This window comes from Prionailurus bengalensis, chromosome A1 (assembly GCF_016509475.1).
Source record: "Prionailurus bengalensis isolate Pbe53 chromosome A1, Fcat_Pben_1.1_paternal_pri, whole genome shotgun sequence".
In the NCBI taxonomy this organism is placed as follows: domain Eukaryota; kingdom Metazoa; phylum Chordata; class Mammalia; order Carnivora; family Felidae; genus Prionailurus; species Prionailurus bengalensis.
In genome coordinates, this window is record NC_057343.1 from 165,471,444 (window position 1) to 165,543,532 (window position 72,089).

A 72,089-nucleotide genomic window follows, 5' to 3' on the forward strand; every position below is an offset into this window, starting at 1 on the left:
ATGTCCATGGAAGTTTATTTTCTCTTGTGTTTCACCATACTTACTGATAACACATTAGGGTTGTTCATAATATGCATAAAATATCGATGATTCTTGATGAAAACATAAAGAAAATAATCATACACCCCAAATAATAACAATAAAAAATTCAATTCATTGAAAAAATTAATACAATTTTTGATTACCTATGAAAAAATGACCAGTTATATTTCATTGGGAAAAAAATCCTAACTTATTATTTAGCTAATTTAATAAATGAATTTAAAATAGAATATTTTAAAAAGGTATTCATTATTTAAAATATGTTTTGGATTTGATAAATTTTCTCAATATGTATAGTAATACAGAATACTATATGAGGAGAAAGAATGTCTGAAATGCAATTCTTCAAGTGTATTGTAAGCAAGAATCCCTTTATAACACAATTCATGTTGCAATATCCTTTTGTGTACTGTAGAAAAGTTTGAATTCTCTTAAAATTAGTGTACAGTATTGGTAGAGGGGTAGTAAAAACTTTATCCAGGATATCAAGATAAGTTATATTAATTAAAACTGGGATGGAGAAAAGACTTCTGATTTAAAGTGTTAAGATTGATAGATTTTTTTTTTGAAATGGCATTTCTGAACGAAAAATCACATGGGAATTTTAAATTCCAGGATGATTCCCAAATAAAGGATTTTCCGTGTGGTAGAGGTCCAACCTTGACAGCCCATATATAATGTTGCCTATTGGCTATGATGTGATTCCCAACTCCACTACATAACTGCTGACATATAACCCTTTCAGGCAGTTTCCCCATATCTAAACTAGGAATAATGATTAATTCCTACCATAGATTTTCGTGGTTAAATTAGATAATTTATCAGAGCACAAAATCTGAAATAAACATTTGTTTAACATTAGCTTATCAATAGTAGATTTCAAAGAAGTGTGAACACACCATTTATAATGGTGTTTGGGATACTTAAGATAAATCATTCAGTTCATAAGTATTACAGTTTATATAATTTTCAGTCTCCAGAACTTAAAATGTCATAGACATGCATACAGAACTATCCCACTAGAATATCTGTGGGAAAAGAGGGGGCACTTGTCTATGGAAGAATAGTTGAACGTTCTTAGGAATCTTCTGCAGAATCTGCCAAATGCAAGTTAAGTGGCTTAAACACTTCAAGTCATTTCGTATTGCCAAGAGCTCATAGCAAGATCAACAACATACTTTATGGGGCTCAATGTAAAATGAAAATGTAGGACCCTTTTCAAAAGGCAGGAAACAATTGCTAGTAAATGTACTAAAATATGAAATACAAACTTCCTTTCTTCTGCAGTCTTTCTGCCTCTTTCTCAACCTAAGATATAGATGTAGATATACATAGTTTCAGTTTACTATTTACTTGCATGCTCTTTGGACAGGGGGATACGTGGGGGACTATTGCAGACATACCCAGGCACCTGGGAGTCCTGTCCCATGATTAAGGGGCTTTCCTGGTGTGGGGAAATAGGTTCTACTTACATAAAAGAATTTAAAAAAAGCTTGGGGGGGATGCTGCCACCACGGGGCAAAAGTGCCCAAGGTTAGTGAGTGAGATATTGTAATAGGATCACGAGTAACTTGTTATATCACCTGCAGGAAATTACTTTCCACCTGGCGCCAATGTACTTTGATCACAAACTCCACTTGCCTCCCAGACCCTTTGCTTACACTCACAAGTTAATCATTACTATCTGATTGTTTTCTTCAAATTCACCACGTGTATAAGATCTTGTTTTCTTCATGTTCACCACAAGGGTAATATCTTGTGCACTCAATAAATAGGGAGATGAAAGTCCTTGTTCGGGGCTCTTGTCTCCTCCTGGACATTAGCCTCTCTCATATTCAGTTCTGTGCCTGTTCTCTTGCTGGACAAGAGAGAACTGCAGACTCATAGTCTGTGACAGCCTGGTTCACCAGTTTCTGGGTCCCCACCTCCTGCCAGGCTCCAGACCAACACATTGAATCTCATAGAGCAGGGAAGTCATGCCACAATCACAAAGGGCACTGAGACCTCTGCCCCTGGAGGCATTAGCTACCTTGCTCAGGGTGAGTGAGAGACTCCTATGAAAAGTTCCAAGGTTTTGGTGTCTGGGGAGGGATGATCACCACCAAGTCCCATCATGACGAAGGCACCTGACTTCCATCCTCTGGATGCTCATGACCAGGATCTAGGTGGTGACAAAGGGCAGGTGCTATCATTGGGCAGGCAGGGAGAGGGAGTGGCCAAGAATAGGTCCAGCAGAGGTAAAGGGAGATAGGACTTCAAATGAATAGACATTCTAAGTCTTTGAGCTATGCTCACTTGCAAAGCACAAATGCAAAGATACAGTTATTAAGAATTTCTAGTCAGTGACCCAATTCACATTAAACCCCAAGTGCTGGGCCTTTACCGTGCATAGAGCCCTCTATCACTGCTCTGGTTGCAAGCCGGTGAAGACTGCACTGTCCCAAAGGGCAACAATCAGTGAAGTTTGTACTGCCGGGCACCTGAGAAGGCAAATCTGATTATTTTTAGTGTTTAGGATGTGCTTCCCTGGAGCATTAAGAAGAATTGGGATGATAGTTTTTCATTTCAGTTTGAAAAATACCTGTTTTTTTCCCCCAAAGTTCTATTTATGAAGAAAACTCAAGCAATATCCTCTGCATGAGGATTCTTTGGAGTAAAGTCTCTTTGGAGGTATATGCCAACCTGGTCATTATTTGGCTTCCCAGCCAGTCTAATACCACTCTTTGGAATTGACCGATAGGGAGGTTTGCGTTTATTACCCAGCTGATTTTCCTGACTGCCATTCCCACTACACTCATTGACTAATGTGACTAAATCCTTTTCCTCCTGTTTCAGTAGATAGCCTATTAGGGTTCTGTGCATGAATTAACTAAATAAGGCCCTCCCCAGAATTCAAAGACAAAGTCAGTTGAAATGGAAACAATTAGAAATACACATAAAATATGTGAAATTAGGTAGAAAGACTTCATGGGCACTATTTCTATTACTTATCTCTTTAGAGAAATCTGTTCATTGTCTCACCCCTTACACACTTCATACTGAGGGTGAGGATGAAAAAGCATCTTCCACTCATGATCAAAAGGCCTATTCTTGAAAGCTCAAGACATTGTTTTCTTACATACCACCCACTCTTACCCAACCATTTCCATATGTTCTTTTGAGAATTTGACAACCAAATTTAACAAATTTTGAGAATTTGACAATGTGACACCTAAGGGGCCACACAGTAGAGCAGTCATAACTGAAAGCTTTTTCAGTTGTGAAATCTGGGAATCCGTTGCTCCGCTTTTGCATAGTTTTCTGTTTCTTTGGATTTCTCACAAGCTTGCTCTCACTACATTTGCTGTTCCACACCCTTAAAATTCTCAGTCCTTGGCTTTGTTTTTTTGGATGCCACTAATCCTTCCTGTGTCCCCTTTCTTCCCTTTACCCCCTCAATGCCTTGGCCCCTCCCCTTAATCCTACCTGATTTCTCTTTCATCACAGCCACCTTGCAAAATTTCAACTTTGATTCTGTTCACACCATCTTTCTCTGTTTCTATGTCTTGTAAGTGGCATAATGAAAGGGGGAAAAAATCTAACTCTAGGATTGAGTTTTACTTCAAATTTATAGTTTCAAGTCTTTAGCTGAGCAGGAACTTCATCAATCCCCAGGAATTATTATTTATTTAAATTCAAAGATGAAATTATTTACCCAGCTTTTTCACCCATTCCCTGGATGTACACGTGCACATTGTTGTCACTTTCCTCATGTACTTGATTATATTTAAGCACTCATCCAGCCAACTACTTTCTTACTTCAAAGAAGAGCTAGAAGCTATTTGCCAAAATTCCATGTACTTATTTCTCCTTCCTTTTCAAACTCCTAAGTTACATATGTCTCTACAAGACATACTGGCTTGAAGACTCTGGTCTCTCTTTGGGTATCGTGCTCCATTAATCATTCTTTCTATTTTTATCTTTAACAATATTTTATCATTTGGCTCTTTTCTTCTAACAAATAAACAATTGCTAATTTCCCCCACCTTGTAAACAGGGAAAACAAAAACTTCATTTCTCACACCATTATACTCTCTGCCATCCTTTCTGTCTCTAGTTTACAGTAGAAATTTTTGAAAGAATGTTCTATATTGGCTATCACAATGCTTATATCCCACTTATAAGCAAACATTCACTTTTACTTTATTTCCAAACATACTGTAACTGGGGACTCCAAAGATATCTTAAGGACAATTTCTTGTTGGACTCAACTTATCTGAGGTACTTGGGATCACTGATTACCCCTGTCTTCTTGATTCTACCTTAAACTTTTGCTATTCACCCTTGATCAATTTTCTTTTATTGTCCTATGCTCCATGACCACTAATGCTTTGTCTCTTTCATAGGCTTCTCATCGTTTTTTTCTGTTTCTATATGGAAGAATTCAGGATATCAACTTTATCCCCCTTGTCTTCCTTCAATTTAAACTTATGAGTTTTGGGCTCCTGCCTCTAAGATTGAGTAACAGGGATAGAGTTTACCTGCCTGCCTAAACAACTAAAAATATGGATGAAAGTTGATGAAACAATGCTTTTTATAAACATTGGACATCAGGCAGAGAAAGACAGTGAACCATGAAGGACAGGAAGCAAATGAAATGGGCACAGATTACCACATGTTACTGACTTCAGGAGTTTTCAGGTCATAGTTCACTAAAGGGGTACCCGGAGAGTCCAACGGACTCACTGAGTTGAAGAAGTAGAGCTGAGAATCTGAGGACACCAAGACAACTCAAGTTCACATGTCAATACCGGAGAGGAGGTGCATAGATGGACAGCAGAGGAAATTTTCAGAGGGTCCTCACTGAGTCTTTATCAGAGTAATAATGATTGGCAGATGTTTTTGAGGAAACTCCTTAAGGCCAGGAGAAGAATTACCTTGAAAGATTTGAAGAAACAGTAACTAGAGCTCATACAGGGCTGGAAAGAATATCTGCTCTTCAGCTAGCCTGGACAGCTTCATAACAGAGGTGTGACACCGAGGAGAGTACTCATAAAGGTCTTGTCTCAGTAGTGAGGAATTGTGATCCCAAGTGTAAATGCTGCTCTGATCCCACTTAACAAGCCTTACGAGGAAGACCTGGGAGGATTTAACCATTTACAATGCGTTAACTGTTAACAAAGCTTGACAGTAATTACAGGAATACTACTCAAAAAAGTAAAATTCACAATGTGTGGCATATTAAAAAAAAAACAAAAACGATGAGGCGTGTGAAGAAGCAGAAGAATGTGACCTGTAAAGAGGGGGAAAAACATTAAATTAAAACCAATCCAGAACTGATACAGAGGTTAGAGTTAAGAAACAGGACACTAAAATACTTATTCTAATTGTATCCCATATCTTGTGAAAGAAGAGAGGTTGATCATGTTGAATAGAGAAATGAAAAACATAATCAGGACTCAAAAAGGACTTTTAGAAATAAAAACAATGATTGAGAAAGAGAATTACTGGAATGGATTAATGGGATACTACATATTACAAAGGATAATATAATAAATTTGAAACTATAGGAATTGTCCAAAAAAATGAAAAAAAAAAAAAGAATAGAAGATAAAGAATACATAGACCTATGGGACAGCTTCAAGTAGTCTAGTATATGTGTAATTGAAATTCCTAAGAGAGATTGGGAAACGGAACATTTATTTGTAGAAATTGTCACCAAAAATGTTCCTAATATGAAAATAATTAACTCAGAGATCCTAGTTGCTAAGTAAACCCCAAACATATACATGTGAATTTCAACTTCTACATATTTGTGGATGACTGTCAACTAGGCAAGATGCTTCTTTTAGATCACTTCCTTTTTTATGTAATGGACAGCCTATTAAATATCTTTATCTGGATGTCCTTTATATACTTTAAAGACAAGATGGCTAATTATTTACGTATTTGTTTGTCAACCAACATTTATTGAGATGCTGTTATGTTCCAGACGCCGTAACACGATCAGAATTACATAATTGAAAAGAGTAGTTCCTGACCTCTGGGAGTCGACACAAGACAGATGAAATATAAAGATGCAACGTGTTAAATTCCATAATGGTGATGACTGAAAGATAAAAAGTACCATAGATGAGGCCATGACTGAATCGGAATGGGAGAATCAGCAAATGAAATTATTACTTCAATTGAATGCTGAAAGCTGCGCATTGGTTATTCTATTCAGAAGGTCCTTTGCGAGAGGTCAGCGGTGGGACTTTGCGAGTACCGCCTCTTCAGACCCCGGCTGCATCAGCCAGCAGGCGGCGCGTTTCCCCGCCCGGAAATCCGTCTGCTCCCGCGGAGGCCCAGCTGCCGCAGGCTGCGACTCCTCTCCCGGTGTGTGGACAGGGTGCCCGGCCCCTGGGGTTTAGGGGAGAAAGGCGAAGGCTGCTTGGGGGCACCCCGAGGGAAGGGGACCTGGGAAAAAAAAAAACAAGGAGCCAAGAACCTCGCCAAAGGACGGCCCGGGGAAATATGGGGAGGGGGCTGAGGAGACGCGGGTAGGTGGATACGAGCTTCTGAGGGACGGCCTTTAGAGACGGTGGTCTTGGCCTGAGATTTCTGAGGCACTTCTTAGCCCAGGGGGTCCTGAGAGTATGGAAGTGAGAAAAGGAGTCTTGGGTCTGGAGAGACGCGGCCAGTGGCTGGGAAGATTCCGGAGTCCGAGGGTTGTGGGGGCGGGGTGGGGGTGGGGGTCGGGAGAAGAAATGTGTTAAAAGAAAAAAAAAAGTTGTGTGTTACTTACTGGAAGTGAATTCGTTAAAATAGGAGACAGAAGTCAGATTACCGTAGGATGACTAGAGAATAGGTATAATTGGGAACAGGAAATACAAATTACTTTTTCTCAGTGCGTGGCCAAGTTCGGGATAGGATGGTTACGAGGTTAGAAATGGGACAATCACCAAATCAGAGGGTAGGGATGATACTTAAGGGGAGGGCCTTAATTTTGCCGAAACATCCTGGGACGGAAAGTGGTAGTGACCCCCTGTATCTGAATTCTCTTCTTCCTTGCAACACCATTGCCCTACTTTTCCCCTACCGTTATCCTTGTGGGGCCACATGAGTGATCAGTGAAATTTGGGCAGGAATTATGCACACGCGACCAGGTATGGGCTCTAAAATCTCTTAGGGAATATTCTGTATTTTTATTTTTTAAAGATTAAATGAATTGGTGAAATGGTGGAGCACAGGATGGAAAAAGCCTAGTCTCTTAACCACTGTGGAAGCTCATCTACTGACACGGTACTGTGACGTGACTGTCTTCATATTTAATTTCTGTTTCTTTAAGCCTGTGGATATTTACTTTGCAATATTTCAGGTTGCGGCAGTTTTCACAACGAGAGCTTCTAAACTCTTTGAAGGATTTTAATAAGTCCTTCACATGTTTTATTGGGATGTCCAAGGATATTCTTTTATTTGCTTGTGATTTATTTCCTATGGTTCCCACAGTCCCCAGAGTTAACATTTGTACAGTTGGGTGCAGAGACAAGCCAGCTCCATGCACTGCCCCCACCAGGAGTCACCCCTTTCCTCCCCCTTCCTCCTCTGCTACCCCCTGCTGTTGTGTCTGCAGCTCCTGCTGTGGATCTGCACCCAGGTCCTTGCCAGCCTTTTCTCCCAGAGCCCCAAGAGTCCTGGAGTGCCCTAGGCAGGTGCGTGCTGCTTGGATGACCTCACCTGTGCTAGTTGCTGCCATGTGTATCTTCTTTGCTCATAGACACTCTCCACTGTTACCTAGGATGTCACTTAGAAACTTAGGTCCTAGGATAAAATTATTTAAGAATGTCGAGAAGGCCAACAGAAAAGCATTAAACCAAATGTGGGATCCCTTTTGAGAATGGAACCTTATACAATTGAGCGTCTTGCCCAGGATGAAGCCACTATAATTCCACAGGCGGTTCAGGTGTAGGTATTCTGATCCAGAGGTTTATAATGTCAGGATTTCATTCTATTTTTCTGCAATTTTCCCTGACTCTTCACTCTGAGTTAGTTCCTTTATTAGTTCTATCGTTTGACTGGCTTCCTCCTTGGAGGAAAAATGGGTAGAGGAGATCCAGGTTACTTATGCATATATTATGTACTCCTAAGCCAAAGTATGTTTGTTCCAGATTTATCATTACATATCTTGAGATTTTCACCAATTAGGCATGGGTTACATGGTGTGCACTTAGGGAATAGGCTACCTGATTGGCTTAGTGTAGCTTCTGTGCTTCACCACTGTAGAGAGGTTTCCCAAAACCAATGGCTCCCAGCACGGAAATTGAAGATTGTTGGGAAGTAGGAATTCATACTATGGAAGAAATCAGAAAAGTCTACCACAAAGGATTTCTTGAGGTAATGACCACTGACTGACAGATTAGAATACTTTATCCTGGGAGAGGGTGTGTAAATATGTTTCTTGTTTCCAAAGCCTTAACTGAAATTGTAACTAGTATCATATAAGCTACTCTCTAGGTAAAAATAAAATGGCAACTGTTAAAAGATGTGATTAGAAAAATTTGTCTACTTAGGGATATTGAAAAGAAGCACTGTGCAAAGAATGTTCAGTGTTTTTCCAGTACCGCTGGAGAAAGAGGTCTCAAGATTTCACATGCCCAGTGCTAGTTATATTCTATATTTATGTATCTCTGAAGATACGAAGAATAAAATACTAGTCTGATGTGCATATCCTTGAAGCATTGGCAAAATTTCCTATAATTTTTCTGTGATTAACAGATTCTTACATAATTTTGTTTGCATACTGAAGTTACACACCAGGAGGAAGTGGTGTGTACAAATGAATAGTAACTAATAATAAATTACAAATCTAGCTTAGAATTTAGAGTAAGTTTTTTAAAAGAGTTCTTAGGTGTCACATCTCCCAGGAAACAATATTGTTGAGGAATTGAAAAACCAAAGAAAAGAACAAAATTAAAACAAATATACAAAAGGATCTTGATGATGTTATCAACTTGTATAGCTGAGGATCTGACCCCTGTTAACTTCATATATTTGTTTGTCCATTAATTAATTAGCTAACTAATTAACATTACACATTTACTGCACACTCTAATGTTCTCAAATTTGTGCTGAGATGCAAAGATAAGCGTAATCTGATTTGCTCATCATCCCCAAATGTCTTGTTTTCTCATGATCTTAACAAAACCTAGCCATTGTCCCTCATTCCTGTTTCACCACCAAATTGCGAAAATGCCGATATATAAATATAGCTATGATTAGCTTGATTTCTTCTGGAGAGTGGTAATGAAATACATAATTTTACAGAATGTTACTATGATATTTCTTTATCTAGAAATTTACTTTAAATGGGAAAAACACATGGAATGGAGAAAAAATTAATGTATGTGCTTTGATTATTAAAGAATGCAATATATAATTTGATTAATTTCAAAAGCATTTTTTACTGTGATAGCTACTGAATTTCACATTTGGGGGCTTTGCTATTATAAAATAGATTAATAGATTATAATTCTCAAATTTTTGGTTTGAGCTTTCAATTAGTAGGACAAGCAATTACTACTGTTGAATCTGGCAGCTAGCCACTATTTTTAATTGAAATGGTATTTTGCAAAATAAAGAGCATGAAGTTATCAAGGAAGTGGTGTTGATGTGTTAACAGGAGTGAGTTATAAGGAATGGCAACCATATATTTTTAACATGCTAAAAATTTTCCAAATTAAAACTTGGTAAAATCGTTATGAATGTTGCAGTAAATTCATTTATTTCTTGGAGAAACTTGAATAATATGAGGGCACTTGCAAAGATGCTTTTAAAAAAAATTTTTTTAACGTTTATTTATTTTTGAGACAGAGAGAGACAGAGCATGAGTGGAGGGGGGGCGGGGGGAGCGCAGAGAGAGAGGGAGACACAGAATCTGAAGCAGGCTCCAGGCTCTGAGCTGTCAGCACAGAGCCCGAAACAGGGCTGGAACTCACAGAGCGGGAGATCATGACCTGAGCCGAAGTTGGACGCTTAACCGACTGAGCCACCCAGGCGCCCCAGTAAAGATGCTTTTTAAAAGAGACAAACAGGGGCACTTATGTCTGGGTGGTTTAGTCGGTTGAGCACCGACTTCGGCTCAGATGATGATCTTGCAGTTTGGGAGTTCAAGCCCCACATTGGGCCCACTTGCTGTTGGCACGGAGCTTGTTTTGGGTCCTGTGCCCCCCCCCTTGCCCTCTCTCTCTCTCTTCCAAAAATAATAAATAAACATTAAAACAATAATGAAAGAGATAAAATTATCATAACAATAATATCACAGGAAAGCAGGTACTTAGTTTAAATAGAAATGGCAGGTCTTCAGAGTTAGATTGACTTGGATGATCCCGTATTGTACCTCATTTAGGTGAATAACCATGATTAAATACCATAAACACTATGAAGCTTCAATTCTTTCATCTCCAGGAACTTGATACCAGTTTTACCTTACAGATTTTTTGAGTGTATGTGGTAATTAAATGAGATAATATCCGGAAAACACACATGCCTGTGTTTTGTGTATAGGTTTGCAATAAATGGTACATGCTGTTTTTATGTTTGCTTATCAGGGGCATGTTGACAGAAATGTATAGAAAAACTGCTAACTTGTATGAAGAAGTGTTACATTCTACTGACTTTGTCTACTAATATGTATCAGTGTTCAAATATTGCAATATACTTCCCTCAGTTTTTTTAAATGTAGCTTCTTCTCAGTTTTTTTTTTAATTCATCTCTAGAATGAGTCAAAATTCAGTATCAAAATCTTGCCAAGCCTATGAAGACTATGCTGACCTCTGAAATTTAAAGAAAGGTTATATTGTTTTCTGTACAAACTGTGGGCTATACAAAAAAGAGTGATTGCATAATCAGAGTAACCCAAGTCAATTAATTATAAACTTATTAATTCACTTATTTTTTTCAACAAATTGTTGTGACTTTTATTAGCAAGGAATAATTTGGAGCATTGGAAGTATAATCTAGCTAGTGAAATAGTTTTTAGCCCTGGTCTCACTTTAGAATCATATGGGAACATTTATAAAATACTAACGCCTGGGTGCTATACCCAGAGATCCTGATTTAACTAATTTTTGGGAAGCTCAAATATTTTTAAAACCTCTCCATGGCAACTCTAATATGTAGCTCTGCTTGAGAACCGTATGTTTTAAGTAGTGGTTCTGGAGCTGCCTGGGTGGTTCAGTTGGTTAAGTGTCAGTCTCTTGATTTAGACTTAAGTCATGATCCCAGATTCCTGGGATTGAGTCTGGCATTGGGTTCTGCATGGAGCCTGCTTGGGATTGTCTCTCTACCTCTCCCCACCCCTTAAAAATAAATAAACAAACATTAAAAATAAATAAATTAGTGGTTCTCAATCTTGTGAACAATTGTAATTCCTAGGGTAGTTTCAGAAAGATACTAATGTCTGGGTCCTGTTGTGATACTAATGTCTGGGTCCTGTTGTTATGGGTGCAAGAGTCTGCGATGTGTGAATGGAGGTCTCAGTCCTTGGATTTACCTAGGAATCCCCACTGGAATAAAGAAAGCAGGAAGAAAAGCAGCAAACATAAACCAGTTTATTAAGGCAAAGCACACTCTCCAGGTAGGAGATGGGTCAGTTTTCAGAAGGTGGAGCCAGCCCCTAGGTTGTTTTGGGATTGGATATTATTGGATTTCTTGGGGCTGGGGAGAGCTGTGACGTACAGTGGCATGGTTTCTCATGGAGGATGCTTCCAGTCATTTGGGGGGACTCTTAGCACAGGTTGGGAGGTGAGTTGACCCTACAAGATTTGTACCAGAACCATCATGGCAGCCTGTCTCCATCTGGGCTAGAGCTGTACCCACAATGCAAATGCATTATAAAGAGTCTAGGGGTTATTCTGGAGAGAAGAGGTGGAAGAGGAGAGCACATGCTCCACACCTCTTGATCTGTCAGCTCCACGGTCTTGAAAGCCCCACAGTCAGGATGTTGTGCCCCGAGGCTTTTAATGTATACCTTATTTATCAGGATCCTTGACTCTAGCTCTAGTCTCTGTCATTCCCTTTCAAGGACTTGATACTTTGCCTTGAGGCCTTCCTGCCTCTGCTCTTGTCTAACTTCTGTCTAATAGCATCCTGGAAAATTTGATGTAATTGGCAATTTTCTTATGCAGACAAAGTTGAGAAGCACTGATTCAGGAAATGAGCAATAGAGGTTATGAGTGTAAAAAGAGGCTAAAGTTACTGACATTAGGGGTGTCTAGTTTGGATGTCAGAGAAGACCTTTCTGAGACTGTGGGCATTAAACTAAGAACTGAAGCATGGATAGGCAGTAGGCATTAATGATATGAACCTGGGAATGGGGACAGTTCTTGAGGGGGAATGATGTGTTTAGAGGCCCTGAGAATGCAGAGAATAGCGAGGTATGAAAAGCAGGGAAAAAACTGGCATGAATTGAGGCAGGGAAGGTTGGCTGCTGGATTTAGTCAGGGAAGAGTTGTAATCAGTCTTCAATTTTGTTAAAGTTATTCCACCCATACTTTAGTTAATGGGTTAGAGGGGAGCAAAATGGTTGCAGATTCATTGGGAAGCTCTTACGGTATTGCAAGAGAGAGATAATCATGAATTAGTCTAATGTGGTGAAGGAAGAGATGGAAAGGTAAATGGATTCAAGAGGTGGAAGCATTAGGATCTGCTAATTGATTAATTGGGGAGCAGAGAGAGGAAGAGGGTGGAGTGAAGGATGCCATACAAGTTTCTGAATTATGTCAATGAGTGGCACATGATGCCACTTGAAGGGAAGCTATTGAGTAAAAATGAAAGATCATGCATTTATTTTAATTGAGTAACCTTTGAGCTATAAGATAAATAAGTACATAAAAAGAGGCAAAAAAAAAAAAGAAAACCTAATCATAATTAAGGTTAGGTATAAAATCTGTACTCTGAGAGTAAAAAATATTTAAAAAATCAAAATAAAGATACTGAAGTTTCCCTAATTGTGAAATGACTAGGGTTTCTTCTTAAAGGGGGAAAAAAAAGCAAATGGCAGATACTATAGTCTTTCTTTGAGTTTTGCTTCCATTCCATTCTTTTCTTCTTTTTTTGTCATATTAAGTAGATACAGGTAAACATTAGCAAGCCAAATTTACCTGTTCTTTGGAAAGAGTGGATAATATTCATATGTAGGTAGTATTATGAAATCCTAATTAATGTACTTTTTATTCTTGTTCATTCCTGGCAGTTCCTTTTTTCCCCCTTCATTTTCTCTGCTCATCTTCACATTTTGTTTAGTTTTATTAAGGTATAATTAACAAATAAAATTGTAAGACATTTAAAATGTAGAGCGTGGTGATTTGATATAGGTATACATTGGGAAAGATTCCCCTACGTTGAGTTAATTAACATATCTATCACCTCATATGATGTGACATTGTTTTTTTTGGTGAGAACATTTAAGATCCACTCTCTTAGGAAATTTCAATTATATAATCAACTATATAATTTTCAAGTATAGTTATCATGTTAAACATTAGATTCTCAGATTGTCTTCACATTTTAAATCCATAACATTTATTGCTTAAGGCAGACTTATCTTAGAACAAAGGAGGCATTGCTCAGTTTTTATTGGAAAATCAAAGATTTTTTGCTCATAGTATAGTAATGATAATGCACTGGTTTATAAATTGCTCAAATTAGTTATTCTAAAGATCATTTTTTACAAATCTTTTTTCTGTATTAAGGAATTGAACCTTGTGAACTTTTAGCATAGAATTTATAAAACCAACAGATAATAAGGTAAATGTAGGATGCTAATGCAAGAGCCATTGTCCTGGGCTTGGGAGATCAATTTATAGGAAATTAAGAGAAGAGATTCAAATATGTACTCTTGGCGTTTGCCTGGGGAAGACCTTTTGCCACATAGCTATCTCTTAGAGTCAAAATCCTTTGGAGGAGAGGGTTAGGGTCATGACAAAACTACTCAGGTAGATTTGGGAGAATCCCAGAGAAAAAGATGTTTTACCTTGTTTCCCATGGTATAGTCCATTTCTATTAACAAAGACTTGTACCAAGATGAATCTAAGTTGATGGACTTGAAGAAAACCTCACAGAGAACCATACCTGTCAGAATGGCTTTAAAGAAGAAATGACAGCATCTGATTCTCCATGAAAGTGATGTTGTAGTCCTAGGATAGAAGAGAGTGGTACCCAGAAGAAACTAGATTTGGGGATGACAATGGACAGCAGTGGAAGACACTAGTATCAATCAGAAGACATTGTTGTAGCATGTCTTTTTTCGACTTATGATTAAATTAATGTAGTATACATTTTCATTGAGATATAAAAACAGAAGTTCACTGATCTTAAGTGCACAGCTGAATGAATTTTACAAATGTATATCCCTGTATAATGAACTGCTCTGGTCATTAATACATTTCCTCTACCACTGAATATTCTCATGTGACTTCTCATCAATAATCTACCACTCCCAAATAATTACTGTTTTATCATTTTTCATCAACAGATAGTTTGGCCTGTTCTTGAAATTCATATAAATAGAATTGTACAACAAGTTCTCTTTTGTGTCAGGCTTCTTTTCCTCAGAATAATATTTTGAGGTATATGTATCTATGTTTTGTATCCATGTTTGTATCCATGAGATGTATCCATGTTTTGATGTATCCTCACTGTTTTTCTTCTCAATTTCTATATAGTATTTAATTCTATAAATATACTACAATTTATTTATTTTTATTCTCCTCTTGATGGGCATTTGGATTATCTGCTGATATTCATACTCTCGTGTAATCTTCCCTAGAGTGTGAGCTAGACCTAGTGATTTGTTTCTGATGAACAGAATATAACACAGCTGATGTGATGTCACTTCTTTAAGTTGGGTTACAAATGACTGATGCTTCTGTCTTTTTGGCATTCTGTCTTTATTGCCTTATTGTTTTGTATGGACTGATGAAGCAAACTGCCATTTGAAGATCTGGGGTAGCCTCTAGCCAACAGTTAGCAAGAACTAAGGGCTTCAGTCCAATAGACAGGAACTGAAAACAACTACCTCATGTGTTTGGAAGCAGATCATTCAGTGGGTGAGCCTCTAGGTGATACCAGAGCCATGGTTGATACTCTTATCGTAGTCTTTTAAGACATCTGGAAACAAAAGGCCCAGTTGAACTGTGTCCACATTTTGGACATACAGAAACTATGAGATAATAAATACATGTTATCTTAAGTCTGTAAGTTTTGGACATAACTTGTGCAGCAAGAGATAGCTAAATTGAGTTGGCTGTATTGTTTTTATAACTGTTAAGTTGGTTAATAATATTGTTCAGATCCTTATGAAACAGGCATACAACTAGACCAAGTGAATGAAAATATGTTTCTCAAGACTTTGGGCATCAGAGTCATATACAATGATATTTGAGAGATGGGAAACTAATGAGGTAAAGCTGCGATTGCCTAGTTTAGTGGGAAAAACATGGCAGCTCAAGTCCTCAGAACAGAGTAAACATGAGGATAAAGGAACATAGACAACTTTGAAATCTTCAGTGGTTTCCCCTTGAGTGTTCCGTGGATGCATTAACAAATGCATGTGATAAAACTGTGCTAAGTCAGGGAGAGGGTCACCTATAAAAAAGTAGAGGGAATAGTGTCAGAGCTCATAAAGAACCAGGAAGAGTGCCTGTTTCTAAGTCCAACTGTGAATAATCACAGTTCATAGGGCACTGATTAGAAAGGTCAGGTCTTGCCTCTTGACAATAATTAGCTTTAGACAAAATACTATTTTGGGTCCACAAAACAAATTTCCAAGTATTTTAACTATGATCTAGAACAGAGCTTGACCATACCAAATTTATAGAACTTCCTTCCTTTCTTTTCTTTTCTTTTCTTTTCTTTTCTTTTCTTTCTATTTTTCTTTCTTTCTGGATATGAAGGGGTGTGTGTGTGTGTGTGTGTGTGTGTGTGTGTGTGTCTTAGCCAAAATCTGATGAGGTAAAATTCACAATGTCTTTCATCTAATGAAACATTTTGAAGTATGCAAAAAAGAACCAGGGATATATGGTTATGAGGAGAAACAAAAATTAGTCTAAACCTACCCAAAACTGACATGTATTTTAGAAATAACATGCAAGGACTAAAGCAGTTATTATAACTGTATTCCATAAATTCAAAAAGCAAAGGTAAGTTGGGCATTTTATATGGAGACAGAAGTTAAAAAATGCATGAGTGAAATAAACTGGATGAGAATAATAGCATATTAGATATGGAAGGAAAAAATATTAGTGAATTTGAAGACATGGTGATAGAAACTATCCAAGATTAAATGCAGTGGGAAAAAGGAGAAAAAATGAACTGAGCCCAAGAGACCTGGAGAATTACGAGTAGTCTAATATGTGTATTGGTGAAAACCAAGACTTTTTCAGCACCATTTTATTCCCAATATTAAGCACAGAGCCTAGATTATGGTAGGACTCAAAAAATATTTCCTAGGTGAGTGCAGTGAGTTAACATTTAAAGTGAATCAGAAATTGTACACCTTATGTTAAAATTTACTGATTTAAAATATATTTGTCAGGCAAGTGAAAGAGAACCAAATTCCATTTTGTGGGAAATATTATATATTACACACACACACACACACACACACGATTGTTTAAACAGATTTTTAGATCAATATTTTTAATCTCTACTAATCAAATCTAAAAGTTTGTAGGGATGCCTGGGTGGCTCAGCTGGTTAAGCATCCAACTTCAGCTCAGTCATGATCACAGCTCATGAGTTGGAGCCTCACGTCAGGTTCTGTGCTGACAACTTGGAGCCTGGAGCCTGTTTCAGGTTCTGTGTGTCCCTCTCTCCCTGCTCCTCCCTTGCTCTCACTCTTTCTCTCTCTTTCTCAAAAATAAACATTAAAAATGTTTTTTTAAAAATTTGTAGATACACACACACACACACACAGTTTTTATATATTGACTAGTTAAAAGAGAAACAAATACACAGAGAGGAAAGAGTTGACATTTGAGCAGCAGATACAGATATAGACATGCCATAAACATGCAAGCACTCACAGTGGAAATACGCATTATTCATAGAATAGAGACAAATTTATTTATTGTATGATTGCAGTAAGAACAGGAAATTTGAAGGCAAGTATGAAATGGATCTTCCCTAATATTCTTGTGAACTGTTGACTAACATGGCATTTATAAAAAGTCATTGTAGTCTCTATCCTGTACCAGTCAGTCCTGTGCAATTGGTCATTTTAATCAAGAGTCTGTGCAGATAGCACTTCCCTTTAATATATAATACCTTTAAGAGGTAATTTAAAGGGACTCCCTAAAAATTTCTTTTATAAACAAAAAAGACCTAGTACATTTTTTATCAGATTCTTCTAATCTGAGATTACTGCTAATTGAAATCAGGGGGAAAGAACTAGATTCCAGTCTTTACTACTTTCAGAGAGTGGAACATAACTCCCATCTCCATATGTATGGGCTACCATAATGATTTGCCTTTCAAAGAGTATAGTGTAGAAAAGAGGGAATAGAATGACTTTACAGTGGAGAAGCCTGGTCCTTAATTTGTTCTGAGATGATAAATTTATCAAAAAAGTAAGAAGTCATGACTAATATACTTAGTATAGAAGAGAGGAATAAGCATATGAGAAAGTGAATGAGCAAACGTTAAATGAATAAAATCTAGGAAACTTGAGATTCCCTAAGTTTATCAGTTTTTAAATATTTAGCTTCTGTTATGTTTTGTATACCTAAGGTTTTATTTGTGAGCACATTGATTCATTTCTTGCCAGTCCAGGTTGCCTGCCAGTAATTAAGGTCTTTAGGACTATGGAACAGATTAGGTAAAGTATGTATTTTGTACTCGCTTTGCCTTTTTATGCTTTAATGTTTACACTGAAAACATATTATTTCAAACACTGGTGATTACACTGGATATTCAGAAGTGAGTAAGATAAATATATGCCCTGACTTGAAGACTCACAGGTTTTGGGAGCAAGATTAATGCATAAACAATGAAAGGGCAATGCACTATGTTCTAGGAAAAGACAAGGGAGAGAGTGCCTAAGCATTCTGGGCTTCCCAGCACAGTCTTAGAAAAGCCGTAATCACTCTTGTTTCTTATTTAAGTTGTGAAGTCACTCTTACTCAAAACCCTGCTGTTTTCAAACCCAGAGATGTTTCAGCATCTTTCTTTTCTTGGTCTGTGATCATTTTTTTCCTAATAAAGTCATAAGACATTAATATAGAGATAGTAAAAGTGATATTTAAGTCCTTCTATTACATTTTCCTAACTCATTCGTAAGTCCCGTGTGGAGTAATCTGAATCAAATGTCATCTACCCTCTGTTTGAGCACCTTTAAGGATGAAAGCCCAATATATTTCAGAGTAGCCTAGTCCACTGTTATAACAACCCAATTATTTAAAATGTTCTTTAACAGTAATTCTTAGTTTTGCTTCTAGTCATTTTTCATTTATTATAGACCTGCCTTTGTTTCTTTCCATCTTTAAATGCAGGACATTAATAAAAGCACGTATGTAATTTAAATTTTTAATTACTTTGCAGGTACAAATGTCAGAATAAATTCATAAGCATCAATGAAGACATATTTTATGCAGCTTTAATGTATCACAAATTTAGTAGTATAATTTTAGTGGCATATCATTAAATATTATTTCTCAACTTGTGGAAAGTATGTTTCAGTTAATGTTAGTAGTTCATAAAAATTTTTAAGACTATCTCCAACTCATTTAAAAAATGTAATTTTGATCAATAAAGAAAGTGCTTTTAAATGGCACCATAAAGAGTAATCTAATAGAACTAGGTTAAAGCAAATGAAGTAGTTAAACAATTTTTCTTTGCCTGAAAAATTCATTGAAGAATATTTATAGGGTTTAAGCATGTCATTAGGAAGCATTATCATTAGGGACATAATAAGAAGAGATACATTTAGAGTGTATATTTAGCTATCGAAGAAGGTAGAGTGAAAAATATTTGTGACTTGAAGACTATTTCGCTTGTTACATCTATTAAAAAGTAAAGGAATGAAACCAATAATGTGTGATGTTGGATTCTCTTCTAATAAATAGAATATTAATTAAAATAGTAACCAAAAGAGAGAGCATGGAAACTGCTTATGTTTCTTCACATTTCTTCACATGTTTGCAGTTAGTGTTCATATTGTCTACAAAGTTATTCACTTCTAATATTCCAAATGAATATTAAACTCTCTGCATTTAAAGAATAATTGTATACCTTTTGCAAGATTAAAACATGAATTATACTTGTTCTTAATTTGACATAATGTTTATTCCCAATTTTGACCAGCCAGCCCTCTATATTCCCTCAAGTTGTTCTACACTCTTGATATATATAGAATTGAAGAATGTCAGATGTGGTCAGTAAAATACTACTAATTCTACTCATGTACTTCTAATAATATGAGTTAAAATTTATTCTCTTTTTATTGCTATCTTTCCAAACTCCTCTATGTTTTGAAATTCACAAGTCTGTTTTCACAAAAGTAGTTACTTTGTCTGGTATACCTCTCATTTCTTGTTTAAGTTGTGAAGTCACTCTTACTCAAGACCCTGCTATTTTCAAACCCAGGGATGTTTCAGCATCTTTCTTTTCTTGGTCTATGATCATTTTTTTTTCTTCATAAAGTCATAAGCATAAAACTATGCTCAATTTAGCTGCAATTATCTTTACCATGAATGTAGACCTTTACTCTCATCCAAATTTATTCTGTTGACCTTATTCACTATAGGAGATATATCCCTATATCTATATGCATCTTTATTATTTTTTTATTATATATATGTATGTATCTATAGACTATATCTATACCTATAGAGGATATATGCATCTTTATACCCTCTATAGGTAGAGATATATTCTAAAGATACATCCTATATATTCCTATAGATATAGATATATTCCCTGGTGAATATTCTGATGGTTAACCTTATGTGTCAACTTGGCTGAATCATGGGGTGCCCAAATATTTTACTACACATTGTTTTGGGGTATTTCTGTGAGGGTGGTTTTACACGAGATTAACATTTGAATCAGTGAAACAGATTGCCCTCCCCAGTGTAGGTGAAGTTCTTTTAATCCTTTTAGGGCCAGGATAGAACAAAAGGTGGAGGAAGGGAGAATTTGTTTTTCTCTGCCTCAGTGGGTTCACCAGGACAGAGGATTCTTCTGCCTATGGATTGAGTTTTACACCCTCTGCTCCCTGGTTCTCGGGCCTTTGGACTCCAACTGAATTATACTACCAGTGTGAATTACACTACTACTTTCCTGGGTCTCCAGCTTGCAGATGGCTGATAGTGGATCTTCCCAGTCTCCATAGTCATGTGAACCAATTTCTTATAATAAATATGTAAATATATTTTAAGACCTTTATATGTTTTAATGCTTATTTTATATGTAATAAGTTATTACATGTATATTTTATGTATATATTTATGTATATATGTATTTTATATATGTATATATATCTCCTATTGGTTCTATTTCTGTTGACAATCCTAATAAAATATATACTATATATAGATATGTATAATATACACACAAATATATATTATATATCACACCATATATATATATATATATATATATATATATATATACACGAAATGTTATCTATCTGTAATAATCCATCATTTATTTATATCTATGTTCAGGCCTCCAGGCAAGCTTCAGTAGTGAATTAGATCAGTGACTTGGGTCAAAAGTTTAGAATACACAAACAAACATAAAACTTAAGGGATAAAAACAGAAAGGAAAATTCCTGAAATCATTTGTATAAAGATGTCATAAGTTTGTTAAGTGGGAAGAAAAATTAAATTGATGTTAGTAAAATATATATAAATTATTTTAGGTAATTAATTTTCCCTACAAGCTTGATTTGATTTTCTAATAAGACAAGAAATGAAATTATTTTTCTTTCATATTGTTTCCTGAAGACATTCTAGTACTCTTTTAGTTAAAAAGACCAATCATATTCCATCTGCTATCCAAAATAATATGGGGAACAACCCAGAAAACATTATCATACTATTATTTCATTTTTGACTAGCTTTAGCAAAAAAGCCAGAAACATTATGAAAGCTCTCAAGGTCTCTGGAAAATCTGTAGGAACCATGATGTCAAAAGTAACACTGGAACTTCAGATTCACCAGGACTCTTCTTCCCATCCATCTCCTGTATCTGCTTATCTATTCTCAACTTTATTTTGCAGGAGTTTACTTCATGTGATTGGGATGATGACCATCATTAGCCACTCCCAGTTTAATCATTTTCCCAGAAAAGAAAGCATTTCTTTTTGATTCTCTTCATTTGGTCCTGGATTTTGATTAGTATGCCCTGTTCCCAAACCAATCCCTGTGTCCAAGAGAAATGAGCTAATTTATTTTGAGTAGTCCTGCATCAATATATGTACTAGGGAATTGGGCAGTAAGTTTATAATCAAGAATAAAAGGATGAGGAAAGGTGCATCAGGTGGCCAAAAACAGTAGACATTCTACTCCATTATATATAGTAATACTAGATGTAGTGTGTCTAAATCTGTATTACTGAGTCTGGATAACAGATTTAATAAATGCAAATTAAAGCTTGAATTAAGAAGCAGTATTGTGATGTGAGACATTTATTGCACCAGAGATCATGGGTCGTAGATCCTAGGTTAGTTCCTTAATACTCATAAAGTCATGGACAAGTCATCTAAATATTGTGTGGAACGCCTGGGTGGCTCAGTTGGTTAAGCGTCCAGCTCTTAATTTCGGCTCCCTGCATCGGCCTGTGCCTGACAGTGTGGAACCTGCTTGAGATTCTCTCTTTCCTCTCTCTCTGCCCCTCCTACGTGTGCTCTCTCTCTCTCTCTCAAATAAATAAACTCAAAAAAAAAATAAAGTATTAAGTACTGTGTTATATTTTTATTTTTAAAATGAGAATTTTACTGCCAAAAACGCTAAATTTTCTTCAAAGTATCTTTGAAAATGCTACTGTGGTTTAGAAAAGACTAAGTAAAATGATAAAGAGGAAAAATATTTATAGACCTGAACAGTTATATCTGTCTATATAATCACGAATATGTGTGCTGTCTTCTCTGTAATTCTTCAGTGATATTTTAGAAGGGCAGAGACTATTGCATAGTTAGATAGGTAGGTAGATAGGTAAATAGATATGCCTCAAGATAAAGACTTACTCAAAATTGTATGTTAAATTCACTTAAATAGTTTTTCTTCTTGCTTTAACTGTTAGACCCTTGGGACTTCAGCTAGAGTTGCAAAATTTTATCATGCTGAATTCCAATTTTTTGCTACTATATAGAGTTTTGAATAAAATCTCAATTCCCCTCAGACTATTTACAGGTTTACTCTGAACTGTACAAAGTACCCCTCATCTGTAAAGTAGCACCAGCCAGACTTGCCCTATAATATGCAGGCTTCCATTTCCAAATTTGTTAAACATTCAGAAGCCATCCATGATGGGAAATCTGATTGATCTTCACTCTTTATTTGTCTCTAGTATCAACTTTTTTGTATTACAGAAAGGAGGAATTGGTACATTTGTATCCTCCTAAGCTCCTTTCCCAAATATTTTATCTTACCAGATACCCAAATGCCAACTCTTCCTTAATGCCTGAATTATCGCTGTGGCTAGACAGTTTACCTGGAAGCTCACAACTTGTACAAATATCTAGAAATGCAGAACCAGAAATATCGTGATTTGGGATATTATAGACAGAGAGTCTAGGGACAAACTTTTCCCACCTACCAAAACTTCCCCCTATGCCTTAAATACCAATAAGGAGAGGAGATGGAAAGGATAGATAAGATCATCAGTAATCATCACAGAATGACTTTCCCATGCATTCACAAGAAAATAAAGATAATCCTATTAGGGCCATTTATTGTATTTTCATATGACAACTAAGGACCATTTTTTCCCCCTGTTACCCTGTGAAATAATACTGTAATATTTTTCTCAGAAAATCTCTATAGCTAGCTTAACTGGCACTTAAATGAGTACTGACATGATGGCTTCTCAATTTGCTATTTATTTCATTTTCACAATTATGTTAATGACAGGAAAAGCTATGCTTGTATTACAATTATTTAATAGATACATTAAACTACAGAACATATAAAGTCTTTGTAGTCATTGTCATTTTCCAAGAATTCCTAACACAATGAAGAAGATACAACAAAAAACCCCAGCCAATGGATTCATAGGAACCTGGTTTTAAATCATGGCTTTATCAATTTCTAGCTCTTTGACATATGGAATTTACCTGTTGTTAGGAATCTGTATAATAAAGATTGCAGAACAACATAGCATTTGTGTTAAGAATGTAATATACTGTCTAGAATGTTAACTTTCTTCTTTCCCTTTCTAGTGCTGTCATAGAGAACCCAACTGTCTTTCACTGATTTCTCCCCAAATACCTAATTATTATTTTAAAATTAGAGAAGAATGTTTCTTGTGTTTTTATGCAGTCTTTATATTAAGAGGTAATATAATTTACTGTGCACCAATGAAATTATTGCCTTAAATGGGGTGATGTAAATACCAATAAACTTAAGCACATTTTCTTATTGAGAATTCATGAGGAGAATATGTCCTCATGAAATTGCCTAAGACTGTACATGTGAAACCAAGTTTCTCGGTGGAATTGCATGTTTGACTGAGAATAGGAGGTAACTGGTAACCAGTACTTCCCTCCTTTCTTATTTTACTATTATAACATGTCTTAGTTCTTTATACTTTATTTTGGCTAAAATTACTATGCTCACTCATACCTCAGAACTTTTCTGTGTTATCCTTTGGGGTGAAAGAAATAGAGTTATGTGATATGTGTAAACAAGGATTAATTTAAGCTTAGGCAAATCCATACTTTCCTGTGTGAGTGAGGTTTGCAGAGTACTGTATATCTGATGATGTTAGATATAGTTTGGCATCTTGGTTTCTGATGCTCACATTTTTTTAAAGCTTTTAGAAAATTATTTTTGGTATGCAAAATCACACACAAAGAGAAATAAAAATGAAGTGATCAGCAAGTCAAGTTTACTTTGAATTGAATGTTAAAAAATGTCTCTTATCTATTAGAATAAAAATTACATTTGATGTCATTCTAAAAGGCATCTCTATCTTTGTAAATGGCGGTTGTCTTGCCTAGAGATGTATGTTGAAACAGTGCTCATAATTTGGGCCATCATGTTCATTTTGTTTCCCAGCATTGTTCATCAGTCTACAGCACAACATTTATTTGGGGCAACCTGTGAACTCTAAAGTAGGTAAGTTAAGTAAGTGAACTCTAAAGTAGTAAGTTTACACCATCATACAGTGGTGTGTGTGTGGAGGTAGTGGGAGGGAGAAGCCTGACATACATGTGACTAGAAATGACAGAAGAGGAAATCTCAAGCAATCGTACTCATCCTAGGTTTAAGTTTTGGCTATTTTGTGGTTAAAAAAAATAGTTTGGGGAGATTGAACTTTATCCCAAATCAATTTACAACCCTCAAAAATTTTTAAAGTCTTCTCAGAGGGAGACATGAATTTGACACTTCTATTAGAGCTGAACTTCTGAGAATATCAGGAATCAACATATCAGTTAATAAAGAGTGAAGAAGAAAATCCAATCAATGCAACATCAAGGTTTGGGATGAAATAGAGTAAGTTGGGGATTTTCTTTCAAAAGGCTAATAGCAAGGTAGTGTTAACTTGTGGGATGTTGACAGGTATTAGAAACTGGATTGTATAAAAGAATAGAAGGTAAAATAAAAACAATAGAGATCATGTTTGTTTTTGATATCTCTTGAGTGAAAGAGTAGAAATGCTTGAAGTCATTGAAAGTCTTGCCTAGTCAAAGCATAGAGTAGATGACTGTAGACCATAAAGGGTTATAACTTCCACAGAGCCAGAAAATCAGAAGCAATACTATATGCGCAGTGTAAATGAGTTTGTCTGTGAATATGAGCATAGTCTGCCCGCAATTAGAATTAAAACTATCCTATCTGAGCGCCTGACTGTAGGTTAAGTCTCCGACTCTTGATTTCAGCTAAGGTCATGATCTTAAGGTTTGTGAGTTTGAACCCTGTGTCCAGCTCTGTGCTGACAGTGGAGGTTGCTTGAGATTCTGTGTCCCCCTCTCCCTGCCCCTCCCCTGCTTGTGTGCATGTGTGCTCTCTCTCTCTCAAAAATAAATAAACATTAAAAAGAAAAACCTATCACAGTTGGAGCTATTAGAATGGTTGGGATTTAGAATGGGAAAAAATTAAATATTAAGGTACACTTAGAATTTATAGAAAGTCCTTGAAGTCTTGCTTCCCATAGAAAATTGTACAAACTAGAAAAGAAAACAGGAGTTTGACTACAGGTAGGCTAAAATATAACACTTACTCAGTCAGCATTTAGGTTTAATTGTAAAGGAACAAATTGGTTCTTGAATTATCCTGTAAGAGTCTAAAGCTCTAAATAGAGTGTAGTTTGTGAAAAATTTTCAGAAAAAAACATTTCCATGTGTATGCTTTTTTAAAAGAAAGGTAACAAGGATATTTAGATTAGATATACATTGAGTAGAGTTAAAAATTTTGTCATGGTCCTAAAAAAAATCATTCTGGTTTCAGCAATTTAAGGAGTTTCTCTCTCTGTATATATATATCTTTAAAAGAGTTTACTTAATTAATCACTGTTTGACCTTTACTGTATCCTAGGTATTTTATTCCCAAGATCCATAAAAAGTAACAGCATACCTATCTGGCTATTTTGGCCTTATTCAAAGTGGATTTTTTCCTTTTATTTTATAGGTATCATGAATTTGGGACCATTATTCTCTTGATTTTGTTACTTTGGCAGGTTCTGTGCCCAGGTTTTGTCCACCTGGCTTTGTTTGGGCTAGATTCTCAGAGACAGGAGAAAAAAACAAACAAAACAAACAAACAAACAAAAAACCCCAGTGTAATGGCTAAAATAAAGACCAGGCATCTGCTGTCAAATAAAGTGAACATGGAATAAATCACCCCTGCCTGTGAGTCAAAATTTTAACTTCCCTTTAGTTGTCTACAGAGCACAGAACAGCACCTGAGATGACATTATGAGATATTTTTGTCAAAGAGCACATTGCCATTTGATATCAGATGTCAAAGCATTTATGCTATGCCTGGGATTTATAAGACTTAAGTTAAATACTGTTTGTTATGATCATAGTAGAGTTTATTTTTTTATTATTTGCCTATCAGCCATTATTTCATATTTTCTGCTAAGTTTATTTTTTAAAAAGTTTATTTTATTTATTTTGAGAGAGACAGAAAAAAAGAGAGAGCAGGGGAGGTGCAGAGAGAGATAGAGGGAGGGAGAGAGACAGAGAGAGGCAGAGAGAGAGAATCCCAAGCAGCTTCTGTGCTCACAGCAGGGCTCAATCTCACAAACTGAGAGATCATGACCTTAGCTGAAATCGAGAGTTGGCCACTTAACTGACTGAGCCACCCAGGCGACCCTGTTTTCTGCTAACTTTATTGAGAGATTTTTAGCTATACAAATTACCCTTATATAAAAATGTTTAACAAGAAGTATTGTGTTTTGGGGCGCCTGGGTGGCGCAGTCGGTTAAGCGTCCGACTTCAGCCAGGTCACGATCTCGCGGTCCCTGAGTTCGAGCCCCGCGTCGGGCTCTGGGCTGATGGCTCAGAGCCTGGAGCCTGTTTCCGATTCTGTGTCTCCCTCTCTCTCTGCCCCTCCCCCGTTCATGCTCTGTCTCTCTCTGTCCCCAAAATAAATAAACGTTGAAAAAAAAAAAAAGAAGTATTGTGTTTTGCTAAGTCGATTTTAGGAAAGTCATCCAGTTCATAAAATAAGAAAATAATTGAGTCATTTGGCAGAAAACATTCTCATTTCAAAATGTAATTTTTGCTGAAGTAGAATTGTATCCCTTGTCTTGAACCACTTAAAATAATGTAGTGATATGACCATTCAATTTTCACTAACACCATTTGGACATCTATATATATGTAAAGTCCTTTTTTAGACATGGTGAGATTTAAGACGATGGCTAAGAGTAAACCCTCCTGTGTGTATCAGGAAAAATAATATATGTGTACCCATATGGATACTTAAAGGCAGACAATTTAAATGACATAGAGATTTTCAAAGTTTATTTCTTGGATCAGCATCATCTGGGAGCTTACTGGAAATACACATTCTCAAGTTGTACCTCAAACGTGCTAATTCAGAAACTAGAGGATGAGCCCAGAAATCTGTATTCTAACAAGCCCTCAAGATTGTTCTCATACATGATCCAGTTTGAGAGTCACTGTACAGTATATTTGTAAACAATATATTCAGGAGTAAAAGAGAGAATTGTTCTTTTTTATTGAAGGAAAGACATCTTAAAGAGGCAACTTTTGAGCCAAACTTTCAAGGGAAAATAATAAAGCAATACGGTTTTATTGAATACCTCCTATGAGCTGGGATATTTATTTAAATATTAAAATAATATATGAGATTACTTTCATTTTGTAGAAGAGGAAATGATCACAGATTTTGGCGAAATTGCTCAAGGTCACAAATCTATATATTTGTGACTATATATATAGTCACATATAAAAATCTATATATTTGCTCAAGGTCACAAATATATATATAAATGTTACTCAAATATAGTTTCCTCAGCCTCATAGGGACTCTGGTAGGAATAATTCTAAGATGGACCCCAAGCATCCCAGCCTCTTCTATGTCTTCCAGTTATTCATTCAAGCAATATATAGATACTGCTATAAAAGGATTTTAGAGATATAACTGAGATCCGAATCATTTGACCTTAAAATAGGGATATTATTTAGGTGGATCTGGCTTATTACATGAGACTTTTAAATCTGGGTCATGATGTCAGAGAAAGACGAAATCACAGATTTGAAACATGAGAAGGATTTTACAAAGTCCTACTTGTTCGCAAGTTGGTTGTTAGTAGCTGGCAATGACCCTTGGTTGATAGCAAGAAATGGGAATCTCATTCATATAGTCACAGAGAAATGAATTCTGCCCACAACTAGTTAGCTTGGAAGCACACTCTAGGCTTCAGATGTGAATTGCAGTCTCAACTGAAATCATGATTTTGGTCTGGTAAGACCCTGAGCAGAGGGCCCAACTAAATTAACTGGACTCTTGACTCCCAGAAAGTCTGAGTTCATAAGTTTGTGTTGCTTCAGACCGCAGAGGTTGTAGTAATTTGTTAGGCAGTGGTAGAAAACTAATACAGATTTTTGTTACCAGAGGTTGTAGGCTGATATAATGAATGCTAAAAACTTGGGGAATACACAGTTGGAGATGGCCGGTAGGGAGAAAATGTGAGAAATTTGAGGCATGTATAAAGGAAGCCTAGATTTTCTTGAATGTACTGTTAGAAGAAATACGGACATTTAAGGCATTGATTGTGAGAGGACAGAAGTAAATGAAGAATGTGATAAAGAAAGCCTAAATAGCCTTGGACCGATAGTGAGTCAGAAATTTAGACTTTAAGGATGCTGACAGTGAGGGCTCAGAAGGAAGTAATGAATATGTTATTGGAAACTGAAGGAAGGGACATCCTTGCTTTATCTTCCATTCACTTGCTGATCACCATCATTAACGTCAAATGCCTTGTTTTTTTTTTTTTTCTTTTTTTTTCTCTTTTCTGTTCCATTTTGTTTTATGTAGTTGTTCTTGGAATTCACTTTGAGCCCAGAATTATTTTAACTTAATATGTAGCTTTTAAAAATATTTTTATTCATCCTTAGATTCTGTCTTAATTTCATTTTATACCTTCATGTATTTATTAAGAGAAACAATCTTGAGATTTTATTTTAGGTTATATTTTGGTATATTAGGTTATATTTGGTTATATATATTTGGTAATATATATATACTAGGTATATATTAAATATATATTGGAATTTTGGGGCATTCATTGGAACAGATAAATACTCATTGTTTCACTTGTATTTGCTGTAGTCAATGCTAGTACAAGAACTTGCATGCAAAAAAAAATGATCTTTCTAGGTGCTACAGAGGTATAGTTCATATTCATCTCATATATAAACCTAGTGCCAGCCTAAGAATAAGAGCATATTTTTCCTGAATTCAACTCACCCATCAAATCCATCACCATGTGAATTGGTGACCAGATTTTTTCTGCTGAGAGGTGTATCAGAATGGAGCATAAATTTAAATTTGACTTGAGTAAAAACCAGATGACATTTATAAAAAGGCTCCTGGATGCTACTAGGGAGGGAAACAAGAGTACATAGACCTTTAACTGCCACATTATATACAATAGCTTATTTCCACTACTTTAAAGTACCACATTGCAGACTGATTTACGTTCCTAAGAGTGTATGCATGGGAACTTCACTTTAGCAAAGATATGTTTCTCAAAATTACAAGGTGGCATTTACTTTCCAGATGAAACCCACTTGAAGTGGGTCATCATTGCAAGGTAAACTTAATTTCTTCCTTTGGTTTGAGTTCTTTCTATGAAGTCAAAGTTGTTTAAACCTCTCTATAATGTTGGTAACACTAGACTTGATTGTCTGTAATTGTGTGATCTCTGTTGTGGAATATAGTTGATTTTCTCTGCATGATGAATGATATTGGAAATTTCTGATGTAGGTAAAATTTCAGTGTTGAGAGAAACAGAGAGAGATGGAAGAAGGGAGAGAGAAAACTGTATGATAATTTGATTATTAAATATTTCTTCTTAACCAAGTTTTTTTTACAATATAAAATAGAACTAATATCTATTGGTAGTGTAAATTTATTCAGAATCTTGCCAAGTGAACATTTTCTAAATTTTGTTGGGTTTTGCCTCCACAGTTATAATCTTTGATTTGGTCAAACCATTACCTTATTATTAATTGTGCTTTTGGTAGATATATACATAGGGACACTTCAATATACACGCATTCTGTTTACCATGTGAACTCTCTGAACCAGCCCTAGAAATGTCAACAGACCTCCTAGAGGCAGGAAGTGAGATTCATTTCAAATTTAAACTACATTAATTCTGAATGAAATCAAGCCTATTTTCACATTTATTATGGTAACCTGGCCTGAGGAAAAAATTGCAGGTTTTTAATAAGGGCATTTCCATTGGTTTCTTTCCATTCCCAAAACTCATAAATCAACTCCTGTCTGTCAGCCATTATAAATTTGTCAGTTCTTATGAGTAAATATGACAGCCAAATACTATTTAAATCTATAAAGTTATATCTCTTTTAGTGAGTTAAATACACTGTTGGCCTCAGTGATGCCCTTTTTGTTTTTTAGAGTTTATTTTTTTCCACCTCATTTAACTATCTAAAACAATAGGAAGACTTTACCCAAATTGACTATATTCCAAATACCAGCAGAGTATTTCTTTGAATAGTCTAGCTAAAAGTAAAATTATATTAAAAGTCATGATACAGAAAGTGGGAGAAGCAAGATATTTTATCCAAAGTTTTTTTTAAGGATAAAAATATGTATTGAACTATATTTTAGAAACAAATGACTGCTACTATCTTCAAAACTTGCACTTCAAATCCTTAACACCTTTGCATACACATGGTAAACATTAATTTTGGGGTAATAAAATGTGATTTAATACCACATCTACAGCTTTACGCATATTCCAAAAGTCTCAGCAGACTAATTAGAAGTATCACATTTTATGGAATGAGCATTCCTCCTTATTTTCTTGGCCTCTAACTACTGTGTAAAATTTAAATAAAGGATGTGTGTCTGCAGCCGAGGGAAAGGAGGAGAAAATGCTAAATAGAACTGCAATTAGGCTAATAAGGTGAATGTTTTGGATCTATAATTTTTGCACCAACAAAAGTTCTTTAGAAGGGTCACAGTGAGAAAGTGATGATAATCAGACAAGTAAGATATTTGAACATTACAGAATTTATGACAGTATCCAAGACAGTCACTCCTTAGGCCAGCTGAATAGATGTTAAGAAACAGTCAATAGCACTAATTTGTGCCTATTATTTCTTACTGCCAGTCATGTAGCTCTGTAATTGAAATGCTCAGTAACAGTTTTCTACCTAAATTTTAATGATGCCCTTTATAATTCTCTTTTTAATGCAGTTCCTGAACTTTAGAAAGGTTCCTCACTGCCAAATGTCAGTTCACTGTGAAGTGCTGCATTGGAAAACTTTGTGCTTAAAAAAAAAAAAAAAAGTAGTATTCATTATCACATTGTCCATTCATGTGCTAAAATCGTTGATCAGTTTTCTTTTATTAAAAAAATAGTAAAGATTACTTAAAATTGTCTTCTAATAAAAAATTGCAATGTGTAAACTATATAAAAATAATATTTTTAAAGTAATACTCTCAGTTAATTTATTAAATGACACATGACTGTCATAAACAACAATTTTATACTTACTTAGAGAAACTCTGAGAGTTATTATTATAGCGTTCACCTTTAAAGTTTGCCAGGTAAATCTCACTGATAATCACTTTTTACCCAATTCATACCTTCTGGGAAAGAATTTTCTCTTTTCTTATATATTTTGGAATCACAAGGCCCCTATGAACATTTTGCTTTTCTCTTGTGCAAAATCATGTGAAACTAGAATTCCTGATATATATATACAAGTTACTAATTTAAATTTGGTAAAAGGAGTGCTCAGAGAGCAGAAGGAGACCACCAGAATTTTTCAGAGTAAGTAAATTATTTACTTTGCTGTTATTTTAAAAGTTGATGGCAAATTGGCAGTTTTATAACCAAGGGTCTGCACTGAGCAAATATAGTTTAAATTTTGTTGGAGAGTCTGAATAGTGTTCATCTTTTGGACATTTGGAAATTTATTAAGATCCCTAAAACTAGGAGATCAAAATTAAAAGCAAACTACAGATTTATTTATTTACTTATTTCAGAGGAAAGATTTATTATAATGTATTTTATTTATACCTATTTAACAGTTGTGTCCATTTGCAGACTTATTGAACAAAGGTACTTACGTCTTTTAGGATTCACAGCTTTGAAGAGATTAGGACCTTTAGATTTGCTTTTCTTGTGGAGCTCTGTCAGAAGTCATTTATGGGCAAATTATTCTGATTAGGAATAGATCGTTTCTCAGGACTGCCATAAAATAAATCTAAATGTCTCAGCTGCGTTTCTGGTCCAGCAACACCCTCATTAAAGAAACACCACACAATTGCTATGTTGGCAGCCCCAATTTTAAACACCAGTCTAGGCTGCATGCAAAAGAGAATAAATTGCCTTCTTATTCCTCTAACAGTCTGTAGTGTTGGTAATTTAGGATTGAGAGGCTTTCTGAGAACAATGTCCAGAAGCATAAACTGCTTCTCCCATAAGAGTATGATACCTGTGAAACAGATGTCATTAACTACAGTTCTCAATTTTTCATGTTTGACAGGCAAAGCCAAATATTTTAGGGATTATGTAACCATTCTTAATAGGTAATAAGTGAAAATACTCCCAAGTTAAATTTCATTTCCCAGTTTCAGAGGACTTCATTATCCTTGGTAAAACTAATAAGTGTAATGTGAGAAAAAAAGAAAAAAAAACTGAATATGAACGCTCAAGGCACTAAAAAAATTAAGATTTCAGTGGGGCTTCAGTTATGTCGTAGATCAACTGCAGTGCTTTTTTGTAGTGCTGATTTCAGAATATAGGCTCTGTAACTTATGTTTTTAACCAAGACAATCCCTTAGGGTTTGAAAATACGGGAAACTGGCCTGCCAGAATGCAGACTTTTAGAGGTAAATGTTCAGTATCAAATACACCCTTATTTTTAAAATGTGGTTTTGGGGTACTTGTTTACCACTTACTATGCTATCTCTAGTTGCCATTTGTGCTGACCTGCTTTGAAAATATGGAAAATTATATATGTCTCAAAGCTAAGGAAAAACACCAGAAGTGAATGAAGTAATTTGTTTTGCCATAAAATTCCATTATGAAAGCTGAGCAAATACGAATCCATTTAATTACCTATGCATATACCATGGATTCTGTAATAAAGGCAGAAAATGAACAAAGTGCATGTGCATAAAAGTAATATACATTTTGTATAAAGTTTTATGCTAGTAAATTGACCTCACTGACTTTATCCTCTTTATCATAATGAGGGAATCACTGGACTAGGACCTTTGAGACACTTGTAACATTTTGTTCTTTGTTTAGAAGCAGAAGAAAATGTTCAGTTCACCCAGCAGACATTTAATGAGCACTTACTCTGGTGCAGTCGTCATGTGGGACCCTTAGTTGCACAGTGAAGGGAACAGAGTTTCTAACTCAGATTTGCCTTCTAGTCAAGAAGGATACACATATTTATGTAGATTAGATTTCATGTTCAACTCTTAGGGACTTTCCAGCTAAGAGCAGTAACACAAAAATCAAAACAACTAATCAAAAATCTACAAAGGATGCACCAAACATAAAACCAATAGCAGTTTCAACATGAACATTGTCTTTTCTTTCTCCCTTCCTCTCTTCACTACGACTTTCTCACTACATAAATAAAATTACTTAAAAATTTTCCAGTTGAGAAGCGGAAGTAATGAAAATTAGGTAATTCATCTGGTCTTTCCAGAAGCTTTTAACAAGTGTGGGAGAAGGAACCCAGACCTCTGGCATTTTATTGAATGGAAGAATTGAAATTAGAAGACTGTGCCCTGAATCTGGCCTCAACACCTCCTATTTATGTAACCTGTTTCTATAAGCTGTATGACTTTGGAGTCAGTTAGGTTTGTAGCACCATAACCAATTCACCTGTAAAGTGGCCTATGATATTTTTCCTTCCCACCTCACAAGATTGAAATGTTGAATTAATGAAATAATATACATGAGCAAACACAATTAGAAGTATTCAGTTTTGTAATGGATAGCTTTTAATGTAAAATATCCCCCGATGTTAACTATTTCTCATATTAAGGAATGCTAAAAATTCTAAATGGTCAAAAAATAGGGACCAAATATTTTAATAGACTTGGTTGACATATTTTCACTTATAAATATTTCACTTATGGTTTTTTTTGAAGTTTATAATCCCAGTCAACACTTGAAACACCCTGATTTATACCTTAAGATTAAAAAAAAATGTGTTGATATTTTGATGATTTCTCCCAATCTGGTTAGTGATTCTAAAATCTGATTGATAAAGTGCAGGCTCTAGCAATAGAAGTAAGCCCTGCAAATGGAATGGTCTTTCAAAGGAGCATGACTGCCCAACTATTGTTGATGTCATAGACCATGAAAATTAAAGCCAAAGAATTGAATTCCAAAGTTGGAGAGCACATTCTAATCACTGGGTTTAATTCGGTTGTCACTGTAGTTATTATATGAGAAAGATTTATACCACCAAGGTAATATATAAGTGAGAGTTGCTTGGCTGATTAATAGAAGAAAGACATTTACTAAAAATTGAATTCTTATGGTTTTAGAGGTAAAGTCTGGGCCAGTATGTATTTGCTATATTAGCTCAGCTGTGTAGACACTTTGGCTTGTTTGTATAATTGATGTGATTAATTTAGAATAACATTTATCATTCTCTTCAGGTAGAAAACAACATCTATCTATTTTGAAAGTCAAGATGCTGGTTCTAGACACTTTTTGATAGTTTTGGAGGCTTCTGTGTGACTCAATCGGTTAAGCGTCCAACTTGGGCTCAGGTCATGATCTCTTAGTTCATGAGTTTAAGCCCCACATTGGGCTCTCTGCTGACTGACAGCTCAGAGCCAGGAGCCTGGTTTGGACTCTGTCTCCCTCTCTCTGCCCCTCCCCCCACTCCTCATATGTCTCCTACTCTGTCTCCCTGCCCCCCCATCTCTCAAAAATAAATTAACATTAAAAAAAATTAAAAATAGTTTTGAATGAAGCAGTGGGATTGCTGCATTTGTCTGTCCATGTGTCCCCCCAAAAGGCTTTGTAAAGCAACCTAAGACAAACTGCCATCAGTGAGTGAAAGAAATTTCACAAAGAACTTATGAAGATAGTGTTCAAAGGGTCAGCTGATGTTTGACTTATGAATCTTGTTTGGAAAATACCAAAGGAATGAGTTCATGTGAAAACTCCTACCTTAAGCCTTTCTTTCAAGATACATCAGTGAGTTTTTTAGACAATGAATAAAAAGAAAAGGAAAGATCGGAAAAGGTCATTTTTGCTTTGGATCTGGGATATAATCCTTTTATCAGAAGAGAGGAATTCTGACAAAAATTTAAAAAACAACAGAAAAAAAATATTTCTGGTTTGACAGCACAGTTCTTGCACTCCAGGTTGCAGTGTCTGAGTGAGGGCAATTTGCTGACATGGAGGAATACTGACTGGTCTAGACAGTTGGTTAGAGGGTGAAAATAGCAGGTGTGGTAAAGGTGGCAGCTGAATATTAATTGCCCACAGGATTGTATCCCACTTGTTCTCTTCCAAATATAAGCTTTGAGCCATGATATGACTTTCAAGGACCATACTGCTTGCTCTCTATGTTCAAAGCCACTCAATCATCTTGAAAATTCTGCAAGGTGGTGAATATTGCTTCCTTTCTCAGATGCCCAGAACTTCTACTCAGATTTACTTATCTATTTATTTTTTAATTTTTTTTAACGTTCATTCACTTTTGAGAAGCAGAGACAGAGAATGAGTGGGAGAGGGGCATAGAGCGAGGGAGACACAGAATCCAAAACAGGCTCCAGGCTTTGAGCTATCAGCACAGAGCCCTACATGGGGCTTGGACCCACGAACTGCGTGATCATGACATGAGCCAAAGTTGGTTGTTTAACCGACTGAGCCATCCAGGCTCCCCACGTACCTATTTTTCTTAAGAAGCTATTAGTATTAATAAACAGCTATAGTATTAATGAACCGAATACCTTCTTTTAATTTTCATTTTGAGTTTTTATCTATTTTATACCTTTAAAGATTTTTTTAATGTTTATTTATTTTTGAGAGAGCACAAGTAGAGGAGGGGCAGAGAGAGAGGGAGACCCAGAATCTGAAGCAGGCACCAGGTTCTGAGCTGTCGGCACAGAGCCTGATGCAGAGTTTGAACCCACGAACCATGTGATCATGACCTGAGCCAAAGTTGGACGTTTAACTAACCAAGCCACCCAGGTGCACTTCATTTTATACCTTGCAACACAGAGTAGTATGATAGAAAAAAACACAAAACAAAACAGATTTTATAGTCATAAAATCAGCCTTGGAATCTTTGCTTTTTAGCATTGAAAAGTCCTTAGATTTTCTGAAGATCATACAATCTGAATTTCAGTTTCTTTTTCTATAAAATGGGAATAAGGATGTTAAGTGTATTTTAGGAGAATATGTATTAAGTAAAGTAGAATTTTGAATTTTCTTGTCAGTTGCCTGGCAAACAAAAGTTGTCCAATGAGCTTTTGAGCAATTCACTTCTTACAGAAGGTATTACAGACACTTTTGATTTTATCTACCTAATTACTTAGAAGTTTGCTTGCTATCTCATGAGTATAAGAGAAACATCTTATATCTCATTTTTCTCTTTGTTCTATTCAGCAACTTGAAAGTGAAGTGTTCATTCACAGTCTAATGTGAGTGTTTTTAAGGATGACAGTTTTGTGCCCTGCTTGTTTTCTCCTTCATTATATACTTATTTTTTAATGGAAACAAAATAGTTTATTAAGTTATTTATTCTAATATATTTAGAATTAATTTGACAAAATTTTCTAATGCTGCTTAAAAAGTTAACAGCTGTAGGCAACAGAATTCCATCTCACATTTTCATTTTACAACATCACAGTGTAGCATATGTGATCTCCCACAGTGTGGCAAACTTGTCAACAGTTCATCAAAGAGCAGATACATTCCTCATGATAGAGGAGAAACAATTAATCCTCGGACTGAAAGAACTATAATTTCACTGCTTTTTTTTCCAATGAGCTTTAAGTGTTATTTTATTTTTTGATTAACCCAATGAGGGTAATTCAGAATTTTGTCTTTATTTTTCAATTCATGGAGGTGAATATTATAAAAGGACCCAACTTAAAAATTTATGTAAATATACTGTTGAGTCTTTATACACACTAAATGAAAACCACATATTGTGAAGGTAGTGCCATCAATGGTAAAACTGTGGATTACAGAATAAAATAAAACTTTAAATATCACTAGCTGATTCATTTGTGAAAGTAATTTAACATCTCTAGGGTTCAGGTTCCTCATTCATAAAATAGATAGTGATAGTAGTACCCATCTTATAAGGTTGGCTTAAGAATTAAATGAGATGAAGCTTGGAAGCACTTAGCACATTCTGGGACATTATAAACACTTGATAGGTGTGCTTTGTTTTTAATATGATAATATAACCATATCATTTTTATTCATATATATTATATACATATATATATGTATATATATATATACATATATGGGAATTTTTTAATTTTCCTTTTGAGTTTTTATCCATTTTATACCTTTAAAGATTTTTTAATGTTTAATATATATATATAATATATATATATATATAATATATATATATATATTATATATATATATATAATGGAATAGGCATTAATCTAGTTAAGTGTTCAGTTGATATTAAAGGCCATAGTTGTGCTGTCTGCCTTTTTGGTAGTAGTGAGTTATTAACTTGGTTTTCAGTTATAGTAGAGGATATTGGCATTCTAGGGGTTTGGTTGGATGGCAGAACCCAGAATTATCTGCTAGCTAGCTTCTTTCAAAATTCAGAATGACATAAAGTATCATTTGCAAAGCATTCTTATGCAAGCAAGCAAAACTTGAATCCAATCAAGCCTGCAGAGTTATTTTATACTGTGGATTTTTTATATGTACCTATTATTTTAAAATATACAGTAACATATTAAACTTGTTTACAGGTAATGAAATTTGAGTTGAATTTGGATTTTCTAAAGTCTATGGAAAGTGTAATAATATCTAAGATATGGTAATAGAGGGAGTTCAAGGAATAGAAAGATGGGCACATTTAGGAGAAATAGAGGAGCTCCGGGAACACAGTATTGACTTGCAGGCATTATTAGACACACAAGCTGAGCAGGTTTGCTCAGAGCCATAGAGGTTATTACACGTTTGATGGCTCCATAGAAGGAAGAACAAATACAGGTACAGAGGAAGGGAGTTTATCATAAGGACATTTGGTGACATGTTGAAGTTGAGGTGCCTGTAGAATATCTGGGGGGAACTTGAAATGGGTTAAATTTGGAGAATGGCTTAGGCTGAACATAGAGCTAGTACACAGATCAAACAGCAAATTAACTGATGAGTAAAACATGTTCTAAATATGTTGAGTTTTTTTGGATCCCACACAAAGGTATTGATTCTTCTGCAAATACCTCAACTATTTGTAGCTAATAAATAACTTATTATGAATATTATTTCTTGAAAAACTTTATTTTCTTAACATTATTTTCTGTTACCATATTGGGAATGTCTGTTCCCACTACACTTCAGCGAAAAAAAAGTAATGCTTATTAAATAGGTTAAATTTGATGAGCATACTTTGAAAAATAATTTTTGGTCTGTTATCAAAAGGAAAAAAAAAAACTAATTGCTTTACTGAAATGAAAATATTTTACTTTTTCTTCTTTCTTTTAAAATCAGGTTTTGTTTCTCTTGCCCTCTTCCTGTAGAGAAACAGCAGGGAGTAGATTTTTTTAATACGAGAATTCATTATCACCCTTGTATTACCTCCCTGTGGTTTCTGGAAAAATGCAATTCTGAATACAATCCCTGGCTGTGGTGTTTGTCTATGCATGTTTTTAAAATGATCATAGCTATTTTATGTTATCAGGCCTCTAAATTATACTCTTCAAGAAGTTGCTCAACTTGTTTTCCTCATCTTTTATCATGGTAAAAGAATTATAAGTCCATGGTTTCTGTGGCAAAATTATTTCTGCATTATGGAAAATAGGTTTTTTCATTGTATCATTTTTCCTCCTCTCCTCAAATTAAACCCAAATCAAAGTTATGTTATGGTCTTAAGTATTAATAATTCATTACTTAGATGAATTTAGAAATGTAATTTGCTGAGGTAGAGTAGAAGAAAATCTGTGTGGAAAAGAAAAATCAACTCTTATGCTGGAGAATTTGTGGTGAAGAAAAACTAATAAAAAGGATTGCAAAAAAATTTTTGCCAATAAGAAGTACAGTTGAAATAGTTGGAAGTTCACTAAGAGTAAATAAGCCCTGAGATTAATGTCTCATACAAATAAAGTAAATTATTTTTTTCTGGTTACCATTTAATTCATTTGAAAATAATTGACTTTATATACCAGCATAGCTTGTATACCTTAATTGCAATATGGGCATATATAAGTAAGGGTCATTTTCAATGAGAAGAAAAATGAATTACAGGGATGGGAAAATGAAAGTGGAGCAGAAGGATCCTAGGCTTGTCTCATCCAGTGAACAGAACTAGATAATTATCAAATCATCCTAAATCCCTGAGAAATCAATCTGATGACTGACAGAACAAACTCCACAACTTAAAGGAGAGAAGAGGTCACATCAAAGATGGTGGGGAGTGCAGAGACATAGTTCAGGAGAGAAACAAACTGTGGGTGTTGTAGAGTACAGGAAGCTTTGGTCACAGAGGAGAGAGAATGAGAGTGAGAGTGAGAGTGAGAGAGAGAGCGAGAGAGAGAGAGAGAAGCACACAGGGAAACACACAAGGAGAACATTACCCCAAAGCTGTTGGCTTGGAAAATGAGAGGGCCCACATTTCATGAGTTCTTGCAACCCTTGGGACTTAAAGCTAGGAGTTTTCAAGGTTGGTGGGCTTGGCAGGGGTAGACCCCAGAGGGTACTTTACTGCTCCTGGAGAGAAGGTAGGCAAACGGCCTGGGAGCAGACAGCATGCAAACAGCGATCTGAAGAATGCTGGGGGTGTGCAATGGAGAGATTATTTGCTCTTCTTGGAGAGCTTCCCAGAGAAGCAGCATTCACAGTAATACCTCTTCAGGAACAAAGGAGATTACCAGCTCCATTTTCCTCCCTTGTCCCTCAGCATAAACACAGAGCCACCTGTGGGAAGCAGCATAGCATTTATACTGGTGGCCCAACTTGCATACACCAAGCCCCACTTCCCTGTGCTGTGGTTGAACTGTCCTTCTCAGTTGCTTGCCTCAGTCCCAGTATGGCAGGTCCCTTCCTCAGAAGACCGGCACAAATCCCTGCCCATATAATACCTCCCAACCAGAGAATTCTTCAGGGCATCAGTTCTGGTGGAGGTGGTGGCAGGTCTCATTTCACAAGCAGACCAGAACACACCTGGTTAAAACCAGCCACATTTAGGCTGGGGACCAAACATTGCCCACAGCAGGCAAGGAGGTCCTCTGCAGATGACTGGCCTAAAAGATAGAGCTTCCAAACAAAACAGCAGAGTGCACACAGCACACACTGGAGATACCCCTGAAGTGCCAGGCCATGGGCACTACATGACTTCTTCTTCCATGAGGCTATTATTTTCAGGAGCAGGAGACATAACTTGCTTTCCTAACACTGAGAAGAAGGCAGAAACTTAAACAAAATGTGAAGATGGATTTATCCAAAATGAAAGAACAATATACTGCCATGGCCAGAGATCTAAGTGAAACAGATACAAGTAACATGCCTGATGGAAAATTTAAAGTGACAATTATAGGGCTACTCACTGGGCTTGAGAAAAGAATAGAAGACTTAAGGAGACTTCAGAAGATTCCTACTGCAGAGTAAGATGGCAATAAATGAGATTGGAAATAGACTTGATTCGGTGCACATTGGGCTAGAAGAAACAGAGGAATGAGTTAGTGATCTAGAAGACAAAGTAATGGAAAGTAATGAACCAGAACACAGAAAGGAAAGACTTGTGCAACACAAGAATAGAATTAAGGAACTCAGTGACTCCATCAAATGTAATAATGTTTGTATTATAGGAGCCCCAGAAGAAGAAGAAAGAAAAGGAGGAAGAAAATATAATGGAAGAAATAATAGCTGAAAACTTGAAGGAAACAGATATCCATATCAAGGAGGAACAGAGAATACCTATCAAAATCAATAAAAACAGGCCAACCCCAAGGCATGTTGTAATTAAATTTGCAAAATAAACTGATAAAGAAAAAATCTTAAAGCAGAAAGACAAAAGAAGTTCTTAATACTAGGGAAAACCCATAAAGCTACCTGGAGATTTATCAACAGAAACTGGGTGAGCCAGAATGCAGTGGCATGATCTCTTCACGGTGCTGAATTGGAAGCATCGGCAGCCATGAATTCTCTATCCAGCAAGGCTATCATTCAGAATAGAATGAGAGATAAAGAGTTTCCTGGACAAACAAAAACTAAAGCTGTTCATGGTAGCCAAACCAGATCTGTAAGAAATATTGAAAGGGATTCTTAGAATGAAAAGAAGAGACCAAAAGTGACAAAGACAAGTAAGGATAAGAGAAAACCTTCAGAAAAATGACAAAACAAGTAATAAAATGGCAATAAATACATATGTATTAACAATTGTTTTGAATGTAAATGGACTAAATGCTTCAAACAAAAGGTGTCAGAATGGAAAACAAAACAAAACAAAAAACAAAAACAAAAAAAACCCAAGACCTATCTATATACTGCCTATAGGAGACTCATTTTAGACTTAAACACATGTGCAGATTGAAAGTGAGGGCATGAAAATTGATGTAAAAAAAAAAAAGCTGGAATAGCCATACTTATATCCGACAAACTAGATTTTAAAACAGAGACTGCAACAAGAGACCAAGGAAGGCACTATATAATCTTTGGGGGGAGAGTCCAACAAGAAGATATAATTGTAAATATTTATGTACCCAACATGAAAGTACCAAATTACATAAAACTATTAATAAACATAAAGGAATTGATAATAATAATAGGAGGGGATTTAACACCTCACCTACATCAGTGGACAGATCATCTAAACAGGTAATCTATAAGGAAACAGTGGCTTTGAATGACTCACTGGACCAGATGGACTTAACAGATATATTCAGAACATTCCATCCTAAAACAGCAGAATACATATTCTTTTCAAATGCACATAAAACACTCTCGAGAATAGATCACATATTAGGTCACGAACCAAGCTTAAACAATTACAAAAATATTGAGGTCACACCACACATCTTTTCTGACCACAGTGCTATTAAAGAGAAACCAACCACAGGAAAAAATGTGGAAAGACCACAAATACATGGAGATTAAACAACATGCTACTAAATAATGAATAGATCAACCAGGAAAAAAAAATAAAATAAATAATAAAATAAAATAAAATAAATATAAAATATAAAATAAAATGTAAAGTAAAGTACATGGAAACAAATGAAATTAAAACATAATGGTCCAAAACCTTTAGTGTGTACCAAAAGTAGTCCTAACAGGGAACTATATAGCAATACAGGTGTGTCTCAAGAAGCCAGAAAAGTCTCAAAAGAACAACATAACTTTACACCTAAAGGAGCTAGAGAAAGAACAATAAATGAAGCCTAAAGCCATCAGAAGAAAGGAAATAAAGATTAGAGCAGAAATAAATGATATATAAACTAAAAAACAAAAACAAAAACCCACAAAAAAACTCACACAAAAAACAATAGAACAGATCAATAAAACTGGGGGCTGGTTCTTTGAAAAAATTAATGAAATTGATAAACCTTTAGCCAGACTTATCAAAAAGAAAAGAGAAAGTTCCCAAATAAATAAAATCACAAATGAGAGAGGAGAAATAACAGCACAGAAATATAAATAGGTATAAGAGAATATTATGAAAATCTATATGACAACAGGTTGGACAACTGGCGGAAATGGATAAATTCTGAGAAACATATAAACTACTGAAACTGAAAGAGAAAGAAATAGAAAACTTGAACAGACTGATAACCTGAAAAGAAATTGAATTAGTAGTCAAAAAAGGCTCCCCCCCCCAAACCCAAAGAAACAACAACAAAAAATTAAAAAAAAACTTAAAATCCAGGACCAGATGGCTTCACAGGCAAATTCCACCAAACATTAAAAAAAAAGAGTTAATATCTATTGTTTTCAAACTGTTACCAAAAAAAAAAAAAAAAAAAAAAAAAGGAAGGAAAATTTCCAAGTTCATTCTACAAGGGCAACCTTACCCTGATACTAAAACCAGAAAAAGACACCATTAAAAAAGAAAACTACAGGCCAATATGTCTGATAAACACAGATGCAGAAACTCTCAGTAAAATACTAGCAAACTGAATCCAGCAATACTTTAAAAAATCATTCACCACAATCATGTGGGATTTCTTCTGGGTTACAAGAGTGGCTCAGTATTTGCAAATCAATCATGTGATATACCACATTAATAAAAGAAAGGATAAGAACCATAAAATCATTTCAGTAGATGTAGAAAAAGCATTTGACAAAGTACAACATCCATTCATGATAAAAGTCCTCAACAAAGTAGGTATAGAGGGAACAATAAAGGCCACATGTAAAAAATCCACAGCTAATATCATCCTCAACGGGGAAAAATTGAGAGCTTTTTCCCTATGGTAGGAACAAGATAGAGATGTCCACTCTCACCACTTTTATTTAATGTAGCACTAGAAGTCCTAGAAACAGCAATTAGACAGCAGTAAAGTCACAGTATACAAAATCAATATGTAGAAATCTGTTTCATTTCTATATACCAATAAAGAAGCAGCAGAAAGAGAAATTAAGGAAACAATCCCATTTACAAGTGCACTAAAAACAATAAGATACCAAGGAATAATCCTAACCAAAGAGGTGAAAGACCTATATTTTGAAAACTATAAAACACTGATTAAAGAAATTAGGTGTGCTACAAACAGATGGAAAGACATTCCATGCTCATTGATTGGAAGAACAAATATTGTTAAAATGTCTATAGTACCCAAAGCAATCTACACATTTAATGCAGTCCCTATCAAAATACCACCAGCATTTTTTACAGAGCTAGAATACAATCCTCAAATATGTATGGAACCACAAAAGACCCCAAATAGCTAAAGCAACCTTAAAGAATAAAAGCAGAGCTGGAGATACCACAATTCCAGGCCCCAAGTTATATTACAAAGCTGTAGTGATCAAAACAAGATGGTACTGACACAAAAACAGACACATAGATCAGTGAACAGAATAGAAAACCCAGAAATGAACCCACAACTATATGGTCAGTTAATTTTTGACAAAACAGGAGTGACCATCGAAAGGGAAAAGTCTTTTCAACAAATGGTGTTGGGAAAACTGCACAGCAACATGTGTGCTTTTTTTATACCATACAAAAAAATAAATTCAAAATGTTTGAAAGACCTAAATGTGAGATCTAAAACCATACAAATCCTAGAGGAGACCATAGGCAGTAATTTCTTTGGCATTGGCTGTAGCAACTTATTTCTAGATATGTTTCTTGAGGCAAGGGAAACAGAAGCAAAAGTAAACTATTGCGACTTCATAAAAAAAAAACAAAAAACAGAAAAACAAAACTGTACAGTGAAGGAAACAATCTAAAAGGCAACCTATACAATGGGAGATGATATTTGCAAATGACTTATTTGATAAAGGGTTAGTATCCAAAATATATAATGAACTGATGAAACTCAATACTCAAAAAACAAATAATCTAATTAAAAATGGGCAGAAGACATGAATAGACATTTTTTCAAAGAAGACATACAGATAGCCAACAGACACATGAAAAGATGCAGAACATCACAGGTTATCAGGGAAATGCAAATCAAAACTACGATATGAAATCACCTCACACCTGTCAGAATGACCAAAATCAACAACAGAAGAAACAACAGGTGTTGTTGAGGATGTGGAGAAAGGGGAACCCTGTTGCACCTTTGGTTGGAAGGCAAATTGCCACAGCCACTATGGAAAACAGTATGGAATTTTCTCAAAAAGTTAAACATAGAACTACCCTATGACCCAGCAATTGCACTACCTGGTATTTACCCAAAGAATACAAAAATACTAATTCAAAGGGATACATGCCACCCAATTATACATACAACGTTATGTATAATAGCCAAATTATAAAATCAACCCATGTGTTTGATGATTGGATACAAAAGATGGTGTATATATACAATGGAATATTACTCAGCCAATGAAAAGAATGAAATCTTGCCATTTGCAATGATATGGATGGAGCTAGAGGTTATTATGCTAAGCAAAATAAGTTAAAGACAAATACCATGATTTCACTCATATGGGGAATTTAAGAAACAAATGGGAAAAGAGGGGGAAAAAAAGAGAGAGAGGCTGTTAACTATAGAGAACAAACTGATAGTTACCAGAGGGGAGATGTCTAGGGGCAGGAGATGGGTAAATAGGTGATAGGAATTAAGGAATGTACTTGTGATGAGCACAGAGTATTGTATGGAAGTGTTGAATCACTATATTGTATACCTGAAACTACTATTATACTGTAAGTTAACCAACTGAATTTAAAATAAGCTTAAAGAAAAAGAGTGAATCAGAGTAGGTTTTCTTAGCTGTTTCTCTCCTTTCAGTATGTACATTTTTTTTAAACAAAATATTTAAGGGAAAACATGTTTACAGGTGTTAAGGTCTCCATTTAGTTAAGTGATGCCTAGAATTTTTCCTTCAATACAGTCTTGGTGTATGCAATATTTCTCATGTATTTTACTTTGACATGGGACATTTAAGGGTGTTTAAAAACAAAAAGAAGGTAGAGTAGATTAATAGAAGCGGTACCTTTTTGTTTTTGTTTTTGTTTGTTTTTAGAAGTAGTCCATCTGGAGAACTTAAGGCTGTTATTTTGGGTAAGCTTATGAAAAGAAAGGAAGGAAGGAGGAAAGAAGGAAGGGAGAAATACCTTTAATTTTTTGAACATCAGATAGAACAGTCATGTTGCTAAAGGCAGAAATTTTATTTGATAACAGTTTAGTTTGCCTACTGTAGTACATTTTTAAGGGTGAAATAATGTAACTAAAATGTCTAGATTTAATTTTTGAACTCCATGAAAGACCAACCTGACAATAAGAATGTGCTAAGAACCTTAGAAGGAATTTTGGGCAGAGATATTTCAGGAACATAAATTCTGGTGAGGCAAAGATATAGGTGTGGGTCAATAACATGGAAATGGAAGGTCTTATTCTAAAATTAAATCTGTTTAGTTAGGAATTTTGAGATCTTTGGAATTAAGATTAAAGATACCAATATAGTTATACAGGACTTTTGTAAGATCTTAACCACAAAAAGAATACATAATCTTAAATTTCTATCATGATTCTGACTATCAAAGTACAGGCAGGAGTATATAGTTCCATTAAGAAAATGCATCTTTCTGGGGTGCCTGGTTGCTTAGCTTGTTAGGCATCTGACTCTTGATTTTGGCTCAGTTCATGATCTCATGGTTCCGTAAGTTCAAGCCCCACATAGGGCTCCATACTGACAGTGAAGAGCCTGCTTGGACTTCTCTCTCTCCCCCTTCCCTGCTCTTTCTCTTCTCTCTCAAAAATAAATAAATAAGCTTAAAAAGAAGAAAATGCATCTTTCTATAACATTTCTTATATTCACATGTTCTGATATTATGGAGTTAAATACAGTGATTTATCATGCCATTCATTATTATTGAAAATAAATTTTAGACCCCATGGTAGTTAACAAACTTCTCAAACTTGCAAACTTCTCACATTTGCAAGCTTTATACTTTGTAGCAAAATACTTTGTAGTAAGTATTTTCTTTCTGACAGTATAACAGTTTCCATGAGGCTTCATTCTCTGGGCTTCTCAGGCCAAAACATCATATTCAGTTCTCATTTTCAATGAATTTAAATTTCCAGAATAAATGGCACAATATTCATAATAGGTAGAACTGTCAAGATTGTCATGGTAAATGAGCCTACAAATGAGTTCACAAGTGACTCAAATACTAATCATGAAAAAATGGTCTTATTGGTTACTGACTCAGAGAATAATAATTCTATTACCATACCACTACAAGCAAATTCCAAACTGTGGTACGTGGTCTCCAAAAATGGTCCCCAATGAACCGTACCTCCTAGTATGCCCTCTGATAGTTCACTTTCTCTCTGAGATGTTTCATGATTTGCATTAGTTGATAGTGTATGAAGTAATGGTGGTATGCCAGCTCTGGATGATGTCTTTAAGAGGATGGACAACATTTATTTGCTCTTGGAAGACTCACTTTTATAAGCCACCATGAAAGAAGTCTCATTACACTTCTAGAGAGACCATATGGAGCTACAGAAATGTTAGGATAAATAAGGAATATACCGGAGATGGTTCGTTACTTCTAATTGCACTGGAAAATTGGAGCAAAAGAATTATAAGCTCAGGACTTGAAATTCTCAACTCAAGGAAGAGACCAGAAACCATTTTCAGCTGCTCCAAACAATATCACTATTTCCTATAGTTTGATGTCCAAGATTTGTGAAAACCAAACTGTTACTAATAATCCAGAAACTATTTTTTAATGTTAGGAGAAGCTCAGTATTATGCACAATGGTCACCACACAAATGCTGAGAGAATAAATAAATTCTTGGGAAGAAAGGCATGGTTCAAAACAAATATGGTAAAAAGTTAAAAAAAAGAACTGTTTATAGGTAAATACACTCTGTCTTAATCTTAAGAAAAATGGGGAAGAAGAAAACATATGGCACCTTTTATATAAGACTTTAGAAATTATAATTTTGACTCCTTTGATTTAAAGAGACTTATGGAAAACATATCTTTTATATATGGCAATAGCTTTGGTGTTACTTTTTGGTTTCTTACCTATTTTAATTAAATATTCACTTTAAATATATTTTGGGGAATGTTTATTCTAAATTCAAATGATTAGGGTTTTAAGTTCTGCCTCCAGTCATGGTAATTCAATTATGTTTTTAAAAAGGAGGAAAAGTCATTTAAGAATCCCTTTCTCATTCTTATTTGAAAATAATTCCTCAACTCGTATTTTTTGATGATTATTTTTAAGTAACAAGCAGCTGGCATTTGTGACCTGACATGAAAAGCATGACAGTTAGAGCTTTTAGCCACACTTCTGCAGAAATCCAGCTCACCATAATCTTGATGGAAGGATTGGATTTCTGCTTTATTAGCTTTTCCTCAAGAGATAGACACTTGGCTATTTACTTCCACTTTCACCTTTGGGGGTGTCATTGTTGTTGCTTCTGGGTGACATTAACGACCTGTTCAGCTTAAATTCACCAAACTTTCAGAATGCAATTTAGTATCTGCTGAAGCCTTAAGGTAAACATACATGTGAGACAGTATTTCATACTGGAGTAGTCCCCATCCACCTATGTTATGAAGAGTGATCTTCTTAGAGGTAGTTGCACTCTATTCTCTAAATTGTTTTTAAATTTCCTTGTGGCTGACTTAAGTCAATAGAGCAGTGTAGTGCACCATTTGAAAAATCTCCTGTCTCACTTCTCAATACTCTCCATTTTTTTTTTTCATTTTAAGCAAGAGAACTCACCGTCATATACTGTATAGTTATCTGTGATCTATTGGTCCAACTCTGCTGGATTAATGCCAGATTTCAACACTTAGCTCCCCACTGGCAAGCTACTTTCCCACCAGTGGTTAAAAAATGATCACTTTTACGCTTAAGCACACACATTGACATCTCCCGTCTTGAATTCCTCTGAAAAAGAAGAAAAATAGCTAGAGAAGTCTACCATAGCAGCCCCCTCTGGCAGGGATTCGAAAGTAAAAGAACATTTTCAATTTCAGTCAAAACCAACTGGTTCAGAAAAGTTCAGGTACTTTAGAAGTTAACACAGAGCTCCCTTTGGTCCCATCAGGATTGATATTCCTATCTGCCCAGTTTGCTTTTACTCACTTCAGCTGTTTTGTTATTACTTATAGAAAATGTTGCCTCAGCTGGAAAGCAGAATGATATCAGAAACCATTTTTAGAGGAGTCTAATGATGATATTTCAGTGGGACAAAAGGAAGAGAGTGCCCCCTCAGGATTTCTTTAAAATCCTTAAAGCTAGGTTTTGAAAAGAACATGATTGGAATGCAGCAAGAAGCCTATCCTTAACAATCCTCTTCATTGAATTGCTTCCTAGTTGTTCTTTAAATGGCAACCCTTCATAGTATAGGGCATATTTACTTACTGGAAAAATGGCAACCTTCTCATGACACAAAACTATTAGTTTCACACAAAGAATTGAAATAAATTATTTTTCCCTTACCTATTTTAGGAAGAACTTTTAAGCTTTGGTCAAGAGATTTTTTATTTTCTTCTCAAGGGTAAATGGGATAAGAAATCTTGAAATTAAAAAAAAAAGTGCCAATTGACTTTGAAAAAAATTGTTCATTTTTTTAAATTTGAAATTTTTGTGCTTTCCTTGATTTCTTAAGTAAACTGAATTAGATTACTATAGGTTTTTCATGAGTTATTAACATACAACAGATTAAAAATACTATGGTATTTTAATGAGGCTTTAAGTGAAATAAAGTCCAAAAGTTTTCTTAGATATCCATGAAGGATATCTAAATACCTAAATAGAAAATTGGTGCTTATAAAAATTAGAATAAAACCAAAAAGGGTACAACCAACAAGGAGACGAGTACAGAAAGGTGTTGAGTTAGGTGTTGGCTGTGTATGAGTGGGCTTAGGATGATAGAGGTGCTTAAAGGAACAAGTGCTGAAGTAGTCTCAGGAAGAAAGAAAGAACTAGATTTCATATTAGAAACCGTATCTTTTTTTTTTAACTCTTTACAATATACAAGTGGACATTTCTTTTTTTTAATTTTTTTTATTAACATTTATTTATTTTTGAGACAGAGAGAGACAGGGCATGAATGGGGGAGGGTCAGAGAGAGAGGGAGACACAGAATCCGAAACAAGCTCCAGGCTCTGAGCTGTCAGCACGGAGCCCAATGTGGGGCTCAAACTCACAGACTATGAGATCATGACCTGAGCCGAAGTCGGACGCTAACCAACTGAGCCACCCAGGCGCCCCACAAGTGGACATTTCTATAAAGGGAGTGTATAAGCAAACAACCTTCATAAATCTATGTTGAAGGAGATGAACACATATAAAGGAAATATGGAAAAAGAAGAAACTGAGTTTAGGAGTAATGAGAAAAGGAGATACACAAGAATGCTGTCTTTACAGACAAAGGAGACAGTCAGTAGAAGGAAGTCATGAACAGTTATAGCTGTAGTGCAAAGGTCAAGGAGGATGATAACTGTTGTGTGGCTAGAGAAAGATGCGAACTGAAACAAATGAGTGAACTTTGTGACAAAGAGGTTTTTGTTGATCTTACAGCAATTTAAGTGGAGTGGTTGATGGAAGTTAGAAGAGATAAAGGAACAATCAGGAGCAATAATAAATACTGCTATTTAAGAATTTTAACTGGGAAAGGAGGGATGAATAATAGGATAGCAATCAGAAGAAGTAATGGTAGAAGAGGATTGTGTTTGTGTATGTGTGTGTTTTGATATAAGGTATTTTATAATATTAAAAAGCTTCTTGAGTTAGAAAGAAATGAGGAAGAACTAGAAGAAGCTTGAGACAATTGCCTCTTAATATGCTAGCTAGAAGATAATTAGAAATAATATTCTTTAAAATTAGTAGAAAATGTAATAAAGCACCATAGAAGTGAGGAGTTTGCCTTTAACTCTGAGATCATAAAGATAGATGAGCAAAAAAAAAATGGTAGAAAAACGGTGAAGATATATATTTGTATATAGATATATATATATGAACACACATGGAATGGTTTGGGGTTTTTTTGTTTGTTTTTACTTTTCAGTGGTAAGATCAAGTATACAGAAAAAGTCAAACATTTGTATAGCAAACACCCTTATACTCACATACAGTTTCTACAATTATTAACAACAACAACTACAAAAAAACAATTATTAACATATTCCATGAATTATCTTTCTGTGTCTGTGACTCTCTTTCTTCTTTCTGTAGCTGAAAACTTTCAAAGTAACTTGAAGCTATGATGACATTTTATAATTCAGCATTCATCTTCTGAATTCATCACATATTGATAAATTTAAAGTCATTCCCTAATATTAATATCCAATTTGGAATTTATTTTGATCATGTTAATGGAGATTGCAAGTGAAAATAGAGACAAGATGTTGGGGATTTACCAGAGATCAGAAAGTTGCAATGTTATTTACAGACTAAGATGGAGTAAATGAGGACTAACAAGTGAAGATTGGAACAAAATTGTAGTTTTGTGGTCTAAACATTCAGAAAGATATGCCTACTCTATAACTGAAGAAAGTAGACAGATGTCTATGTTATGTGAATTTTTGAGTGCAAAAAATTCATCACCACTTTCCCTATCCCATATTTCTATCCATGCCATAGTTCTTAAACTTTTCATGTTATATATTACTTTAGGTTAAATGAGTTGATGGTCTCTGTTAGAATGAAAATACACTGATTACTGTATCAGTATTCTGGATTAGTAAACACTACTTATATCTTAACAATACTTAGCATAAATAAATAACTCTTTAATGCGGAATCTCTGGAACCTATGGTATTCTACTTACAGATAATTTTGTAAATGAAATTTCCACTGGTGTCTTTAAGACACTCTGTGTTTTAACTGCTTTCATTGTTTGTGTGGAGGATTGGCTGTATGTTCGATTTGACTCTTAATTTAAAAGTAACTAAAATGACCAATGTAATGTTTTCATTAGCTTATAGTATAAATGCACCTACATCTCCATTAATTCTTAATAATTATTATTAAGTGTTATGTTTTTATTAAGAAGAATACCAGTATCTATTTCTGGAGATTTCCTTGCCATGAATAGGCCAATAATCTATGGCATACTCAGGGTTTACTTATTCCTAAATGCATTGCTTCTTATACCAAACCCAGGAGAGAAAGTGACAGCGACAGAGAAATAGCAAGACAAATAACTCACTTGCCTGGTTATTCCACAGTTTTTACACTTCATGTGCAAACCCCAAGGTCATTGGGGGAAAGTCTTAGAATAATCAGAGGAAATTGTCTTTATAGTTTGGAAGAGAAATATGCAGACAGAAAAAGGAAAGAATGATATTTCACTCATATTGTCATTGTGAAGTTGAAATGAGTTGCTGATACATGTAAGCCATTTAGAACAATACAGCACATGGCAAACATGCAGTATAAATGTTAGGTGATACACATGTTTTCAGTACTTAATGCACTTGCACATACTGTTGACTTAGATAATATTGCCCTTCTCTCTCTCTCTCTCTCTCTCTCTCTCTCTCTCTCTCTTTTGATTGGGCAAAAAATGAAGTCACACATGTGCACACACAGCAAAAAATATTTATTCCTTCAGATTATTTAGCTCTCTTAGCTTTTTCTCTTGTCCATCATGAGGATAGGAAGGAACAGAATTGAGATACAAAATGGCCTCAAAAGAAGCACAAGTCCAGACATGAGCATCTTTTTCTCCAGTGGGTACTAAGTGGAAGAAAAAAACACTCAAAGTACTTGTATACTGCTTTTTAAAAAATTACCATTTTTATTAGAAATTTCAATAGTTTCTATAGAAATTAAGCAATTTTTATTATTTTCCTGTCACTGAAGCATTAAGAGGAGTCAAATTTCAGGTAACATCCTTTGTAGAATCTGATTGTAATGCTACACCTTGGGTTAATTATATTGCTATTTAAGACACGTTTGAAGAACATGAACTAAATATCCTACTTTCGCAGTGTAATATTTCAGAGTTTATGTATATATATATATAAATATACTTGTGTGTAATATATGTATGTGTATACATATGTAAATATAGTCTCATCAGAAAAATAATACATACATGTGTCATACCAAATTTCTCTTAATTTATTCTGCATTCTTGAATTTTGGTCATTCATATTTCTTTATGTCAAATAGCAAGCATATGCATTTAACCAACATTAATAAGTCTCTGCTATTCTAAATTCTAAATATAAATTTATTTTACATAAAAAATTTAGAAGCATAAGGACTTCTGAAAACCTGATGTATTATGATTTTGCCCTATTATTTTGAAAATGAAACACAAATTTCAAATATTAGACTATAAAGATGAAAAATAGTACTAGGTGGCAAAGACTGAATTTGGAAGAACTGTGTTCCTGTGGAAGTTGCAAATTTGCTTCTGTTATAAGAAAAGTGATTGTTAAAACACTTCGCTTTCTTTCTAAAATACATCAGTTCTATTGGAAGTCTCTTATAAAATATCTTTACATGGTAATCAGTTTATTAGGCTTTCAAAGTTGAAACCTGAAATTCAACCTTTTGTAATTAGGAATTCCTGAACACAGGCTTTCCCTGCGCATAATCTCTTAAGCCTGGGATGTAACCTGGCTCTTGGTAGTGATGGACAGATTTTTAGTATCAGATACTTCAGCATTTCCTGAATTTAGGTAAACATAGAAATGTCCCTTCTGTGATTTTCTAAATTTTGGGTCTGGTTTTACTTATTTTTTTTTTATCAAAACATACCCATTCTCCAATAAAATCTGGTTATTCTGTAAATACCTGCAATCTGTCACAACCTTAAGGTTTATTATATTTAATTTCCAGTCTGTGATGATACAGTGAATTTGGTCATCAGTATGAATCAGATTATAACCCAGAAAGTAAAGTTAAACAAAAACACCAGTTATTTCAATGCTGAAGTTTATATGAGGTTTGTCAGTTGCCTGATTGGTTTTAAACATCCTAAATATCATGAGAAAATATACAAATGTTGAAGGTACTTCTTCAAAGTTAATATAGGATTATGAAGTATTCCTTAAATGCCCTCATTCTGTGATTAGTAAATATTTTTTTTTCTTGTTAATCAACCAAATGTCCTCCTTACTCTTATTTTGTTTATAAAGCGACAAAAGTAGTTAGAAACATAAAATTTTGCAGCATAGGCCAACCCTAGCCACTCAAGAGATAAGAAAAAATAAGATTTACACAAATGGGTAGATCTCACATTTTCACAGGGGTGGGACTTGACCTCTATATAATTCTATGGAAGGGGATCCACTAGTTGTGCCTTATGTTTGCATTCCGAAATTTCTTCATGCCTAAACCAATGCTGAGACATATCTTGATAAAAGCTGTCTCATTTTGTAAATGCTGAAGAATGAGTAAAGAAACAACAACTCTGGTTATCAAATGAGTTCACTAGGGGCCAAAAGAGTCTTTAGATAAAAATACAATAGCAAAGAAAATGGCTGCTATTGGCTCTGGTAGTTTGAAGGTAATGTGAGCAGATTTTCACTTGGTAACTTTATATTTTAATAACTTTCAGAATAGGACTTGACATTTGTGTTTTAATTTTTAATTTCTTTGGAATATACTTACTTCCAAGATCTAAAAAAATACCTATGTATGCACACACTTAATCAGTTTATCACATATTTAATATATATGACTTTCTCTTATCAAAATAGATACTATACAGAGTCTGCTCTTTGCACTGCTAGCTTCTGAATCAAAATCTTGTTTAAGTGGGTCTAATTTGCAGAGTTAGACTTCTTACTTGAACTTCAGCTTTAAGGGAATCCCCAAAATTTGATTTCACATAACTATTTTGGAAATTTATTATTTATTTTAAGGACTAAGTTCCTATAGCAAAGATATCCCAAAGTACAGTGGATTATGGAAAAGATAAGTGCATTTTTTCTCATATGGAAGTCCTAAGATGACTGTCCAGATTGGAGGGAGGCTATGCTCTGGATGCTCATTCTGGGCCTGGACCTTTCCATTTCCTTGGTTGGCTGTACTACAAGGCTGCTATCCTCATTTGTATAATCAGAGCTTTTGATTGCAAACACATCATTATTTTAATTCACAGGAAGAAAAAAGGAAAGCACTAGTACAGAAAGAGGGCTATCTTTTACATTCGAGATGACTCAAGAGTTGTTAACAGTCTCCTTAGAATCTGTTTCCAGAAGAGACCTTTTAAGAAAGTCTCTTTCGGAGGAGGCTGGGAAACATCTCTAGCTGGGCAGTGATGTACTCCATTACATCTCTATCACTGTGGAAGGAAGAGGACCTGCCTGACCCTGACATGGGAACTCCTATCTCCAGGAGTTCCTTGAACTTAGTAAAGGTGTGCTGCTGCATGATTGCATACACCTTTAAACGGCATTTTAAGTTCTTCAAGGAATCTATATAAATTCAAATTTTACAGTAGAAATCACTTATCTATAAAACTTAAAATCTGTATTTCAGAAAACGCAATATTCTAATGACATTTTCACAGGACGGCTAATTGGCAACTATCAAGTTCTACATGAAAAACTTGAAAAAATATGAGTATAAATGTATTAATAAAAATGTGGAGGGTTTTTTGGGATCCTAAGGGCTTAATTTGTCTTTCAATATGATCACTTAATGTACTCCCATTTACTTATTTGTTCTTCTAACAAATAGTTGTTGAATGCCTATTTCATATTTGTATATATGGAAAGTTAAAAATAACATGTTACCTACTCTCAAGGAGATTAAAATTTAATAAGAAATATAACACATATAAAAGATCTTCTGCAGAAGACAAAATAAAACAAAAATGCCCTTTTGTTTGATTTCTGAGAATTTGATTTCCAGAGGTACATAGAAAATTTAAGTTCAAGGAAAGAGTAATCCGTTTTAGTTGGGTTCCAACTATGAGAACATCCAAGAATTATTTGTTACACTTTGAAGAAGCACTTTTCGACGAGAACTAATTGATCAGAGAATAATGTTATTTCTGTATTATTCACAATTACTTGAGATTTTCAACAACTGTTTCTCAGTAATTTTGCAGCCTCAATGACATATGAGTTCAGAAAACCCCAGAGGGTTGTGTCTTCTCAAATAGAGATAAGCGGATTGTCAGCATGTCCATCTTCTCTTCCAAACTGCCTTAAGAATGACAGGCCACAAATCACTCTGGACAGGAAGAAATGAAAGTCTGTGTCAACTGCGTTCTTTCCCCTCTGGGTTTGAAGATGACGAAATCCTTTTAAACTATACATTAATATGTAGTAATTGATATATCTCGATCAGGTTGAATGCTGTCAGTCTCATTGTGGGTGTATCTATAGTTAGCAGCCTACAAACGGCCATTTGCCTCTTGTTCAAGGAGCAGAAACAGAAATTTTCCTACTAGTATGTAAATATGAGTAAAGACCACTGTTAAAGCATGTCTAGGGATTGCTTTGTTTATACTTAGTAGACATATTATGTCCATGTGACACTTAATAAAATTATCTTTACTCTTCTTAAGTTGGGGTCTCTCAAGAAATGTTTTGGTAGTTGAGGAAAAATTGGTGAGACACTGAGGCCTACTACATTGATTAAAACAACATGCTTATGGCATTTCTTCTCTTTAAAATCTATAGATAATTTTAAGGATCTTTCTTGAATCAATTGGAACCAAGTCCATAATAATGTTTACTGTAAATTCAGCAAACAATCTCTCTCTCTTTTCTTAGATTCTATTTATAAATGAAATCATATGGTATTTGCCTTTATCTGACTTATTTCACTTAGCATAATACCCTTTAGGTCAATCCATGTTATTGCAAATATTCATTCTTTTTTATGGCTGAGCAGTAGCCGTGTGTGTGCGTGTGTGTGTGTGTGTGTGTGTGTGTGTGTGTGTGTGTGTGTGTACGTACCACATCTTCCTTATCTATTTACCTACCAGTGGACACTTGGGGTGCTTCCATATGTTGGCTATTGTAAATAATGCTGCACTAAACATAGAGGTGTATATACTCTTTGGAATTAGGGTTTTCATTTTTGTTTTGATAAATGCCCAGTAGTATAATTAAGGGATCATATAGAATTGCTGTGTTTAATTTTTTGAGTAGCCTCCATACTGTTTTCCACAGTGATTACCCAATTTATATTACCACCAATAGTACATTCAGGTTCCCTTTTCTCTACATTTGTTATTTTGTGCCTTTTTGATATTAGCCATACTGACTGGTATGAGGTGCTATCTCCTTGTGGTCTTGATTTGCATTCCTTGATGATTACTGATGTCAAGCATGTTTTCATGTGTCTATTGGCCATGTGTATGCCTTCTTTGGAAAAATGTTCAGGTCTTCTGCCCATTTTTTAATCACTTTTTTTTTGGTGTTGAGTTGTAAAATTTCTTTATGTACTTTGGATATTAACCCCTCATTAGATATAACATTCGCAAGTATCTTCTTCCATTCACTAGGTTGCCTTTTTGTTTTGTTGAACGTGTAATCACTTTTTATTTTGGTATAGTCCAAATAGTTAATTTTTGCTTTTGCTTCCCTTGCCTGAGACTTACCCATAAATATGTTGCTAAGGCTGATGTCCCATAGATTACTGCTATGTTTTCTTTTAGGAGTTTTATGGTTTCATGTCTCACAAATAGATCTTTAATCTATTTTCAGTTTATTTTGTGTACAGTGTAAAAAAGTGGTCCAGTTTTATTTTTTGGCCTGTTGCTGTCCAGTTTTCCCAGGACCATTTGTTGAAGAGACTGTCCTTTCTTCATTGTATATTCTTGCTTCATTTGTCATAGATTAATTGACCATATAAGCATGGTGTATTCATGGTCTTTCTGTCCTGTTCTGTTGATCTGTGTGTCTCTTTTTGTGTTAGTACTGTAATGTTTTGATTACTATAGTTTTGTAGTATATCTTTAAATCTGGGATTGTGGTACCTCCAGCTTTGTTCTTTTTATTTTTATTTTTTTATTAATTATTTAAAATTTTAATTCCAGTATAATTAACGTACAGTGTTTTATTGTTTATTATTGTTGTTGTTTATTATTATTTATTATTATTTATTTATTTATTTATATTTTTATTATTATTTATTTTTATTATTTATTAGTATTTATTATTATTATTGTTGTTTATTATTATTTCAGGTGTATAATATAGTAAGTTAACAATTCCATAAATTACTCAGGCCTCCTCACGATAAGTGTACTCTAATCACCTTCACATATTGTACCCATCCCACTCCCACACTTCCCCTCTGGTAACCATCTGTTTGTTCTCTATAGTTAAGAATCTCTATTGTTTTTCTTCTTTTTTTCTTTGTTTTTTTTTTAATTCCACATATGAGTGAAATCATATGGCATTTATCTCTCTGTGACTGATATATTTCACTTAGCATTATACCCTCTAGATCTATCCATGTTGTCAAAGATGGTAAGATTTCATTCTTTTTTATGGCTGAATAATATTTTAGTGTATGTGCGTGCGTGTGTGTGTGTATACCACATCTTCTTTATCCATTCATCTGTGGATGGATAGTTGGGCTGCTTCCATAATTTGACTATTGTAAATAATGCAGTAAAAATAGGGGTGTATATATCTTTTTGGATTAGCGTTTCCATTTTCTTTGGGTAAATACCCAGTTCTGGAATTACTGGATAATATAGTAATTCTATTTTTAATTTTTTGAAGAGCCTCCATAGTGTTGTCCACAGTGGGTGCACCATTTTGCATTCCTACCATCAATTTGTGAGGGTTCCTTTTTCTTTACATCCTTACCAGCACTTGTTGTTTCTTGTGTTTTTGATTGTAGCCCAACTTTGTTCTTCTTTCTCAAGAATGCTTCAGCTATTTGAGGTCTTTTGTGGTTCTATACACATTTTAGGATTATTTGTTCTAGTTCTGTGAAAAATGCTGTTGGTATTTTGATAGAGATTGCATTGAATCTGTAGATTGATTTAGGTAGTATGGACATTTTAATGATGTTAATTCCAACAATCCATGAGCATGATATATCTTTCCATTTTTTTGTGTATCATCTTCAGTTTCTTTCATCAGTGTCTTATAGTTACCAGAATATAGGTCTTTCACCCTCGTGGTCAAATTTATTCCTAGATATTTTATTCTTTTTGGTGCAATTGCAAATAGGATTGTTTTCTTAATTTGTCTTTCTGATTGTTCATTTCTAGCAAATAGAAATACAACAAACTTATGTATGTTAATTTTTATATCCTGCAACTTTACTGAATTCATTTATCAGTTCTATTAATTTTTAGTGGAGTATTTAGTGTTTCCTATATAAGTATCATGTCATCTGCACAGTGACATGTTTTATTCTTCCTTATCAATTTGGATGCCTTTTATTTCCTTTTCTTCTCTGATTGCTGCAGGTAGATCTTCCAATACTATGTTATATAAAAGTGGTGAGAGTGGACATCCGTGTACTATTCCTGGTCTTAGAGGAAAAGCTTTCGGTTTTTAATCATTGTGTATGAGATTAGCTATGGGTTTTTTATATATGGCCTTCACCATGTCAAGTTGTGTTCTCTTGAAACCCACTTTGTGGAGAGTTTTTATCATGAATAGATGTTATATTTTGTAAAATGATTTTTCTGCATCTATTGAGATGATTATATGGTCTCCCTTTTTAATTTTAAATTAATTGTTAATACTTATTTGTTATTACTTTTTAGAGATACAATTCACATACTGTAAAATTCATTCCTTTAAAATGTGCAAGTCAAGTCAACACTTGTAGTATATTTTACGAGATTGTACACCATTATCATTCTTTAATTCCAGTGCAGTTTCCACTCCAAAAAGAAACCCTAAAGCTGTTCTTAGACTCAGTACCCATTTGGCAACCACTAATATACCTTTTGTATCTATGTATTTTTCCATTCTCGACATTTTATTAATTAAATCATAGGGACTTAAAATCACATTTAACCATAATGAAAATGTGGCCTTTTGTGTTTGATTTATTTAATATAATGTTTTCAGAGTTTACCTGTGCCATCGTATGTATCAATACTTCATTTCTTTTGGGTGAATATTTCATTTTATGGATTTACTACATTATATTGGTCAGGATTCTTCAGAGAACCATAACCATAGAACCATGAGCTATTCCTGTTGGTGTGTGTGTGTGTGTGTGTGTATATGTATGATTTATTATATGTTTCATGTGATCATGGAGGCTGAAAAGTCCCATTGTCTGCCATCTGCAAGCTAGACACCCAGGAAAGCCAGTGGTATAGTTTGTAGGCTTGAAAGCTGGAAAGCTGATGGTATACATGCCATTACCAGTCTGAAGGCCTGAGAATCAGGAGTGCTGAGGACAAGAGAAGATTATGTACCAGCTCTATCAGTCAGAGCAAGAACTAGTCAGGCAGAGTGAGAATTCGACCTTCCTCTTTTTGTTCTATTCAGGCCCTCAATGGATTGGGTGATGCCTACTCATATTAAAGAAGGCCATCTGCTGTATTTAGCCCACTGATTAAAATGTTAATATCTTTTGGAAACACCCTCACAGACACACCCAGAAATATTGTTTAACCAGTTATTTGAGCATCTCCTTGCTTTGTCCAGTTGACACATAAAATTAGCCATCATATATATTTTGTTTTATCTATTCATTAGTTGATAGACACTTGGGTTATTTTCACCTACTGTTATGAATAATACTCCTGTTATATTTATATACACATTTTTGTATGAACATATGTTTCCATTTCTACTCAGTATGTACCTAGGAGTGGCATTGCTGGGTCATATGGTAACTCTATGTTTAACTTTTTGAGAAACTGCCGAACTGTTTTCCAAAATAGCTCTTTCATTTTGCATTCCTACCAGCAGTGTATTAAGGTTCCATTTTCTCTACATCATTGCCAATAGTTGATAATTCTCTTTTTGATTATAGCCACTTTTTGATTATTGCTTTTTATTTACCTAATGATTAGTGGTGTTAAGCATCTTTTTATGTATATATTGGGCATTTGTTTTTTTTTTTTTATTTTTTTTTCAACGTTTATTTATTTTTGGGACAGAGAGAGACAGAGCATGAACGGGGGAAGGGGAGAGAGAGAGGGAGACACAGAATCGGAAACAGGCTCCAGGCTCTGAGCCATCAGCCCAGAGCCCCACGCGGGGCTCGAACTCACAGACCGCGAGATCGTGACCTGGCTCAAGTCGGACGCTTAACCGACTGCGCCACCCAGGCGCCCCTACATATTGGGCATTTGTATATCTTCCTTGAACAAATGTCTATTCAGATCTTTTGCCCATATGTTGATTGAGTTATTTGTCTTTTTCTTATTGATTTATAAATGATCTTTAAATATTCTGGATACTAGATATATGACAGTTATAGGTAACACTGAGTTATAGCATATCTATATCTATCTATCTATCTAGATATATCTAGATAGATATGATTTGTAAATGTTTTCTCCCTTTCTTTGAGTATCCTTTTGAAGCACAACTATTTTATATTTTGATAAAATTCAATTTATCTACTTTTTTTTGTTGCTTATACTTTAGTGCATATCTAATACTACATTGACTAATCCAAGGTCATAAAGATATGCACCTATTTTATGCTAAGAGCTTGATAGTTTTAGGTATTACATTTAGGTATTTGAACAATTTTGAATTATTTTTGTATAACATGAGAGGTAGGGATCCAACTTCATTGGAATTACTCTCTAATGTTCTTTCATTTAAACCTAAAGGACTTACTTTAATATATCTTATGCAAACCTGATAGTGAGATGTGTTCTCACCTTTTGTCTGTATTGTGATTTTCTAATTCTTCAGTTTTAATGAGTTCCTTTGCTAGAGACAAAATTTTTGTTTGACATTTTTTGTTTGTTGATTTCTCTTTCAACATGTGTTTCCACTGCCTTCTGGACTCCCTGGTTTCTGATGAAAAATCAACTCTTAATCTTATTGAGGATCCATTGTACATAAGTCTCTTTGTTCTTTCCTAATTCCCTCTTCACCTTTGGCTTTTGGTAATCTGACTATGATGTGTCTAGGTATGGATCTCTCCCTCTCTTTTTTTTATATTTGTAATCTGTTGGGTTTCTAGGTAGGATATGTAGTGTAGATTCATGTTTTTCATCAAATTTTAGAAATATGGGCTAAATTATTTCTTCAAATACTATTTTTTCTTCTTTCTCTGCTTTCCTTTGATTCTTCCATTATGTACATATTGGCAAGCTTGATGGTGTTTCATAGGTCTTTGAGAGTCAGTTAATTTTTCTTCATTCTTTAGTTCTTTAATTAGTTAATTAATTTAGTTCTTCATTCTTTTTAGTTCTTTACTTTTTAAACTCCAGGATTTTTATTTGGTTCTTTTTAATAATTTCTCTCTCTTTATTGATACTATTTGGTGAAACTGTGTTGTAATACTCTCATTTATTTCTTTAGACATGGCTTCCTTTACTTTTTGAACATATTTAAAATAAACGATTTAAATTCTTTGCCTAATATTAGGCTTCCTTCCTCAGGAACAAGTTTTAATTGATTGTTTTTTTCTCCCTGCATAATGGCTATATCATTTTGTTTCTTTTTAAGACTAATTTTTTGCTGTTGTTGAAAACTGAACATTTTAAATAATACAACGTAGCAACTCTGGAAATCATAATACCCCTTCCCTCTACCTTTGGCAGGGTTTATTGTTGTTGCTGTTTTTTTAGTGACTTTTCTGAACTAATTCTATGAAGTCTGCATTCTTCCTTCTGTGTGACCCCTGGAATTTCTGGTCACTTAGCTTAATTGTTAGCTAATGTTTAGATAGAGATTTATTAAACACCTCAAACCAATGACTGTCTTTGTCTTTTCTGAGAATGGCTCTATGGGTGTCTTGAGGTATTATCTTCAACACCCACAAAGTCAGTTGAAATATTCCCCTAAGCCTTCATTTACTGTTTGAACAAAGCTTCAGGTCAACCAGTGATGAGATCTTACAGCCTTCTCAGCACTTTTCTGAGCATGTGCAGAGTCCTTGGCAAGTGTACAACCCTATGAACGCACATAGCCTTCTAGATTCTCAGCAATATGTTGGAGTTGGAACTTTACAAAGACCTTATGGGCATCTCATTCTGTAGGTTTTCTTTTTAAGGTTTTTGGTTAGTTTTTGGCTTGCCCCAGTTCTCGTCCACTGTACTAGGGAGCTTCAATGTTAAATAATTACCTGAAATTTTTTCAGCACATTCCCCAGGGGAAAGGCTTTTCATATTGGGTTTGTTCAGAGTGACGTCAAATAAAGGCAGTTTTGCAAGTAAGGTCTTCTAAGAATCACCACACAAGCCAAATACTTAGCAATTGTTTGGAAATGAAACTTTGGAGCTGTTCTAACACTGTTCTGTCCCCTCTGTTGGATGACATACTGCTGGTTTTCACTGTGATTGTAGACTGGCGGTTTTCAAGGCTACCACCAAAATGGGGAGTTGGGATTTTAATCAGGACAAGGTAAAATTCCACAAAGCTCACTGTTTTAACTGAGATTCAGTTGTTTTTATTCAGAAGTAAACACTTCAAGAATTGCTGCAAGTTTTTGCCTAACTTCCAAAATCCTGAAGATGTTGATTATGACAATATTTTGTAGATTTATAATTATACATAGAGGAAAATTTTTCAAGATTCTCACTCTGCCATTTTCATTATTATCATCTGGTTCTCTTGAGAATGTATTTACAAGGAAAGTAAGTTTATCGCCCCCTTTATGGATGCAATAACAGATTTTCATTAAGTTTTGAGTCCCTTTGTTTTTATCAGCAGCAGGAGGGGCCATGGACAAACAAGATCCAGATCACAATTCACTATCATTGTTCCTGACAATATAACTGGCTCAGCAATCCTTACAACAGGACTCCATCAGCATTATGAGATAAAAAGAATCAAGTAAATGTCCATTAACCTGAAAGCAGTCTCATAATAACATATAATTGGATATCACATACAAATAATCTAGAAAACCAACATTAATTAGGAAAGCGTGGGCTTTAAGACATTGCTAGAAACCAGATTGTACACTCCTGTACGTACTCTGAAATATTTAAGAACATATTAATCATGTTATTTTAAAGTGTGACAGAAAAAGTGTGGCATTCCTACCTTTGTATTCTTGGAATAGTCCAAATATAAAAGTGTCATTTTGAAGACATAGGTGGAATTCTAAAGGATAATGGTTGCTTTATATTTATCAATTAAAATTTCTTACTTGAAAATAGAAAATTGTTGCCTCAAGTAGACACTTGCAAGAAAATAAAAATCAGTGGTCTAGAAAAGATATTTAAAGAAAACCTAGAATACTTGGCTAGAAAATTTAGAGGTGGAACCAGTGTAATTTAAAAGAGAAAGTGGCTTTTATTAAATGTTTATTGTAGTAAATCTAATAAGTATTCTTGTTCTACAAAGAAATCCTAAGTTTAAACAGTTCAATTAAAATTTTCTATCAGGTGATTCATCATGGAATGTCTAGAAAGGAGCCATGTTATATGAAAATTTCAATAGTCATGTGTTCAAAAGTGGTATGCTAAATTTTAAGAATGAAGGTAGAAAAAGGTGATCTAAAATTAAAAAAATATTTTGCTTTTTTCTTTTGATGAGAACTTTCAAGTTTTAGTCTCAACACTTTCAAATATGCACTACAGTATTACTGACTGTAGTTACCATGTTGTGTATTAAGTCCCTGTGACTTATTTATTTGGTATCTTGTGACCCCCTTCACCCATTTTACTCACTCCCCACCTTGCCTGCCCTCTGGCAACTACCATTGTGTTTTGTGTATCTATGAGTTTTATTTTGTTTTCTACATTTTTTTTTTTAGATTCCACATATGAGAGATGATGCAGTATTTATCTTTCTGTGTCTGACTCACTTCGTTTAGCATAATACCCTTAAGGTCCCTCCATGTTGCATGTAGCAAGATTTCATTCCTTTTTAGGGCTCAGAAGTATCTCAGTCTGTGTGTGTGTGTGTGTGTGTGTGTGTGTGTGTGTGTGTGTGTGTGTGACAACTTTATCTATTCATCCTTTGATGAACACTCACATTGTTGCTTATTTTGGCTATGGTAGCCAAGTGCTACAATAGTGCTGCAATTAACATAGGGGTGCATACATCTTTTCAGATTTGTGTTTCTATTTTCTTCTGATAAATACTCAGAAGTAAAACTGTTGGATCATATCATAGTTTTTTTTTTTTTTGAATTTTCTGAGAAGCCTTCACACTGTTTTCCATAGCAGTTGAACCAATTCATATTCCCACTAACAATGCATAAAGGTTCCTTTCCTAACAAGTCTTGCCAGTACTTGTTCTTTCTTGTCTTTTTGATACGAGCCATTCTAACATGTGAGAAGCAGTATCTCACTGTGGTTTTGATTTGCATTTCCCTGATGATCAGTAATGTTGAACATCTTTTTATGTGCTGTTAGCCATCTATATATCTTTGAAAAAAATGTCTATTAAGGCCCTCTACCCATTTTTAAATCAGATTGTTTGCTTTTTTTTGGGGGGGGGTTGCGTTATATGAGTTCTTTATATATTTGGAATATTAGCTCCTTGTCAGATATATGTTACATATATTCTCCTGTTCATTAGGTTGGCTTTTCATTTTGTTAGTGGTTTCCTTTCTGTGCAGAAGCTTTTAGTTTGATATTCTCACTTGTTTATTTTTGCTTTTGTTGTCTTTGCTTTTGGACACTTTGAACATAATATGCCTTGGTGTGGATGGATCTTCTGGAATTCATCTTTTTCACAACTTTCTTGGCTTTTTGAACCTGGATATCTGTGTTCTTCCCCAGATTACTGAAGTTGTCAGATACTGTTTCTTCAGATAATTTTTCTAGCCCTTTCTCCCTTCTTCTTCTGGGATACCTATAAATGCAAATATTATTCTGCTTGATGTCATTTCATAGGTCCCTTAAACTATCTTAACTTTTGAAAATTCTTTTTTTCTTATTGCTGCTGTGTTTGAGTGAATTCCTCTACCCTGTCTTCTAGATCACTGATCCTTTCTTCTGCTTTAGTCTGCTTTTGAATCCATCTAGTGTATTTTTCAGTTCATTTATTGTATTTTTCAGCTCTGTGACTTATGTTTGGTCCTTTTTTTAATCTTTTCTGGCTCTTTGTTGAAGTACTTACTGTATCCATCCATTCTTCTCCCAACCATCTTTATGAGTGTTACTTTGAACTCTTTATCAGGTGAATTTGCTTATCTCCATTTCATTAAGGACTTTTTTTCCCCTCTGAGGTTTTATTTTGTTCTTTCATTTAGAACATATTTTTCTTTATTTCCTCATTTTGCTTAACTCTTTGTTTATATGTATTAAGTGAGACAGCTCTCTCTTGCAATCTTGAAGGACTAATTGTCTAGATAAGATGAATCTTATTTTTTAACCTTACCGTAGCTGTTTTTTGTCTCTTTAATGTTTGTGGTTGGGTAAGCAGCCTAATTTATCCTTGATATGTCTCAGTTGTTAAGGGTGCACAAAGACCTGTTAGTCTTCCAAAGGGAGGGATCTAATTCAGCACCTAATTTCAGGTTGATTGGAAGCCGGATCATCATGTAGCAGCTTTTAAAGTATTCAAATCCCATACAGTCATATGGGAACACAATTGTAAACGCTGCTGGCCTGTGAACTAGGTGATCTGGAGATGGCTCTTGGGTGATCGTTGAAAAATTAGACCTCCAGAGGAATACATAAGCTCCTTTTTGATAGGTGCCAGTGACCTGTAGTGGGGCTGAGGGAATGTGCAAAGATGGAGCCCCTCAGCCTGTGTTCCTTGACATCATCTCTGTACCTTCTAAATGTATAGCAAATTTGAAGTCTGCCCCTCAGACCGAAGCTCCAATACAAATAAATAGGCCTTTTTCATAGAAATACTTGATGTTTCAGCCTGGTATATAGTGCCCTGGGTATGGAAACCTGCCAAGAACTGTTGCTCTGACTGTTAAAGACCCAGGAGAGCGAGAAACATAAGTTCCATGACCAACAGAGCTAGGCAACCAAGAACCATCCCCTATTTGGACTGTCTGCTTCCACCAGCTTTCCCAGGACTGTTGGAAAGCACAGGGCCAGGGAATGCTTGTTTTTAATGGGAAAGGACACCATTAAAGTGGAAGAGCACCTGGCTGGGGCACACACAGTGGTGCTGTCAAGGTAGGAGAATACAAATATGGTGTCTGTTAACACCTCCATTCGCAGAGAGGGTTCCAACAAACCCTGTCTCTTCAACAGGTAAATTTTAATATTATTCAATAAATACCCTTTGCATATAGTCTAGGTGCTTTGCAAACTTCTCCTTTTGTACTGTTACCTGGGGTGTTAATCTGTGTGCGAGCCCTTTAAAAGTATCTAATTTCCCTGTAGTCCTTGGGTCTTCTAGTTGTCTGTCCTTTTGGTTTCCAAAGCCAGACATTTTGGGGGCTCATCTCTATTTTGTAGGTCCAAAGGGTTAGAGTGCCTGATGTGGGGCACAAACTCCCCGTTCCTCAGTGGGAAACTCTGGATTTGTGTAATTTCCCAAAAAATGGGTTGCTGTGCTGGCAGTTGAGTTTTTGGTGGGACTGCATCGCTGCCTCTCTTGATTTGGCCTTTTTTACCAGTTGTTGTAAAGGAGCTGTTCAGCTAGTTTTCAGGTCTTTTTCATAAGGTTGTTTAATATGTAGCTACAGATTTGGTGTGTCTCTATTAGGAATTTATCCAAAGGATACAGGAGTGCTGATTTGAAGGGGCAGATGCACTTCAGTGTTTATAGCAGCACTTTCAACAATAGCCAAACTAAGGAAAGAGCACAAATATCCGTCAACTGATGATTGGATAAAGAAGATGTGGTGTATATATATACAATGGAATACTACTCAGCGATGAAAAAGAATGAAATCTTTCCATTTGTGACAACATGGTTGCAACTGGAGGGTATTATGCTAGGTGAAATTAAGTCAGTCAAAGACAAATACCATGTGATTTCACTATGTGGAATTTGAGAAACTTAACAGATGACCATAGGGGAAGAGAAGGAAAAACAGGATAAAAACAGAGAGGCAGGCCAACCATAAGAGACTTTAAAACAGGGAACAAACTGAGGATTGATGGGGATGGGGGTTGGAAGGGTGGGTAAAATGGGTGATGGGCATTGAGGAGGGCCCATGTTGGGATGAGTGCTGGATGTTGTATGTAAGTGATGAATCATAGGATTCTACTCCTAAAGCAATGATACACTGTATGTTAGCTGACTTGAGAATAAATATAATAAATAATTATAATAATAATAAATAGATATGGCCAAGTAACAAGAGGATTCACGTTGTTTAAAAAAAAAAGGATTTTGTGTGTCTGTGGGAGGAAGTGAGTTCAGAATCTTCCCATGTCAGCATCTTGAAGTGACTTGAGACAAAGTGATTAAGCTTCTTCTGAGGATTGTGGCTAGGAAGGCATCATTTATTTTTTTCTTTCTAAATAAATAAAGGCCACTAAGTCATGATTATTTTCAGCTGATTAACTTTATGTTTTGTTTCAAAATTTTATACCAAATTATTCTACATATAATCTCTAAAGCCCCTCAACTAGTTGTCATTTAAAAATTATTTGTCAGTTGGCTATTTGAACTTGGAATCCATTTTATTTCCTAAAAATAACGTTACAAGTAACTGATCGGTATTAAAGTAGATCACAATTTCTAAAAATAAAATGTGAGATTAATACACAGTAATCATGATAAAGGTATGAGGCCCCAGAACAGTTGGGTTTGATTTAACAGAGGATGAATTTCCTGTTGTATTTCTGGGGCTTGGCCAATCTTGGGGAATCTCAAAAGGAAAATAAAAGTTTGTTTTTAGCAAATACCTATCTTCTTTTATTCCTCCCTTTTAACTTCTTCATAATGTATGTTTTTCATAAATATTCAGAATCTTTAACCATATAATTATAAGTGACTCAAAGTAACTTACTCTCTGTACATCAAACATGTTCATTTCTTTTGTACTAAAATATGCTAGGTGGTATCTAGAAAGTGATAAGATACCATAGTTCTCACCAAGTTATGATTAATATTTATAGTTTTGAATGGTTAAATATGAGAAAGATGCTTTTTTAGTCTAGTTATCTGTTTGCTTAAATTTGTGCTGTTCTGCTAACTAGATGCATGATGTTAGGCAGGTTTCTTTCCATGTGTGAGTTTCTCCATATCAAATATCAAATAATAATAATGTTTACCTTAGACGTGTCTACCTTTAGAGCTGCCCCAACTCTAAATGAATCTTTAAATTGTGAAATTCTATTATACCCAAGTACAATAAAATGAAAGTAAGAGGATGGCTAGAAGCTAATTTTGATCAAGAGATAACAAACTTGGATTATTTTTGCCTTAGAGTAATTCTTCTTAGCCTTTCATGACTTCTTTTCTTCCTTGACTCTTCTTAAAAGTTCATTTTGTAAATTTTGTTTTATAATTACCTTTTTAAAAGTTTATTTGAAAGAGAACAAGCAAGTGGGGGAGGGTCAGAGAGAGAGAGAGAGAGAGAGAGAGAGAGAGAGAGAGAGAGAGAGAATCCCAAGCAGGCTCTGCATTGTCAACAGCATGGAGTCTGATGTGGGGATCAGACTTGTGAATTGTGAGGTTGTGTTCTGAGCTGGAATCAAGAGTCAGATGCTTAACTGACTGAGCCACCCAGGCATCCCTCATTTGTAAGTTTTAACAGTAGGTCCTGTATTACTTTCTTGTTACTACTGTAGCAAGTAAATTTAGTGGCTTAAAACAACACACATTTATTATCTTACAATTGTAGTGGTCAGAAGTCTACAATTGGGTCTGTGTTCCTTGGCTCATGAGTCTTCCAACAGTGTCATTAGCTTCTATGTACCCATCTCCTTATTCTTTTATTTTATTTTATTTTATTTTATTTTATTTTTTTTGTCTCCCTCTTATAAGGACCCTAGGGATTAAATTTGGCCAAGCTAGATAATCCAACCAAGATAATATCCCCATCTCAGGATCCTTAAATTAATCACATATGCAAATTTCTTTCTGACATTTAAGGTAACATAATTACAGATCCATGGGACTAGAATGCAGACATCTTTGTGGGTCCATTTCTCTCTCTACCAAAATTCTATTAAAGCAGATGAGGAGAAAAGAAAATGACTGAAGACTTCATAAATACCTTTTTTTTTAATGTGTGACAGATTTACTAATATTCTTTCAGCATTTACTCTGCTAAGTAAATGGGAACCACATTCAAACTAAAGCTTTCTTTTACTCCAAAGCCCTTGCTTTCTCCATGTTAATAATCAACTGTAACTGATTTTTTAAACATACACAAAGCATACCTGTTCTTAATTTTAGACTGTTCTGGTTTATCTATTTATATAGATGGAGATAATTCAGTAAAATAGGGTATCATGTAAGAATTATGTGAAAACATACTTTTGAGAGGGTGAAACTGTGTAAGCTCCACTACTAGGAATAGAGTAACCTTGAATAAATAATGCACCATCCCCTCTGATATTCCCACTTCAGTATATGTGAACAATTCAAAACTATTTTCAGTACTCTAAACTCTACGACAGTAATGATCACACCTATATTACTCAAGTACTTATATCCATAGCCTTGCACAGTAGCTACTCAGTAAGTGTTTGTTGAATTAGTATCTTCTCTCCACCTCATAGGCCATGGCATAATATATTTCTAAGTAATATGAAATGTTTAAATGACAAGTCTTGTACTCTGTACATACTGATATTTCCATTTCACATTGAAATGTCCTAAGGAGTATAATATTACATAAATCTTGGTAGTTAGAGCTGATTGTTCAGAGATATTCCTATTAAGAATTGAAAGTTTGAACAATTAATTGTAAGTCTTTAAAGAATCATGTGGGAGTTGCGGCAAGATGGCGGCTTAGGAGGACGCTGGGCTCACCCCACGTCCTGCTGATCACTTAGATTCCATCTACACCTGCCTAAATAACCCAGAAAACCACCAGAGGATTAGCAGAACAGAGTCGCCGGAGCCAAACGCAGACGAGAGGCCCACGGAAGAGGGTAGGAAGGGCGGCGAGGCGGTGCGCGCTCCACGGACTGGCGGGAGGGAGCCGGGGTGGAGGGGCGGCTCGCCGGCCAAGCAGAGCCCCCGAGTCGGGCTTGCAAAAGCGGAGGGGCCGGGCGGACTGTGTTCCGACAGCAAGCGCGACTTAGCGTCTGGGAGGTCAGAAATTAACAGCTCTGCTCGGAAAGCGGGAAGGCTGGAGGACAAAGGGAGGGAGAGCTGCTGAGCCCCCTGACAACAGAGCTCAGTTTGGTGGGGAACAAAGGCGCTCGCCAGCGCCATTTTCCCCGCCCATCCCCCAGCCGAAATCCCAAAGGGAACCTGTTCCTGCCAGGGAACTTGCTCGCTCCGCGCAAACACCCAACTCTGCGCTTCTGCGGAGCCAAACCTCCGGCAGCGGATCTGACTCCCTCCTGCTGCCACAGGGCCCCTCCTGAAGTGGATCACCTAAGGAGAAGCGATCTAAGCCTGCCCCTCCTGCCCCCGAGCACCTTGCCTACCCACCCCAGCTAATACGCCAGATCCCCAGCATCACAAGCCTGGCAGGGTGCAAGTAGCCCAGACGAGCCACACCACCCCACAGTGAATCCCGCCCCTAGGAGAGGGGAAGAGAAGGCACACACCAGTCTGACTGTGGCCCCAGCGGTGGGCTGGGGGCAGACATCAGGTCTGACTGCGGCCCCGCCCACCAACTCCAGTTATACACCACAGCACAGGGGAAGTGCCCTGCAGGTCCTCACCACGCCAGGGACTATCCAAAATGACCAAGCGGAAGAACTCCCCTCAGAAGAATCTCCAGGAAATAACAACAGCTAATGAGCTGATCAAAAAGGATTTAAATAATATAACAGAAAGTGAATTTAGAATAATAGTCATAAAATTAATTGCTGGGCTTGAAAACAGTATACAGGACAGCAGAGAATCTCTTGCTACAGAGATCAAGGGACTAAGGAACAGTCACGAGGAGCTGAAAAACGCTTTAAACGAAATGCATAACAAAATGGAAACCACCACAGCTCGGCTTGAAGAGGCAGAGGAGAGAATAGGTGAACTAGAAGATAAAGTTATGGAAAAAGAGGAAGCTGAGAAAAAGAGAGATAAAAAAATCCAGGAGTATGAGGGGAAAATTAGAGAATTAAGTGATACACTAAAAAGAAATAATATACGCATAATTGGTATCCCAGAGGAAGAAGAGAGAGGGAAAGGTGCTGAAGGCGTACTTGAAGAAATCATAGCTGAGAACTTCCCTGAACTGGGGAAGGAAAAAGGCATTGAAATCCAAGAGGCACA